The sequence below is a fragment of the Ricinus communis genome, chromosome 2 (assembly GCF_019578655.1).
Source record: "Ricinus communis isolate WT05 ecotype wild-type chromosome 2, ASM1957865v1, whole genome shotgun sequence".
NCBI classification, from domain to species: domain Eukaryota; kingdom Viridiplantae; phylum Streptophyta; class Magnoliopsida; order Malpighiales; family Euphorbiaceae; genus Ricinus; species Ricinus communis.
The window spans coordinates 20,636,274-20,708,362 of NC_063257.1; the positions used below are offsets into that span (position 1 = coordinate 20,636,274).

The 72,089-nt window shown below is 35.3% G+C and overlaps 1 protein-coding gene and 3 non-coding genes across 4 annotated transcripts; 2 read left to right on the forward strand and 2 right to left on the reverse strand.

The window, feature by feature from the left end:
- Nucleotides 1-31,851: 31,851 nt before the first annotated feature.
- On the forward strand, nt 31,852-32,520 carry LOC125369293 (secreted RxLR effector protein 161-like). The gene has a single exon (XM_048371309.1). The coding sequence runs from the start codon at nt 31,852-31,854 to the stop codon at nt 32,518-32,520; it is 669 nt and encodes a 222-aa protein (XP_048227266.1).
- Nucleotides 32,521-39,080: 6,560 nt separating this feature from the next.
- On the reverse strand, nt 39,081-39,187 carry LOC125369394. The gene has a single exon (XR_007214950.1). It is a non-coding gene; the product is annotated as a small nucleolar RNA R71 (small nucleolar RNA).
- A 7,088-nt stretch (nt 39,188-46,275) lies between these two features.
- On the forward strand, nt 46,276-46,383 carry LOC112534399. Its single transcript, XR_003078689.1, has one exon. It is a non-coding gene; the product is annotated as a small nucleolar RNA R71 (small nucleolar RNA).
- An 8,977-nt stretch (nt 46,384-55,360) lies between these two features.
- LOC112534395 lies at nt 55,361-55,467 on the reverse strand. The gene has a single exon (XR_003078685.1). It is a non-coding gene; the product is annotated as a small nucleolar RNA R71 (small nucleolar RNA).
- Nucleotides 55,468-72,089: the final 16,622 nt, after the last annotated feature.

Below are 72,089 nucleotides of genomic sequence, written 5' to 3' on the forward strand. Positions count from 1 at the left end.
AAATTTAATGGTATTTTCTATTTTAAATATATATTTAATGTATTAACTGATCTAAATAAAAGCGTACATCACTAATTTTTTAATTTGATATAGATGGTGTATCGGTCAATAGCTCTTCCGCCACTAGAATGTTGGTCAATCCTCAAATTATAGAGATGCATTCTTTTACAGAAATGTAAATTTATTAATCAATTTATTTGCCTGTCTTACAATTGCACATGTTTATTATGGTTTAAAAAATATTATTATTGTAATTTGTTGAATATTTTATAAATTATGATATCATTATATTAATACAAATTTGTTGAACCGACTAAAAAAATATACGGGCTTTAGAATGAAAGTCGTCCAGTTCGTGACATTGAAGCGGAGAAGAATAGAAATAGAAAAACCATTCAAGAATTATTGAATTTGGACATTAACACTGACAACATATACTTTATTAACTAATTGAACTGTTACTATCAACTTATGTAATTTTTAAATAACGACAGTTAATTTTTTATTATGTTTTTCTTACAAAGGATATAAAATTCACATGCAAAGCAACAATTGAGAGATATTGATATATCAATTGGTTGATGGTATAGAGCAATGCCCACAATGCAAAAGTAATGTCTAAAATTATAGCGATCAAATTTGGTATAAAAACTGCGGAGTGCTAAAAGAACCTCCTACTTATTGGTATGTTTTATTGAAACAAATATTCTCAATTTGATTTATACATTTATGTATTACATAAATTTATTGTCAAAAAATATTAGGTACAAATTGAATGCTATGGTTGAAGATGACACTAGACCTACAAATTTTCTCTTTTTTGGTCGGGTAACAGCTGATTTAATTGGTTAGCCAGCTAGTAATCTGGCTTAGGGATGCAAGGATAAGCTCTCCATGCCTCCCTTTATGAGCAGAGTTTATGGAATGCAAAAATTATTCCAAAATGTTCTCAATACTCGAGTAGACGATCCCTACAATTTATTTATTTAAAGTGACTTATATTTTTAAAGATGATGATTGTGCAACTCCAACTTCCCCTTTCATTACAGTAACTACTTCGAGAAGTTCAACGCTCCTTCGAATACTATTATCTGAGTAGTAAGAAAAATGTTAGAAGGTGTTTAGATTTTTCTGATACAGGTGGCTAGTCGTTCAAATGAGATTCCATACAGTGATACTACAACTAAAGCTCGAGCGACATCAGTTTCAATTGGCGAGATGGATTTTGATGCAATCAAAAGCTGTTTTGAGGAATTCCAAGAGTTTGTGATTGCACCTGTTCCACTCACAGCAGTAATTGCTGATGATTTAATTCATGAACAATTACTGGCTAAAAACATTTGAATGAGGTAAAAGAATAGGATTGCTTGGAATCATATTTATATTCCAGGTCACCTACTCCAGCCTCATCGTCCGATGATGATGCTGACCCAAAGTGATTGAAATCTCAAAATGTATGTTATAATAAAAAAATAAATTATTATTTTTAATATTGGAACTAGAATTATTAACATGCATTTTATTTTTAAAACAGGTAATCAGGATGTGTCGCTAAAACCAGAATGTTGATAGACCATAAAATTGTAGTTATATTTCTATATTTTAACTCTTTCTAGTTTCAAGTTTATTAAGTATCAGAATACTTTTTTAAGTAACTTTAAAGTTTTATATTTGATGGATATTATGTTTTAATTAAGACAATTCTCATTTTAGTAGTTATTATATTTGTAATGTTATACTATATGATATTATGTGCTTATATAATGAAAAATTATATTAATAGTCACACTTTAAAAACAATAAATAAAATAAAATAATGCAAATGAATGCAGCCCGCTCAGATACATAACTAGTATAATATATATATATATATACATATATATACATATTCTTACTTTTGATATGCATGATTTATTATTATATTTACATTATTTTTTTTTCATTAATAAGTTACTTTATAAATTAAACAATAATTTTAATTCTAAAAATTAGCATTTGAATTATACTTTTAATATTTTATTAACTAATAAATTAATTCTTTAATAATTGTAAAAATATATCTTAATTTACATTTTAATATTACATTGTTATTTATAATAAAATTTAATACTCGTACAACACACGGGTAAATACTTGTATAGATTTAAATTAATTGACATGTAACTGTTTTGCAAATCTTCCTTTTTATCTGCCCATAGACTTTCAATTTCTTATTCTCGAATTTTTTTATATAGTATTTGGTTGAAATCGATAAAATTTATAGAATTTATTTGTGAATTTAAAATTTATTAAATAGAGTGAAAGTTAATTTAGTATTCTACATAATCAAATTTGTATGGAATTTGTTATAGTTAAACTAAATTCTACCAAAATAGGTAGAATTTCCAAATGAATTCCACATTAGTAATTCAATACATTCCATAACACTAAAAAATTTCTTTTAACTTTATCATTTTCATTTTATTTTATCTATCATGTCTTTTTCTCAAATAAAATAAATTCTTTTATGAATTTAACCAGACATAGCATTAGTGATTCTTCTATTTTCCTTTTCATTTAGGTTTAACAAGCAATATCACCATAAACTAAGGCCATTCTTCATACATATCATACACATCATGTACAAGAAAAAAAAAAAAAGCTCTTTGGAAAGGGAGAAATTGCAAAACTAGTTGCTATTTCTTATTTACGATCGATAAAATCTAGTGATTGTGAGTCACAATAGGCTTCTTCACTTGCAAATAGCCTTAGCAAAGGGTTATGTTTTAGTCATTAAAACAGTATAATAGCGACAGCACCGTTCCTTTAACTAATCAAAATTACATTTTCTAATTAGATCACTATTTGCAACAAAATCTTTATCACCATTATATATAATCAATAATTTATAGTTATCCTGCTTTACTTTTAGGACCATGTTATGTTGTCATTATCTTTTATCAATATAATAAATCTTGAATTTTCTATATAATTTAGATTTTACATATAGCATATTTATATGTCCAAATTATACATATTTATTTTGGATATGTTGAAGCTTGAATAATATGTTTCTATATATAATTTGATGAAAATATGTACATATATCTCACGTTAGTTTATTTGTTCAATTTTAAATAATATTAGTCAAGAGAAAATTATTGAAGCAAATTCAACATAAAAGAGAAGAAAATGACTTAATAAATGTTTTGCTGACTCATCTATTTATGGTGTTGATCGATTTTTCAAGACCCCATACCGAGACACGCGGACTGATCTATTTACAATGTTGGTCGGTTTTTCATTAATTACCTAGGAATATTTTAGATTTTTGATGATTTAAGGATTTACATTAAGGTTTATTAATTAAGTGATAATTAGAGAGATGAGATAAGTATATCTTAGATAGACTTATCTAGATGGAAGATTTCTATATATATATCTTTACAGATTTAGCTCTAGACCTATCGTCTACCTATTGCCTATAGTTTTCTCTATAAAGAAATTTTAAGAAGTTAGTCTTTATTGTTCTTAGTTCCTCTCTAAAGATCAAGAAAGTATTTTTGGAGTGAAGTGTGAAGATCATCATCTCCAGTCCTTGAAGATATTCTAAATCTTGAAGGAGTTTCATGTTCTTGTTATTTTCTTATGCTTAATTATTTAATCACCATGATCATGGTAAGAAATATTAATTAGGCTAGTTCTTTTATGTATTTAGTTGAGCTTTACTATATTTGTATGAACCATATTAAATTTTATATTTAATGAATGAATTTCTTCATCAACCTGATTCTATTAGTTTCAATTATAAGTATTATTTGATTATTAAATATCAAATTAATATTTATGATTGTTATGAAAATATTTATGTTGCGACGAGAGTTTCCTGACTGCATAAAAGTCGTTGCTAATTATAGCGCCATTTTTCTGCGCTCAAACTAGCCACAAATTTGCAACCAGATGGCAATATCAAATTAGCGACAAACATAGTGTCGTTGCTAACTCTTGGCACACACGGCTGCCACGTTTTGCAACCATATGACTTTACATTATTTTATGCTATTTTAATATTCACTACAATTGTTTAATTTAAATTTTTAATGTGTTTCCTTTAATTTAAGATGTTCCCCCACCTATGCCTGCTCCACCAGTTGATTCGTCTGTCACTGCTGCCCCCAATCCTCCAATTGATGACCAGGGCGACTCTTCCTCCACTGCCTCTGAGTAGATAGGTTTTATTTTTTTATACTGTACATTATAACATTTTTGTTTGTAGTTGATTAATTTTTTTTCAAATATTTTTGTATATAATTATTTATATTTTGCAATTTTAAAGTTAAAATTTTTATTTCAATTTTTAATTATTATAATAACATTAATATTATATTGCAATTAATTTTATAAAAGATAATATTTTGCATTTATAGATGGATTGGCGGCGGCTATTAAATATATAATTTTAACAAATAAAATAAATAACGATGGATTAACGATGACTATTAAATCTATGATTTAAAAAGTAAAATAAATAGCAACAAATTAACAATGGCTATTAAATATATATTTTAAAAATAAATAACAAATAGCGACGGATTACCAATTGCTAAGCCTACTAACCGTTTAGCACCAACCATTTTTCATCGGTAACTGGATATACAATGCTCTTTTGGCTATATAATTAGAAATAAAAGCCCTAGAGCACGAGGGCTAAGCCTAGCGACAGATTACCGATAGCTAAGCCCACCAACCATTTAGCCATTATACTTTTATTGCTTTATTATTTTATGAAACTTATTTTAAAGAAATTTAGATTAGAGTGTTTAGATCTATATGTTTGAATTTTTTATTTAACAATTAGTTTTTATAATAATCTTGCTACAAGTTCCTTGAGAGATTGACCTCAGGGGTGTTTTAGCAGTTTACTATTATTCGGTTCATGCACTTACGAGTTGTATAGAAGATATTATCTAATTAATGTGTTGTGTCTCATCCTTTTATATAAGGTCTAGAGGTCTTTTAGTCCTACTAGGAGTAAGCAGATAATATGGAGAACTCTCAACCCTGATTTACTTGGCATATTTGTTCGGCCTATTATGGTCAACCATCATTATAGCTCGACCTATTCTTATATGCTCGACCTATTCTTGTACGCTCAGCTTGTTCTGTTTGGCCTATATTTTGTTCAGTTATCATTAGCCCCACCTTCTATTGAGAGAGTATTTATGCTCAATAATTGATAACTTCTTAATCTTGAAATTAAGGAGATTGGTCAACGAGCTCGGGAGAATGTTCTTCATCGAGATGCTCTCTTTAGGATTCGTTAATCACTTTGGATGTACTAGTCTTATGCAGATCTTCGATCTTCTTCACTACATTTGGATGAACTAATCTTCTACTCTTTAATGAGCTCGTGTACTTATGCTGTCTATTGAGCTTGTGTATTGTTGCTCTCCAATGAGCTCATATACTATTGCTCTACAATGAGCTCATGTATTGTTGCTTTCCAATGAGCTGATTATTTATACCTTCCATTAATGTATTTTTGCTCTCTAAGGAGCTAATGTACTGTTGCCCTCCAATAAGCTCATGTATTATTACTCTCCAATAAGCTTATGTACTTTTGCCCTTCATTGAGTTGATTGTTTATGATCTGTAACGAGCTCTTGTATTTTTGCTCTCCAGTGAGCTGATTGTTTATTGTTCTCGATTGATGTAAGCACCATTTTTCGAATCTAAATATCGAGAAAATTATGAAAAATTTGATGATGAAAGTTGTTATTCCTCCCAAGAATGATGGAGTTGGGAAACATCAAAATCTCGATTAGAATTACAAGTTTTTGAGCTAAATATTACTTTTTGAAATCAAATTAAACTAAATTGACTAAAGTAATTAAATTTTGGGATCAAAATCAGTCAAATTGCTAAATATAAGGACTGACTTGTAAAGTAAATATTAGCCTCCCAAAAACACTATGGATCCGTTCCCAATCTCTGGATCGACCTTTCCTCTCCTTTTGAGACTCAACTTAATCATCTCATCATATTTCTTTTTCTTGATTTATGCTCTTAATTTTTATAAGCAATATTATGAGTTTTTAGACCTTGATATGATTAGGGTTTAGGGTTTAGATATGATAATTGTGTTAAATGATTAGACTTGCATGATTAAGCTTTCTAATTAGTCTTTACCATGATTAGATTTGTATGTTTTATGTTAATGGTAATTAGTTAAGGATAATTATGTTAGATCCAAGGTTTTTGTATGTTATTCAAAACTAGTTTCTCTCGTAGTCTATTTATCTGTTTAGATATAAATATGCCATTCCCACACGCCTCAGATAAAGTTTCCAATTTTAGATCATTTGCTTTGGAAATTTGACATGCACAAAAATCTGTTTGCTTTAATACCATTTGATCTTACATGTTAGGGTTTGAATCTTCAATTCTAATCATTTCTTAGTTTACTTTATCAATTTTCATGTTCTAATAATCAATTTTGATATGCTTTTATGTATACACTCGATTTTTTGGGTCTATAAAGCCTTTAGTTTCCTAAAACTAGGGAAATACCCAGGAATGATGAATTATGTCACTTAAGGAGCCACAAAGCCAATTGATTTTATGTAGAGTCGATCGGTTGTTCATTCACCAGTTCGCTCATTTTTTTAGTTTTCGCCTGCATCCGCTGTCTTTCACCCATTTTTGCTTATTTCTATTTATTTTAAGCCAAATAGTTTAGGAGGGATGTAATTTTATTATTTTCCTTGGTTTATTTGCTTTTGCTTCTTTATTCATGTACTCTTAAAATTGTGAAGTGTATGATTGATGAGTGATTGATAATTAAAAATGAACTCATATAGACCTAGGATTAAAATTAGACTATTGACATGTAATCAGTAGTCCATTGGGGCTAAAAATATGGTAATTTGGGCCTAATCCATAAAACTGAACTAGACTTAGGCATGCTTTGCCATGTTTGATAAATAACTTGACCCATTTATACTTAGCAAACTAAAATAAGCTTTTAGCATGCAAAGAGTAGCCCATTTAGGATAATGGGTCGGGGACTTAAACAAAGAACTTTGGGCTAGACTTAGTAGGGTCTTTTGCATGAAATTTGAGTAGTCAATTAGAGTAATAACATGTAAGGTTGGGCTACACTTAATAAAATTAGGCTAGAACTAGGCTGACCCATGCCATGCTTTATGGTTTATGTATATAAAATATTTTGTTGCATTTATAGGGAATAAGCTATCAATTAATAAAATAAAGGTAATAATACACAATTAAGGTAGTTGGTTTCTAGATCCATCTTTAGATGTGGTGATACTTCCTTAAGGAATCCAGTTATGCCAGAAATTTAGAAAAAGTGTCCTGGTGATTACCCAAGTGGCGACTCCCTTCTCTGCCCTAGTCACTGTAACTGGTTAGCATGTTTCAGATTAAGTTGAAAAGCCTTGTAGTTCTATGGTTGCTAAAAACATTTAGGTGGCGCCCGAAACCGCCACCCATAGTGGCAACTCCATTGGGGATAAGAGAAATTTATTCTAGTGTATTCTTACCTTTAATTTTATCACTGAATAGTCTATTCTTCCATCACCATTTTCACACATTATGCACCTTGGTCACCATAGCCTTAATGGCATCGGCTAATAGTTCTTTGGTTATTTTTGAACCTTAGAATTATGACACTGGCTAACCATCACTCACAATGAAGTAAATTTTCTTCATCACATGGACTCTTGAGTGGCAACACGAGCAAAGGAAATCTATTTGTTGTGGTAGCCTTTTTCCTCATCCAAGACTTAGCCCATGATAATGATAGTAGAAATCTCTACTAGGTACCCACTTACTTTCTATTTAAGAGATTTTCCATTATAAGGGTTTGAAGCCCATATCTTGAAAGGCCTTGACCCATAACATGTAGGCTTTGCTCAAAATACCACCCTGTCTGTTGATTGGTTTGTGAGCTTTTGGCATGTGTGTCAATTTTCTTGCTATCCCCTATTGATAGTAAGCCCAAACTAAAATTTTAGGAAAGAGACTCACCTCAAACCGTGTATGGGAGAAATAAGGTTGGAAGGATAGTTTGTATATACTTTATCCTTGATTAGTTGCTAACTTGTGTTCTGTGCATTTCACATGCATCATGCATAGATGAATCTCATGCATCATACTAACACTCTATTTTGAAGCCATATAGATTCTCCTTTGGGTTGGTAGAGACAAGAGAGTGGTAGGCTGAAGAAAATCCCTTTATTACCGAAGATCATATCAGTTCTAGAACTTTTAGAAAGACCAAGGAGTCATTTTTATCCCTTACAACTGAGAAGGGTAGGTTAAAATGGTGACTTTAAATTTTAGAAAAGAGTTGAAATAGACAAGCTCAAGAATCCCAAAATAATAATAAGGAAATAAAATGAGAATAAGGGTTAGAGAAATTGACACAAGGGATTTATAATGGTTCAGGAACAATCCTCCCCACATCCACTCCTCAAGATTACATTTTAGTATTCCTAACAACTTGGTGTTTTAACAGGCTAACACTAAATCTCTTTCCTTAGTGAATCAATCTCTCAATAAGTCTCTTAACCCTTGATGATTTGGCAAAAAGTAACTTTCTGCCCGAAAAGCACCCTCGTACTTTCTAAATATAGTTGTTAGGACTCCAATGGCCCTAGCATTAATTGAAAATACCGCTCTCGTGCTCTAAAACTACCCTCGCGGAGGTCTTGTCCGTGCTCAGAAGTGCCCTCGCACTACAAGTCACGTAATCTGTTATCATATTATATATTTCTTTTTGGTTTTAAGCGCCCTCGCGCTCTAGAGGCGCCCTTACGCTTCTTGAAGAGAAGACTCTTTGATTTCCAGGTGTCATGATGTGGTAGGGGGTCTTCCAAGGAGTCATTACTCGTAGATGGTTAACTTGACCAAAAGGAAACCACCCTTGTGCTTCTTAGGTGCCCTCGTGCTTTATAGGTTTTTCCAAACTATTTTTGAAAAGCTTAAGGCACTTTTGTTCAATCAATCTATAAGGAAAGAGATTTTTTACAACAAGATTTTGTGACGAGCGCTTAATTAAGATGGTCGCAATAAGGGTATTAATTGCGATCGACTTTTTAGGTGGTCCTTATACACTGAAAATGTGATAGGATTTCCGACCATATAAATTTCCCTTCATAAAATGCAATATACCTTGGTCGCTATAATCTCCAAATTAGCGCTAACAAGAATAATTCTCTCCAATTAAAATAAAAATTAATAACAGAAAAGAAAAAGAAAAACTGAAAAAGACAAAGCTTGGGCATTGGATCACAATCAAAATAGACACAATATTTATCTTTTCTCAATCTCTTATATACTAGCTCTAAATCTTATTGCTCTTTTATTTTTATTTATTTATTTAATTTTGTTCCTCTTTAGAGAGAAAGAGTGATAAAGACAAAGAGGTGTGGCTTTTCCCCGTTTCAAGTAAGCTTTCTCCTTCTAATCCTCTCCATTTTAAATTATAGATCATGTTATTTTCAATTACTGGCTTTTTTTTATGGTGTGTGTGGTTATAGGATTTTCTAAGTCTATAATTCCTACAAAACCCTACCTACCATGCATAATTTGAAAAATTACTTCTCCAATCCTCTCAATTCTTGCAAAAATAATATCAATCTTTTATTATTAAGGAGGCAAGAACATAAATGTTAAAAGTAGAGATTTGTACATACATAATATAAAGATGAGAATATATATCAAATGTTTATTTGTGATGCCATGTAGAGGCCCTTCTTTTCATACATAGTTATTAGTTGTTGGTAGTGATATATTCTAATCGAACTTATTACTATCAACTCAATTGCATGGGTTCTTTTCCTTTTTTTGTTAATTTTAGTCTATATATATGTATATATAATGTATATATGTATATATATCTATATATATACATGTATATATACACACACACACACACACACACATATATATATATGTATATATATATGTATGGATGCTTCAATTCTTTCGTGTCTTTGCTAGATGGTTAGAACTATCAAACCCCTTATTGATTCAAGCCTACATTATGTTATTAGTAATATTAGTCAGTAATTGTAGTCTTCCCCAATGGCCAATTTTAATTATATATTTGATCATAGAGGTTTAAACCCTTAAGTTAAGCTTGTAAGGAAGACACTGTTATTTTATTGTTGGTTAAACCTATAGGGTAACTAGCCCATGCGCTATCTGATTCTCATCTCGTGGCAAATCATTGAACAAACATTTGGAAAAATTGCAAACCAAAGTCCTGAGGTAACTGAAATATGTTTCGATCTTTCCTCTTTCATATCCTATTCTTCAATGGCTTATTTGATTACTAGCATGGAATCCCCGTAGACCATCAACTGTCTTGCACCTGCTGCCACGGCCGCTTCTAATCCAAATAAACGTGCTTCGTACTTCGCCATGTTATTGGTCACTTTGAAACCCAATCTCTTAGCCTTTGTTAGCATTTCTCCTTCTAGCATAATTAAAACTACTCCTAACCCCGCACCTCTTGTATTTACAGCTCCATCGAAGTACATCTTCCATTCTTGGATTTCGATTACCACTAGATTTTCAGCAAGACACTCCAGATCCTAAGGGTCATCACCTTCGATCGCGTTATGAGCTAAAAACTCTGCTATAGCCCCTACCCTTGACTACCTTCTTAGTAACGTACTCGATGTCAAACTCTGTTAGGAGTACTAACGATCTAGCCAGCTTTCCTGTAAGAGACGAAGCTTCGAACAAATATTTCAGTGGATCTATTTTTAAAATTTCCTACACCCAATAAAATTGGAAATAATGCCTCAACTTTCTTGTAGCCCATATCATGGCAAGACATGTCTTTTCCACGAGGTTATATTTCAACTCATAAGGTAGCAACTTCTTACTAAGATAATAGACTGCATGCTCCATGTCATTTGGCCCATACTATGCTACCATTGCTCCTTTGGCTTCCTCTTCCAAGGCAAGTATAGAATCAATGATTTTTCATCCTTCAGCGGTTTCAGTACCGGCGACTTCATCAGAGAACCCTTAGAGAGAAATATTAGGGTTTGGGACGTTCTCCCCCGCTCTTTTTTTTTTCCTCTCTTCTTTCTTTTAATTAATTCCCCTTGTCGCCAGCCAACACGACCACGTTGATGACTCCCGTGTTACTCTCTGTGGCCGTGCTCCCTAAAAACTTCTTTTTCTTTGATGTTTGATGCATCCAACACGACTGTGTTGGTGGCCGTGTTGGGAACACAGCCAGTGTTGAATCTAACACGGCCGTGTTAACCTTCCTCATGGGCATACTTAGCTTGTTTCGGCAGCTTTGATGTCCAATTATGCTCCAATTCTTCCCTTTATCATACTTTGACTTCTTTTGGACCTAATGCACACAAAGAGACGCATATGGTGAGTGTTGGGACCAATTCACATCCAAATGTCCATAAAATCATTCTTAAAAACCTCATTTAGATGTGTGTATTTTATGCACATCAAATAACCCCACACTTAGCTCATTGCTTCTCCTCAAGCAATGAAAAGTAAAATAAGGAAAATAAACCACTAAGGAACAACACTTAAGCTGACAAACAAGCTAGAGAGCTCCTGCACATATCCTTAACAAGCGTAAGTCAAACAAAAAGTAATGAAGCAATTAATTCAAGTATCACAACCAAGATGCCAATAATTCATAAAATACTGTCTCAACAAAATTATTTAGAACCAACTCCTCACCAGATTCGCTCTAAATCACTCAAAGTGTTTAAAGGGTAGTGTTTAATCGCTCAATGCATCAACTACTGCCTTACTTACTATATGCTTGCTCTTAAATCCTACTCCTACCACTTATGGAGAGTCAACAACCATGTCAAGAGGTCTTTATAAGGGTTGTAATGGGGATTAGGTAAGGGTAGGTAAATTTGGTAAGAGTTGAACCTATTGTGTTCTGCAATGAAATACATGACCTGCACACAAGTCACAATAATTACAAGGGGTAAACAATGGATAGTAGTCTAAGGTGGGAAATAGGAATCAAGTCAAAATGTAAACTCCGAAAAGCAATTAAACAATTAGCTCACTTACTTCCTTTCTTTTCATCACCCTTCCCTCGATTCTTCTTCTTATTATTTTTTTTCATAAGGGAAGAACATTCACATAATAGAGTGAATTTCTTTTAGATTGAAGAAAGCTGCTACAAGATTCCATACTATTTCCAAGACAAAAATTCCCAATAAAAACAACTCATATGCAAAATCATGACCCAAAGCAGAATAAAACTAAGTGGTAATGGAGTATGATAAAAAAAAATGGTGAAAGAAGGGGTTATCTACAGAATCAATAAACGAATGAAGGCTATTTGGCTAGAATGAAAAACCTAAGTGCCTCTATCATACCAAAGTGTTAAACTCTCCTTGTGGCCCTCATAAGCCTTACCGAGCAAGTTCTAAAGTAAAGACAGTAATTGGCACTCTCAACAAGAAATAAATACAAGCATATAAAGTGTATGCTTACAATTTAGGCTCAATTTCTCACAAGTGTGCTTTTGAGTAGGTTCCAAACAAAAATCATCAAAATAGAATTAAATAAACTAAAGCAACTTAGTGCAAAACTAAAACTAATTATCTTACCTTCTTCCACAAAACTCAACACTATCGGTTTTACCCGATCACATGGACATAAACAGGATTTCAAAAGCAAGTCAACAGTAAGAACATCGAAATAAAGTGAAAAATTTTCAAAATTTTACAAAAAATTGCATAAAGAATAAACAAATAACTGAGATGGGATAAATATCACCTACCCCACACTTGAAGGACACATTGTCCCCAGTGTACAAAATATAAGAAATCAAAAAGGAAAAAGAACTAATACTGCCCTGACTATGGCTCCGGAGTGAAAAGAGGTGCATCATCAGGGATATCAGGGCGTTGGATAGTCTGTGGTAGAGGAGTGGCTGCAAATAATAAAATGAAGAATTAAAATCGAAACTGAAACAAAAATTAAATAAAATATGAAAACTAAAACTAATAAAATGTTTCAAAACAAAAGGTTAAAATATTAGAGCTTAAAGATAAAAATTAGGGTGCCTCCCAAGAGCGCTTCTTTTTGATGTGATGAGTCTTCTTAGCTGGACTCATGGTGAAAAGCAAATGGGCGTGATCGACGACCATCCATCCTTCATCCAAGGAAATGTCTTTAAGTATAAGGATAATCATCAATTTCCTCTTCCCGACTATCAAGCAAGCTGCCAGTATGATGGGCAAAACTTGCTCCTCGTGTAATTGCACGTAGTCATGATGCTCTAGGGGCTCTTCTAATTTGAAAGCTGAAGTTTCACCAATTGGAAGGATCGACGGTTGGGCAATTTCTTCAGGAACGTCAATGGTTTTCTCCAGTCCTTGGTTTGGTTCACTTGCTAGAAGAAACTCGAGCTCCTCCAAGACTTCTTCATTGGATAACTCGTGCTCATCTTCCATTATCGAAGGGACTTGTGGAAAATCCACCAAAAATTCCTCTAACTGCAACTCAGCATCATCAAATGTATATTCCTGTTGATAGTCTTTCAGAGGAATCATATTTGCCTCTTCCTTTTTTGGTTCTATCTCCATGTTCAAAGAGTCATCCTGCACAGAAGCATCATCGTCAAACATAATAGATAAACTAGAAAAATTCTCACCTGAACGCAAAGTGACGGCGCTTAAGTGTTCCTCAGATTCAGTAGCATTTGATGGAGTTTCCAATTGCTCTTCAGCTAGTAACTTGAAGATTAAGCCTACTTGATGCTCTATGTTCTTAATTGAGGCTTGTTGATCTTCAAGTATCCTCTCTGTTTGTTGGAATCTATCCTCAAGACTTGCAATAAACCTCATCGTCAGCTCCTCTGACACTAACTTTTCACCTTGAGTTGATGGTGCAAGATTAGGCTGCTGAAATTCTGGTGGTTCTTGGCCATCTAAGCTCCATCCAAAGGGTGAATGAATGCTCCACTCTTGATTGTAAGTGCTTCCATACGAGTCATTTGGCCAACTTCCCGTATAATTCACCTGTTCACAGTTATAAGAACAATGAGCAACATCACTATATAATGGACAATCATTACTCAAATGTAAACCATAATAAAATTCACAAAAGACTTGAGATGAAAGGATAGGAGTGGAGAGTTAATCGGTAGCCCTGCAAAACGATTCCACTCGAGCTTCTAAAGATGCACGGGTATCCCAATTTTTAGCACTCTCTTGGTTCTTGATCCTATACTCCAACGTGTCATACAAAGAGTTTAACATTGAACCTCCTTATCATCCACTATCTAAATCATAAACTTAACTAAATAAATATGTACAAACAAAACAGAAATAAATATAAATAAAAAAATTGGCTAAATTAACAAATAGCAAATTTCACTCTAGTTTTCAAACATTCCCCGGCAACGGCGCCAAAAACTTGATATGTGCTACTTGTGTTAGCTACAATCTAAGGCAGTGTACCTATCGATGCAGTCTAGCACTAATGGCGAGTATCAAGGTCGTATTCCTCGAGAAAGTGAAAGCCTAGAGTTACTCCTTTGTTCTTTGTTATATTAACCTAAAATGAATGATGAATAATTTCTAAACTAACTAATAGCTACAAGCTAAGTTCTAAGGGAGATGCAGGAGTAATTGATAACTAAAATAAGCAAGACAAGAAGCAAACCCAAAGGGAACCTAAACTAGTTGGCAATCAAACAAAAGATAAAGGATTGGTGAGTCTAATTATGGTACCCGTGGATGAATTCTTAACCAAATTCGGTTTCTCTCTCTCGATAACCGAATTCCTAAACCTAATAACCTAAAGTTAGAATCTTTTTCTAACGATTGATTCTTAAATTAGCATTAAGCTTTAATCCGCCTCTATTAAGCTTTGTTAATTCTTAATCCGGCTAGTTAATTATCCTTATCTCTAAGCGATTATTAACCAGTTCTTGCTATTCAAAATTCCAATTGCCAAAAGGACTTCTCAATCATACAAAGCAATCTAAACACACAATTCACAACGTCTCATGAATAATGCATTATCTTATTAATACTGAAAGCAAGAAGAATACAAAACTAACCCAAACAATCCAACAAAATAATACTAAGCCAACATAGTAAAGAAATCCCAATGGATTTAATCAATCTAGCTAATCATGTTCATTATCAGAATACACAAGAATTCAATTACAACAATAAGTAAAGGTAGAGAAAACCCGATTACACCCTTGGATGAGAGTAAACAGCCCCAATTCCTCTTGCTCGAATTGAATTGATTCTTGTTCCTCTTGCTCGATTTGAAAACCAATCAACAAACCTCGCCCAATCTTCAATCTTTAAAGGGAATCTGATTGAAACCTTGATCCAAGTCTCCTTTTCCCTTGGTTCCAGCTCAGAAAACCTTTAGAGAGAGAAATATTAGGGTTTGGGACGTTCTCCCCCGCTCTTTTTTTCCCTCTCTTCTTTCTTTTAATTAATTCCCCTTGTCGCCAGCCAATACGACCACGTTGATGACTCCCGTGTTACTCTTTGTGGCCGTGCTCCTTAAAAACTTCTTTTTCTTTGATGTTTGATGAATCCAACACGACCGTGTTGGTGGCCGTGTTGGGAACACAGCCAGTGTTGAATCCAACACGGCTGTGTTAACCTTCCTCATGGGCATACTTAGCTTGTTTCGGCAGCTTTGACGTCCAATTATGCTCCAATTCTTCCCTTTATCATACTTTGACTTCTTTTGGACCTAATGCACACAAAGAGACGCATAGGGTGAGTGTTGGGACCAATTCACATCCAAATGTTCGTAAAATCATTCTTAAAAACCTCATTTAGATGTGTGTATTTTACACACATCAGCTGTCCCAACAGGCCCTGACATTTATACTAAGGAAGTTGGTCAATTTTCCATTCCCCACAATCAATCAAGGCTTGAACCTCGTGCTTGAGATGGTTGCACTGGTCTGTCACATGCCCGAAAGCCTAGTAATACTCATAATACTGACCATTATGAGGCTTAGGACTATCCTTAGGCAATTGGGACTTAAGCTTCCCATTCCATTTTAAGTGACGGAACAGCAAGGATGGTGTTGCCCTCAGCTTGATGAAAGTTCTTTATGGGTTATCTGGTTTGGCTTTTGGTTCTAGCCAGGTAGGGTATGTCTTCAGAAGAGTTCATGACCTCTTCTTCACTAAAGTCAGGGGTGATAATGGACACTTGGTTTGGCGATGGTGTGTTATTATAGTTTGGTATAGGGTTCTTCTAATACTAGGCTGCTCTAGGTCAATCAATTTTCCAGCACCCATAAGGTCTTGAATTTCATGTTTCGGCCGTATGCAGTTGTCTGTGTGGTGGCTGGGTGCTTGGTGGAATTTGCAATAGGTGTTGGGTTTGTAGCTAGGTGCATTTGGCTTTGGTGGGGTTTTTAAGGTGATTGGTTATAGCATACCATTATGCATTAACTTCTCAAAGATCTTTGAGAGAGGTTGTCTAAAGTTGGAGAACTTCCTCGGTTGCTAGACAACATTCACATCTAGAGTTCTATGCCCTCTAGCTTGATAGTTCAGCCTTCCATCGGGTCACACAGTCTTCCTTTTGTCGTTTTTGATTTCCTCGACCTGAAGCCCATCATTATACAAGTCTATGGAAGTCTTTGGATTTATAATTTGAAGCCTTTCAACCCAACTAGGAAGATCATTTTGGACCACCATACGGACTTGGTCCTTTTTGGAAGGCTTGTCCTTCATCAACTAAGCCTTGATTCTCCATCTAGTTAAAAAGTCGGAGAACGACACATTCGACTTCTGCTAGGTAGACTCAATATCTCTAATTAAGACTTCCAACTAAGTATTATAGTCATATTATTTAACAAATGAATTGCATATATCGCACCCTTCAGCTTTGGCAGATTTCTCTAGACCATGATACCAATTTACAGCAAGTCCTTCTAGTGACAATATAAGTAGCTTGACAATTTGAGTCCTACTCATCTGTATAGTCCCCATGATGGTTATATATTGCTTTAGATGAACCTTCAGATCACTAGTCACGTTGAACTTGTTCATCTTAGGTATCTGGAACTTTGTAGGTAGCTTGTCCTCATCAATTGACACTACCTCCTCAAAATCATAGGTCGGGTCCAACCCTTTAATTTCCAGCATGCCTTGCATCTTGTCAAGCGTAGCACTTAAGCCACTTACAGCTTCATTAGTGGCAAGGGTTGTTTCCTTTTCGGCTTGGTCCAGCGCATATTCGTCAAAATCCCAGAAATCTAGGCACTCCTCTTCTAGTAGTGTCTTTGGCATTAGCATTGGCAGAAGCAACAGTAGCAGCAGTGGTTGCAGCATCAGTCTTTATTACAACTGCAATTGGATCAATAGCAATAGGGGGATTAGCTGGTGCAATTAGAGCAGTAGGTGGGGCATGGTTCGAAGCCATCTCGGCCAAAAGCTGTTTGGAGTTCTTTTAGAATGACACCCCTTAGATCATCAATGATGACATTCTTGAGGATCTCTATGTCTTGCTCATTAGCTCTTTTGGTCTTTCAAGAAGCTCTAATATGGTCGGATCCTTAGAGAAATGGGTATCCTTTCTAGCCTCCCACTATCTTACCTCTTTCAAACCAAAAGAGAATCTATATGGCTAAAAAATAAGCGGTTAATGTGATATATATGATGTATGATGCACGTGATATGCACAAGGACGAGAGAAGAAAAGGGGTTAGCACACATATTAAATCATCCTTTGAACTTTATTGCTCTTGCACATGGTTCATGTGGGTCCTTTCTTCCATAGGGTTTTGGGTCTGGGCTTTCTACCCACATGGGATAGTAGGCCCGACGCGCATGCCAAAAGCTCTCAAAGCAGATTTAAAACAAACAAGGCAATGTTTTCGATTGTAAGTATAAAGCCTGCATATCTCAGGCCTGGGGCCTGATACCACATGTTTTTGGGCCAAGGCTTTCCAATACTTGGGCTTAAGTACTTGAAAAGAAGAATGTCAGCAAACTTTTTCCAGATTCAGATATTGAGGGAAAAATGGAAAACTCTATCACGAGAGTTGCTACTTTCCCAAGTCTCGGGAGGTGAAGGACAGGCGAATCCTAGGTGTAATACCCAAAATTTTCCTTTAATAATAATAACATTAATAATAATAATAATTGAGTTTTTATTTAAATAAATTTTACTTGGTTTAAATTGGAATGATTTAAATGGAATTTTGAATTTTTATGCTAGACAAATAAGGGAGTTATTTTCTATATCCAATTAGTTTGATTTTTAAGAAATTAATTAAGTAAATTCTTTGAGAAATAAATCATATTTTTGGTTATTCAAATTTTTTCCCCAAATGAATATATATAAATTAAATTCTATATTTGAGAGTTATGAAAGAATTAGTAAATAATATTTTTAAAAAAAGAATTAGCGGGGAATGATAAATTTCAATTAGCAAATTGTGTTAATTTTAATTGAAAAATATTTAGCAAATTGATTAATTAAATTAATTGTGTGTTAGATTAAATTGGAAATTTAATTTGGAATAAGGATTAAGAATATAATTTTATTAATATGGGGTTTTAATGAAAATTTGTATGTTTGGTATTTTTGTAATTAAATATATCGGCAAGAGCTTTTTGGTAATTTTTACATTTAAAAGCAAGGGTAAATATGTAATTATATATTTTTAATAATTCTAATTTGGCCCAAATTAAATAGTTAGGGGCTTAATTGAAAAGCTAAAGAAAAGCTTAAGGTTAATCAGAAATTTTGCAGGACGAAATTGTTGTAATTAAAAAAGTTGAGGGACCAAATGGTAAGGAAGAAAAGTGCAGGGACCAAAAGTCGATATGTAAGGAAAAGGAAAGAAAAGAAAGAGGAAGAAGAAGACAAAAGGAGGAGGAAGAAGAAGAGGAAGGGAGCTGCGTCGCTATGGCTCGGCGGTGGCATGCTCCGGAGGTGCGGCAAAGCCGGCTGGAGGCGCAGCGGCAGCGGTCCAGCAGGTGGTGATCGGTGAGAGAGTGCGAGAAGTGGCAACGGTTTTCTTGCTGCCATTTCGGCCGTTTCCGGCATCCTTTGGCAGCGATTTTGGTCTCAAATGACCGGTGAGTTGAAGGATTTCTTTTGGGAGTGGCGGTGTCGGCTTTGGTGGCCGGAGGAGGGAGTTCCAGCGAGGTGTTGGCAGTTGCATTTTTTGGCTTTTCCAGCGAGTGATGGACGATCGAAGGGCATATCCGGACTCTCCTCACCTCAAGCTTTCTAATGGCACCGGTTTCGTGGCGATCGAACTCCGTTTGAAAATCGATGGTCGAGATCATCCATAAATCTCTAGGGATGATTGGGGGTTAGATCGGAAGATCGGAAGCGGGGATCATCATCAGCGCGTCGTTTTGAGTTAGTTGGTGCGTTCGGATTGTCAATCGGACTCCGGCGGTTGGAGGCGAGTCGACTGAGTGATCAAGTGTATCTGTAATTCTCTGGCCTATTGATTTTAGAATTTATTGGTAAAATTTATGTATTTATTAAATTGTGTTGAGCATTAGAAAATATTGTGAGTAAAAAGAATTGTTTATCGGATTGTCTACCTTAGGTCGTGATTTGTGATGTGTGGCGGAGTCGGGAAAAATAGCGAAGTCTTGGGGACCCGACTCCTATTAAAATAAATTGTCAAATATTTGAAGTATTTTTTGGTAGGTCATGGACCCGTCTTACGGGGGGTAAATGTCCGTATTTTAGGGGAGGTTCTGCCGAATTTAGTCCTAGGATTCTAGACCTAGGGTTAATTGTCAAATGTTTCAACGTTATTGATTAATTGCTTTCCGTGATTAGATAATCCGTCAGTTCGGCTCTCTCCACCTGAGGCATCGGACCGGAGCTAGGAGGTCGTCAAAGCTGTGAGTTAAAGTCATATGTCCGTTTACATGTGTTATGCTAAGATTTTACGAAATAATTCTAATTACATGATTTAATATTTTAATCAATTATTTTAATCGCTATTTATATAAGTTTCATTTTCTGCATTATGATTTTATTGTTTCATGTTGACTCGGGATGGGATGGCCGTAGATCATGTTATTTGATGAGTGCACCGGTATGAATCCGAGAGTGATAGCAAAAGGAAAAAAAGGGTAAATTTAAAAAGGTAAATTTAGGACTTGCCCTAGTCGAGCATTGTTCTCTAGGCTTAGTAGAGTGTGTTTGCCGGAGTAAAGGTCCTTGGTCGAGCATTGCTTTCTGGGCGCCGGCTTATTTGGAAAATTAAGTGACCGGACTGGATTTAAGGTCCCTGGTTGAGCTTCGCTCTTTGGGCGCCAATCTTATTGGAGTAATAGAGCCGAAAGGCTAAGAGTGTTAGTGATAATTAAGTGGCTGAACTAGATTTAAGGACCCTGGTCGAGCTTCGCTCTCTGGGCGCCAGTTCTGTTTGAATAAGAGAGTCGAGATGTTAGTATTGAGATTAGGATTCTGCTGAGGTACTCCATCCCGTAGTATGTGGAAGTTATTTTTATTTAAGCATGCATGACATGTTTATTTTTGCATGACTTAATATTTATTTCAAATTAAATAAATGTGTTATTGAAGTGTCTATAATTGTTTTTTGGATATATGATTTTAACTCACTCCCGAGATTGACAGTCTCAATTTTACTGTTTTTCAGATTTGTGATTATTAGTCTTCCCGCGGCTGTTATCTAGCAACCTGACTCTTTCATCATCGGGTGATGTAATTGATTTGGTATGTTTGACTTGTAAAATCTTAGATTGTTTAATTGATAATTATTCAAAATTTTAAAAATAAAGTGAGATATTTATCAATATTCTTAAAATCTATCGCTTTCTTTAGGTTTTTCTTTGAAATTGTACCTCTATAAATAGAAAGAGGTGTTTAGGGTTTTAGGAGAGGAGGCAAGAATTAAGATTCGATTGTAAGTGAAATTAAGAAAGAAGAAACACTAAGAAAGAAGAAAAAGATAAAAAATCAAAAGAAAACAGAAAGAATTTCACTGTCGATTATCATAGACATTAGAAGATCCAAGCCACTGAAGAAAGAACCATTTTAGGAAACAAGCCACTTAAGAAATATCATATTTGGAAAATTTTTCTAAATCACAGAAGGTTTCTCAAGGCTAGATCCAGCTCTAAACTCCTACCCAGTTTTTTATTCAACTGCTTCCTCATCGCTCGAGACTCGTAGATCCAACATACACAATGACAACCTGAGGGTTTCTTCCACATACATCTGCATCAATCATAAAAACCGGTTCTTTCATTCTTTCTTTATCTTTTATTTGCTCTTTTATATTAATCATTCTTAGAAGCATGGTTAGAATTTTTATCTTTCATAAATATGATTAGATTAGGTTTTCATTATGCATAACAATAAGGTTTTGAATCTGATATTAAGAACTAGGGTTTTGTTTTTAGATTTGATGCTTTTGCCAAATTAGGGTTTTAGATTTAATTAAAAACATGTTATAGGGTTAATATTTAGGACTTTTGTCAATATGATTTAGTAATTAAGCCTGAATAAAATATGATTCTTTGCTATGATAATCTTTTGTCAGTTTATAGGATTTTAGAGTTTTTAGTGATCTAGATTTTTTTAGCTTCTGTAACTTTTATTTTGTTATTATTTATTTATTTTTTCCTCATTCTAATTAATTTTTAACACTTGTGCATGTGAAAATAGGCTCTGGAGTGTGAGATTGAACTGGTGAACAACGAAGAATCGATAAGAATCTGCCCCTCAGACTTTAGAGCCGATCGGCTCAATATAGAGTCGATTGGCTTTATACTGAGCCAATTGGATCTTCATGCACAGCCGATCGGCTGACCATGCTGGACCATTTATCTTTTGCTTTTTTGGTGAATTTCAATGCATTCTTGGCCCCTATTCAGTTTTAGGCCTTTCTAGTTTTGTAATCGTAGTTGTAGGCGTGTTGTAATAGCTAGGATTTTATTTTTTATTTTATTTTCTTTATTATTTTTGTTATTTATTGCATGATTAACCCAATACGTGATTACATGACTGACTAATAAAAATGGGCCACACAGACTTAAGGCTAAAAACTGATCCCACACAGATTTAATAGTATGATAGGCTAATCCACTTTAACTAGGCCTAAACCCTAAAATCCAATTACACTAGGAGGCTTTGGCATGTTTAGTTAGGGTTTGAACTTAGTTAAGGTTGAGATTATAATAAATGGGCCTTCTCAGAACAAGTAGTCCAATAGGCTTAAAAGCTGGAATTCAGAGATCATAACATGTAATTGGGATAGAATAGATGGGCCTTATGGATAATTGGTTAGTAAATTATACTAATAGCTTAATAAAATAGGCTAGATTTAGGTGTATTATGTGTTTTTTTGGCATGCCTGTGTATAAATTGATTGCATTTATAGGGAATACTTTATTAAACAATAAATTTAAAGACTAATATATACAAATAAAGAAGTTGGCTTCCAGATCCATCTCTAGACTATGTGGTGTAGGCTTCCTTATGGAATATGAGAAACGCCACTCATTTAAAATTGTCCCGGTGATTACTCGGGTGGCAACTCCCATCTCTGCCCTAGTCTCCTTGACTAGTTAGCGTGTTCCCGATTAGGTTGGAAAGTCCTACTATGTCGTAGTCGCTAAAGACACTTCGGTGCGCACCCGAAACCGCTGCCCATGTGGCGGGTCCATTGAGGAGATTTCACAAGGGGCCAAGAATACATTAAAATTCGCCCAAAAAGCATAAAATAAATGGTTCAGCATAGGCAGCCAATCAGTTGTACATGAAGAGCCGATCGGCTCAGTATAGAGCCAATTGGCTCTATAGTGAGTCGATTGTCTTTAGAGTCCAAGGGGCAGATGCTTGTCGATTCTCCTTTGATCACCAGTTTAATCTCACATTCCAGAGCCGATTTTCACATGCACAAGTGTTAGAAATTAATTAGAATGAGGCAAAAATAAATAAAGAATAACAAAACAAAAGTTACAAAAGCTAAAAACACCTAGATCACTAAAAATCCTAAAATTCTATAAACTGACAGAAGATTATCAAAGCAAAGAATCATGTTTTATTCAAGCTTAATTACCAAATCATATTGACAAAAGACCTAAATATTAACCCTATAACATGTTTTTAGTCAAATCTAAAACACTAATTTGGCAAAAGAATCAGATTTAAAAAAAAAACCCTAGTTCTTAATATTAGATTCAAAACCCTATTGTTATGCATAATCAAAACCTAATCTAATCATATTTATGAAAGATAAAAACCCTAATCATGTTTCTAAGAATGAATAATATAAAAAGCAAATAAAAGAAAAAAAAAAGAATGAAAGAAGCAGTTTTTATGATTGATGCAGATGTATTGTGGAAGAAACCTTAAGGTTGTCACCATGTATGTTGGATCTGCGAGTCTCGAGCAATGAGGAAGCAATTGAATCAAAAATTGGGTAGGAATCCAGAGCTGGATCTAGCTTTGAGAAACCTTCTATGATTTAAAAAAAGTATCTAAAATTGATCTTTCTTAAATGGCTTGTTTCCTAAAATGGTTCTTTCTTAAGTGACTTGGATCTTCTAATGACTACTATGATCGATAGTGCAATTCATTTCTTTTGATTTTCTCTATTTTTCTTTTTTCTCAGTGTTTTTTCTTCTTAATTTCACTTATGATCGAATCTTAATTCTTGCCTCCTCCCTTGAAACCCTAAACACCTCTTTCTATTTATAGAGGAAGGGTTTCAAAGGAAACCCTAAAGAAAGCGATATATTTTAGGAATATCGATAAATATCTCATTTTATTTTTAAAATTTGAATAATTATCGATTAAACGATGCTTATCGTTAAGAAAACTTTCTAGAATCTATATTTAGACATGAAATCGTCCAAAAAAATGACGTCATAATGTCAAAATCTCAATCGGCACTATGTAGAGCTGATTATCTCTATATATAGCCGATTCGGTTGTACGTATAGCCGATCGGCTCTATGTACAATCCATTTGCTCTACATATGAAATGTTTATGAAAAACTTACAATTAGGTCCCTAAATTTATAAAAATCACCGTTTTAACCCTAAAACTTAAATTTTCTCATATAATTAGGTCCAAATTGATTTTAAAAAGTTTATTCCAACTGGATTAACCTCGACCCTAGCCTTGGATTCGCCTGTCCTTTGCCTCCAAGACCCGAGAAAGCAACAACTCTCATAATAGGATTTCCATTTTTCCTTCGATATTTGAATCCGAAAAAGGGGTGCTTGTCACAACCCCATCTGTGGGCCCGTGACCGGCACTAGGGAATGGGTAGGCGTAAGGCCACCGAATCCCATAGTAAGCCTGACACTCACTAACTCAATTAAATCTCATCTTATTTTACTAATGCCATAATTTATCTTAACTGTTAAATCTTACATAATCAATTCGGTCTGCTAGAAGAATTAGGCGAGACCCGAAACTACTGAAATTTCAACTGATATATATATCTACTATTCCTAATGCGGAGAATCTAAGATTTTAAAAATTAACATACCAATTCAATTACATCACCCGATGATGAAGGAGTCGGGTTATTAGATAAGAGTCGCGGGAAGACTAACAGTCACGGATATGAAAAAACAGTAAAATTGAGACTGTCAGTCTCAAGAGTGAGTTAAAATCATATATCCAAAGAAAAACAGTTGCAAACACTTCAATAACACATTTATTTAATTTGAAATAAAAACTAAGTCATGCAAAAATAAACGTGTCATGCCATGCGTAAACAAAATAATTTTCACACCCTACGGGACGGAGTACTCCAGTAGAACCCTAATCCCAATACTAACATCTCGATCAATCTCAATACTGACATCTCGACTAGCCTCAACTCTAACATCCCGACTAATCTCATTCCAACAGGACTGGCGCCCAGAGAGCAAAGCTCGACCAAGGTCCTTAACTCCAGTCCGGTCACTTAATATTCACTATCAGCCTTACCCTTTCGGCTCTCTTATTCCAATAAGACTGGCGCCCAGAGAGCGAAGCTCGACTAGGGACCTTACCTCCAGTCTGGTCACTTAAGTATCCAAATAAGCCGGCGCCCAGAGAGCAATGCTCGACCAGGGCCCTTTACTCCGGGAGCCACACTCTACTAAGCCTAGAGAGCGATGCTTGAACAGGGCAAGTCCTAATCTTTTCTTTTTAAATTTACCTATTTACCCCTTTCCATCACTCTCGGATTTATACCGAAACACTCATCAAACTCTTATGTTCTACTGCCGTCCCATCCCGAGTCATCATGCGATGATAAAATCAATGATAAAGGAAGAACATACATGAATAGTAATTAAAAAGCATAATACATATGAATAATAATTAAATTAATAATTAAACTTGCAAAATAATCACGATAGCAAATAAAAAATTTATGCATGACACGTGCATAATCGATATATGACTTTAACTTATAGCTTTGGCGACCTCCTAGCTCTGCTCCGGTGCCTCGGGTGGAGTGAACCGAACAAACGGATTATCTAATCACGGAAAACAATTTATCAAAACGCTGAAATAATTGACCATTAACCCTAGGTCTAGATTCCTAGGACTGACTGTCTAAGAATCTTGACTCGGGTAAATTCTATCGAAAATTTGGCAGAACATCCCCTAAAACACGGACGTTTACCCCCCGTAAAACGGGTCCAGGACCTGCCAAAAAAAACACTTCAAATATTCAACAATTTAATACAACGAGAGTCGGGTCCCCAAGACTTCACTATTTTTCCCGACTTCCCTACACATCACAATTCACGACTATGGCCGGTAGTCCGACAAACAATTATTTTAACACACAAATATTTTCTAATACACAACATAATTCAATAAACACATAATTATACCAAAGAATTTCCAAAATCAACGAGCCAGAGAAAAATTACCGAGACGCTTGATCGCTTGGTCGATTACCCTCCAATCGCTGGAGTCCGATCGATGATCCGAACACACCATCGGAATCGAAACGACGCGCTGATGACGATCCCCGCTTCCGATTTCTGATCTGACCCCCGATCATCCGGAGAGATTTATGGACGATCTCGGTCGTTGATTTGCAAACGGAGTCTGATCGCCACAAAACCGATGCCATTGCGAAGCTTGAGATGAGCTGAGTCCAGAAACGTCTTCCGATCAGCCAAAGCTCGCCGGAGCTCGCCGAAAAAACCAGAAAACTCCGGCTGCCACCACTTCGCCGGAACTCCCTTCTCCTGCCACTAAAGCCGACGCCGCCGCCACCAAAAGGAAGCCTTCAACTCATCGGTCAATTTGAGACCAAGATCGCTGCCAAAGGATGTCGGAAACGGCCAGAACGGCGGTAAGAAAACCGCTGCCACCTCTCACACTCTCTCACGATCTTTGGACCATTGTTGCATTGCCACTCAGACTCTGCTGGCGTCCACTGCCATCACACCTCCGACCACCGCCACCATGGCGGCCTCCCTCCCTTCTTCTTCCTCCTCCTTTCTTCTTCTTCTTCCTCTTTCTTTTCTTCTTTCTTTCCTTCCAATATCGACATTAGGTCCCTGCATTTTTCTTTCTTACATTTTGGTCTCTCAACTTTTTTAATCACAACAATTTCACCCTGTAAAATTTCCAATTAACCCCTAAACTTTTTTTTAGCTTTCAATTAAGCCCCTAACTAAATAATTTGGGCCAAATTAGAATTATTGAAAATACACAATTACATATATACCCTTGCCGACATATTTATTTACAAAAATACCAAACTTACAAATTTTCATTAAACCCCCATAATAATAAAATTATACTTTTAATCCTCATCCCAAAATAAATTTTCAATTTAGTCCTAACACACAATTAATTTAATTAATCAATTTGCTAACTATTTTCCAACTTAAATTTAATACCACTAGCTAATTAAAATACCCATTTCCCCAAAAATTCTTTTATAAAACATCCTTTACAAATTCTTCCATAATTTTTCAATATATAATTTTATTTATATATATATATATATATACACATTTGGGGAAATTTGAGTAACTAAAATATAATTTATTTCTCAAATAATTTGCTTAATTAATTTCTTGAAGATCTAACTAATTGGGTATAGAAAAAATAACTCATTTATTTGTCTAACAATAAAATTCCACTTAATTCATTCCAGTTTAAACCAAATAAAAATTAAATTAAATTAATTTAAATAAAAACTCATTTATTAATCATTATTAATATTATCTTTATTAAAGAAAAATTCCGGGTATTACAGTGCTGACAACTATCCCAGATGTGTTGATATTTATGAGCATGCAAATGCGTTAAATAAATTGAGATAAATCTTACTCATCAAGGATACAACAAAAGGATATGTGAGCTGTGGAAGCCACACTTCGTAAGCTCGAGCTTCGATCGGTGATTTAACATAGGGCCATGCCCGCTTGGGTTGAAGACTTCACCTGTTTAGGACTTTGCTCCACTGTGGAATTGTCAATTTCACTCCACTACAATTTGAGGACTTCGCCTGCTTTTTGAGAACCACGTCTGTTTGAATTGGAAATTACACCTATGGAATTGGGGGCTATGCCCGTTGATTTGGGGGCCACGCCTGCTGCTTTTGGGAACCATGCCCTCCTAATTTGGGAGCCACGCTCACTGATTTTAGAAACCACGCTCGTCTAATTTGGGAGCCACGCTCGATGATTTGGGAACCACACCTGTTTGACTTGGAAGCCACGCCCGATGGTTTGGGAGCCACGCCCGTCTGATTTGGGAGCCACGCTGATGATTTAGGAATGATGCCCCTTTAATTTGGGAACTACGCCCCTCTGATTTAGGAGCCACGACCGATGATTTAAGGAACCATGTCCGTTGATTTTGGGAACCACACCCATCTAATTTGGGAGCCACGCCAGATGTGTTGATCTAAGGTGCAATTGATCTCCATTTTGATTCTAACAACCAAATTAATTATCATTAATAAATTAATTTACATAACTTATCCTTTTTAATTTTGCCAAAAGGGGAGATAAATATAGAGAAAAATCAAGCGGATAGAAATCTCATGACCAAATGGGAGAGAAATTCTTGGGTAGAATACTCAAAATTGATTAATGATCAAAGGGGGAGTTGATTAATAACTAAGCTAAGTAATCAAATTTGTTTAAATAACAAATTCTTGGGTAGAATACTCAAAATTGATTAATGATTAAAGGGGAGAGTTGATTAATAACTATCCTAAGTAATCAAATTTATTTAAATTACAAATTCAAAAGGGGCAGAAATGCAAATATTGAAGGGGAGTGCCAATTATTAAATACCTTTAAGTAAATTGTTCGTATGGCTTTTAAATATTAGTTGTTGGCTATTCAATTGCATTTATACTTTATCAATTTTGAATATCCAATAATTTGGTTGTCAAAATCAAAAAAGGGGGAGATTTTTGACCTAAGGTGCAATTGATCTCTATTTTGATTCTAATAACCAAATTAATTATCACTAACAGCATATGACTGACTGTCTATATGATAGAGCATCGAAGGAACCAAGCCTATCCCAAAGACTCTTTAGCCTTGAAGAAAATCTTGTAAATTTACCTCAAAAGCGAGAGGGCACTTTTCATAAGGTCAAAAGTTTATAAGACACTGAAAAGTCCACCTGACAGAAGTCCAATCATCTCATGACACTTGGCAGTCAAAGTGTCAAAGCTCCAAGAAGCATAAGGGAGCTTTAAAAGCATGAGGGTGCCTCACTTTAGGTGTTGAGACAAATTCTGGCAGACGATAGTGCGAGGACGGTTTTCACAATTAATGCGATGTCAGTAACCATTGAGACAATAGCCACCCTATCAATGCCACGTGGCTGGAGCTGTTGGAGTTTCAATGTCTCATTTCAGAAAGCGAGGCAATTTTTTGCCATATTAGAAAGCTTGAAAAGCACTATGAGTTAGTGGACATCAACAAAAGAATCCTTAGGAACCTTCCTTTGGATAAGTATGGTGCTAGAGTGTTTAGCAGTGAAGAAGCAAATGAAGACTTAGGGAAAATTCCTATGGATGTTCTTATAGGTAAGCTTCTAACTCATGAGATGTCTCTTGTGAGGGATGAAGCAGGTAGAGATTGTGGGAAGAAAAAAGCCCTAGCTCTCAAACCTAGCACTAGAGCTCAAGATGCAATTGATATTCCAAGTGATGATGAAGAATGAAGAGAAGTTCTAAGTGAGAGTGATGATGTGGTACTCATCATTAAGCATGTCAAGAGGATACTTGAGGCTAAAAGAAGAAGAAGCAATAGGCCCTACACAAGTAAAAAGGCCTTCTCCAAATCAAGAACAAGTAAGGACAAGAAAGCGGAAGTCACTTGCTACAAATGTGGAAAGCAAGGACATATCAAACCGAATTGTCAAAATACTTGAAGAGGAAGAAGAGAGACAAAGAAAAGAAAAAGAGCTTGAAGGCTACTTGGAGTGATGCATCTTCATCCTCCAACAATGAAAGTGAAAGAGAAGAGGAGGCAAATCTTTGCTTCATGGCTAATATGGAAGAATCCCAAGAGGTATGTTTTGCTTCTCATTCATGTAATTCTTCTTCTTCATGTTCAATGATAACCCCAAAGGATCCAACTTTGTTTAGGTACCTAAAATTAAGTGAATTTGACTCCTTTTTGTAGGTGTGTCTTAAATCCACAAGCACAAATCATTGGCATGTTAATAGTGGATATTCGAGGCACATATGACGGGTGACAAAAGTCTTTTCATAGATGTTAAGGACTAGAAAGGAGGCAAAGTAACTTTTGGAAATGATGCCAAAGGTAAGCTAATTGGCATGGATCCATTAGTAAGGATGGTAAATCTTTCATTGATGATGATTTCCTAGTTGATGGTCTGAAACATAATCTATTAAGTGTAAGTCAATTGTGTGGTAAGGGAAACAAAGTCACTTTTAGTTCCAATTGATGGCTTGTCAATTCCCTTATCGATGACAAAGTGATATTCAAAGGAGAAAAAAGTGGCAACACCTATACAATTGATTTATACAAAGTCGATAATTAATCTTTCAAGTGTCTTGCGTCTATTAGTGATGAATCTTGGCTATGGCATAGAAGACTTGGTCATGCAAGCATGAAGCTTCTTCACAAGTTAGCTAAAGAGGAGCTAGTAAATGGACTTCCTAAAGTGAAGTTCATCAAAGACAGGCCTTGTGAACCATGGCAGATAGAAAAATAATACCAATCATCCTTTAAATCCAAAATCATTGTAAGTACTTCTAGACCACTCCAACTACTACATGTGGATTTGTTTGGACCTACTAGAGTAGCTAGCTTGGATGGAAAATCATATGCATTTGTAGTTGTTGATGATTACACTAGATTTACTTGGGTTAACTTCTTTGCTCATAAGAATTAGGCTCTCAATGTTTTTAAATCTTTTGCAAAACGTGTTCAAAATGAAAAAGGATATTTGATTTCCTCTATAAGAAGTGATTATGGAAAGGAATTTGAAAATGATCTTTTTAAAAAATTTTGTAAAGAATTTGGTATTTCCCACAACTTTTCCTCTTCTAGAACTCCCCAACAAAATGAAGTTATGGAAAGAAAAAATAGAACACTAGTGGAAATGGCTAGAATAATGCTTAATAAATATAAACTTCCTTCATACTTTTGGGCCGAAGCCGTTAACACTAGTTGTTATGTTGCTAATAGAGTTTTCAAAAGACCTTTGCTAAACAAAACATCTTATAAGCTTTGGAAAGGAAGAAAACCTAAAAGTCTCATATTTTAGAGTTTTTAGTTGCAAATGCTACATTCTAAATACCAAGGACAACCTTGGAAAATTTGATGCCAAGACCGATATAGGAATATTTCCTAGGCTACTCCATCTTAAGCAACGCTTATAGAGTCTTTAACAAGCACACTATAGTAGTTGAAGAGTTTATGAATGTTATTTTTGATGAATCAAACAAGTTTAATCTTAGGAAAGGTGTATGTGTGGATGATCTTGTAGGTGCATTTGAGGAACTCAAGGTGAACATTAATGATCCCTCAAAAGAAGTAGATGAACTTATGGAGGAAGCTCAAGAAAATCAACACAACCAAGACATTATTCAAAATTCCCAAGAGATGGAAAATTCTCAAGACCTTCCAAAAGCTTAGAATTTAAAAAAGGATCATCCCCCTACTCAAATCGTTGGAGATCTATCAAAAGGTGTAAGTACTTGTTCTAAACTAGTAACTTTAAATAATCTAGCCTTTGTTTCTCAAATTGAGCCAAGGACCATTGATGAGGCTCTAAAAGATAAGAGTTGGTAGATTAGAAGAGGAAGACATTAACTATGATGAGACCTTTGCTCTGGTTGGTAGATTAGAAGCTATTAAGATGCTTTTAGCATATGCATGTCACATGAATTTTAAACTTTTTCAAGTGGATATGAAAAGTTCTTTTTTAAATGGTTTCATTTGAGGATGAAGTCTATGTTGAGCAACCTCCCAGTTTTAAAGACCACAAGTTTCCAAATCATGTTTTTGAACTCTCTAAAGCCTTGTATGGATTAAAGCAAGCTCTTAGAACTTGGTATGAAAGGCTTAGTTCTTTTCTAATTGAGAATGGATTTTAAAAGGGGAAGGTTGACACTACTCTTTTTGTAAAGAAACATAAAAATGATACTGTAATTGTTCAAATTTATGTTGATAACATTGAATTTGGGGCTCCTAATGAGTTGCTTTGTGAGGATATTGCTAAGTACATAACTAGGGAATTTGAAATGAGCAATGATAGGAGAGCTTAAATTCTTTCTTAGTCTCTAAATCAAGCAAAGTAAAGAGGGAATATTCATCAACCAGCCCAAGTACACAAGGGAACTTTTAAAGAAATTTGAAATGGATGGTTGCAAAGTAGCCAAGACCCTAATAAGCATCACAACTAAGTTGGACAAGGATGAGAAGGCTAAGAGCGTAAATGAAAAGCTCTATAGAGGTATGATCGTATCACTTTTATACTTAATCGCCTTTAAACCCGATATCATGCATAGTGTTTGCCTTTGTGCTACATTTCAATCATGTCCAAAAGAGTCTAATTTAAATGTTGTCAAAAGAATTTTGAAATATTTATATGGAACATTAAACTTAAGACTTTGGTACCCTAGAGAAACTCCCTTTGATATAATAGGTTCTTCAGATGCCGATTATGCCAGTAGTCTATTAGATAGAAAGAGAACCTCCAAAACTTACCATTTTCTAGGTAAATGCTTAGTGCCATGGTTTAGCAAGAAACAAGTCTCAGTTGCTCTCTCCACTACGGAAGCCAAAGATGTGGCAGCGGATTGTTGTTGTGCTCAAATTCTTTGGATGAGGCAACAATTAAGAGATTATGGGAGAGAGGTTGATCACATTCCTACTGAATGTGACAACATTAGTGCAATATATATTTCTAAGAATCCTATTCAACACTCTAGGAGTAAACACATAGATATTAGACACCTCTTCTTGAGAGATCATGTTCAAAATGGTAGTGTAGTACTAGAATACTTGATACATCCAAACAACTAGCCGATATTTTCACCAAACCCCTAAATAAGGAGAGAATGAATTTCATAAAAAGAAAATTAGGAATGTTAGATGGAAGCACCCTAGCTTAAACTCTTTATATTATGTGCAAATGACTGATTGTGGCACTTATACTTGTTTCTTTTATTGTGCAATAGTTGAGTATTGAAATCATCTTAGCCCTAGATTCTTTTTAATCTTGGTGCATCTCAATATTCATATATAAAAAGTTATGATCAAAGTGAAAAGAGCATGCTCATGCATTCATTATGTCGTCATTTTTTTTATGAAATTTCAAAAAAGCACGCTCGCGCTTTATAGGTCAACAGGCAATCCTGAGAATGACCTTAAAAGCACGACTGCGATTTAATATAAAACTTGTTCTTGTATGCATAATAATATTAAAAATGTGAAAGGACCCAAGCCTCAAGAAAAGAGACACTTAAATAAAAGGAAGTTTAATCTAAATGTCCTATATCACTATTGCATGAGGAATGGGCATATCAATGTCTTTGGCTACATTAGAAAGGCACATCTCTAACTAAGAGAAACCTTTATGGCTAACTCCAAAGGATCTAAAATGATTTGGGTACCTAAACAAATCTAATTTCATTTTTATTGGTATGCTTCAAATCAACATTGAAAAGAGGAGATTGGCATGTGAATAGTGGTTGCTCAAGGCACATGATTGGGAATGGCAATCTCTTCTCGCACTTAAAAAGGATTGATGCAGGAAAGGTAACTTTTGAAAACAATCCCCAAATACTCTCAAAGTTTTGCTTTAAGACTACGCGTTAAATGCATTATTAGAGAGCAAATTGCGGTTGTGCTTCCTGCGTTGGGGTCGCAATTCTTGAAATGTCCCAAAGGTTATTTGATGTGGCACAAAGATACTGGATGCTTCAAATATAACTGTTGGTTGTTGCAACAGTCATAACTCTTCATGAATTTCATGGTCGTGCTCCTAAAGATAGCAGTCGCAATTTCCAACTTTAGAAAGCTAATGGCCTCTACCTCAAAACTCTTGCTTTTTACGATCACACTTGCATGGGTGCGGTCAGAATTTTCAAATGGACTTGGATTTTAAATTATGATCTTTGCTACACAAACAATAGTTAAAAGTTTATTAATTTTAGACTCAATTTAAGTATCAAGATCAAAATGAGAGACTTTAGCCTTATGATAAATCATCTAGGTTAACAAACATTAACTTTTTGGAAGCTTTTGAGAAGTAACAGTGTAAAGCTTGCCTCCTAATTTCTCAAAATTGAGTTTAATAAAACCCTAAATGTGGAAAAGAGAAGAAACACTAAAATTGGGTAAAACGGCATCATGTTCTCTTTTGCCTTTGTTTTTATGTATAATATGAGAGTTTTAATAAAATGGTGAGTTTTTGTATTGCTCAACTGGCTTCCAAGATGACTTATAGACATGTTAGCAAGCCACATCATCAATTGCACACACCTTGTGGAGCTTTGGGTAGATTTGAAACAATACACAAAGAAGATAGACCAATTTGAGAAAATGAGAGTATATTTGAGAAATTGGTGAATGTTTAGGGGTAGATTAGGTTGTTTTGCCTTTAAAAAAGAGGGTTAATTATTTTGACATTCCTAAATTATATCAAAAATTATACCAGTAGATCCTTATGTATTTTATAATTACTTTAACATCTCTGTCTTTTAACTCTATTAAACTATTATGTCCTTAACCTAAATATAAACATTAAATGTAATTAAAATATCTAATATACCCCCTAATGGATTAAATAGCTTAACGTTTCTAAGTTTTATTAAAATATACTAGTAGATCCCTTTGTTTCTATAACTAATTTTAACATTCCTCTTGTTTTATTATGTTAAACTTTTACATCCTTCGGTTAAAAATAAATATTAAATGAAAATCCAAGCTTTGTATATATAATTCTTCTAGAATTTATTTATATATTAAAAATAATGATAAAGTTATAATTCTTTTGACTTAACTTGTCACGACCCCACCCGTGGGCCCGTGACCGGCACTAGGGAATGGGTAGGCTTAAGGCCACCGAAACCCGTAGTAAGCCTGACACTCACTGATTTAAACAAATCTCATCTCAAATTAATATTATTAAAACCATAAATTATCTTAATAGTTACACTTTACAAAATTTAATCGGTCTGCCAGAAGAACTAGGCGAGACCCGAAGCTCAGAAAATTTACAACTGATACATTTACTATTACTACTGCGGAGAATCTAAGATTTACCAATTTACATACCAAATCAAATACATCACCCCGATGATGAAGGAGTCGGATTCTTGAATAAGAGTCGCGAGAGGACTAGCGATCACGAATCAAAATAAGAAATGAGACCGGTCTAGAGTGAGTTAAAATCATATATCTAAAACAGTTTCAAACATTTCAATATCACATTCATTTAATTTTAAAAATAATTAATAAATCACGCGAACCATACGTGTCATGTTAAAACATATGTGTCATGCCATGCTTAAACAAAATTTATTCCACATGCAACGGGACGGAGTACTTCAGTATAACCCTAATCCCAACTCTAACATCTCGATTTATTTCAACACTTATGTCTCAACTAACCTCAACTCTAACATCTCAACCTCTCATTCCAACAGGACTGGCGCCCAGAGAGCAAAGCTCGACCAGGGACCTTACCTCCAGTCCGGTCACTTAACTCTCAGCCTTAGCCTTTCGGCTCTCTTATCCAATAAGACTGGCGCCCAGAGAGCTTAGCTCGACCAGGGACCTTACCTCCAGTCTGGTCACTTAAATTTCCAAATAAGCCGGCGCCCAGAGAGCAATGCTCGACCAGGGACCTTTACTCCGGCAACCACACTCTACTAAGCCCAGAGAGCGATGCTCGACCAGGGCAGGTCCTAATCTTTCTTTCTCAAAATTTTTTTACCTCTTTACCCTTTTCCTATCTCTCTCATATTATATTGGAACACTCATCCAACTCCTATGTTCTACTGCCGTCCCATCCTGAGTCATCATGCAATATTAAAATTGGTAATGAAGGAAAAACATATTTAAATAGTAATTAAAAGCATCATGCAAATGATAATAATAATAATTAAATGAAAATTGAAATTTGCAAATAAATATTCACAGTAGCAAATCAAATTTTATGCATGACACGTGCGTAAGCGATATATGACTTTAACTCACAGGTTTGGCGACCTCCTACCTACCTCCGGTGCCTCGGTAGGAGCGAGCCGAACAATCCCGACAATCTAGTCACGGAAAAAATTTATCAAAACGCTGAAACAATCGATCTTTAATGTTAGGTCTAGACTCCTGGGGTATACAGAATCTCGACTCGGAGAATTCTCACCGAAAATCCCGTGAACCTCCTCTACAACACGAACATTACCCCCCGTAAAAACGGGTCCAGGACTGCCGGAAGAACACTCCAAATATCCAACAATTTAAACAACGGAGTCGGGTCCCCAAACTTCACTATTTCAGACTCGCCACACGACAAAATCTGAGGTGCAACCGGCAGACAAATATTTTGACTCACAAAAATCATCAAATACTCAATATAATCCAATAGATACAATTAAACCAAGAATTTCTAAAATTAACGGGCCAAAGAAAATTACCGAGACGCTCGATCGCTCGGTCGACTACTCACCACGGAGTCCGATCGACGATCCGAACACACCATCGGACTCACAACGGCCAGCCGATGGCGATCCCGCCCGATTTTCCGATCGATACCCGATCATTCGGAGAGATTTGCGGACGATCTCGACCGTCGATTTGCAAATGAAGCCCGATCGCCACGAAATTAGTGCCATCGCGAAGCTTGAGCTGAGGAGAGTCGGGATACGTCCTCCGATCGTCCATCCTCCGCCGGAGCTCGCCGGAAAAACCAGAAAACACGGCTGCCACCACTTCGCAAGAACTCTCTCCTCCGGCCACCAAAACCGATGCCGCTGCCGCCAAAGGAAGCTCTCTCCAAGGGGAGCTGATCGCCACCGAGATCGGCCGGAAGGCCACCGGACACGGCCGAACGGCTTCGGAAACCGCTGCCACACGTCAGCGATTCCGCCGCGCTAGCCTCCACCGCCACCATCGGGCTCGCCGTTGGCGTGCGCTCCTTCCGACGTCAGCGCCGCCCTCGGCAGCCTCCGTCCGTCCACCATGGACGCCGACGCCTCTCTCTCCTCCCTTTCTTCTTCTTCCTTCTTTCTTTTCTCTCTCCCCGATTTCCATTCCTTTCAATATCGACATTTGACCCCTGAACTTTTCCTTATTGCAATTTGGTCCCTCAACTTTCTTAATTACTTACAATTTCATCCTGCAGAATTCTAATTTAATCCCCAAACTTCTTTTTAGCCTTTCAATTAAGCCCTTAACTATTTAATTTGGGTCAAATCCGAATTATTGGAAATACACAATTACAAAAATACCCCTGATAAGCATCATACTACACATGTTTTCATGCCCGATTGTTCACATTTTTATGCATGATTATCCCGTTTTGTGCTAGAATCACCTGTCTTTTGTTTCCCTTTTCATTTCAAGTCATTTTCGAAGGACACCATCAGCAATCGAGGGAAATACGTGTGATTACGGAGCAAAATCCATCAAATTGGGAGAGAACAAGCACCCCGAGGGTTGAGCACGGCCTGGACTCCGGCCGTGCTGAATTATCAAGAGGCTATCCCCAATTGTGCCATTTCAAGCACGCCTTCAGTAGCCACCACGGCCTCCGGCCGTGGTGGATCAAGACGCTTGGCACTACCGTGGTGGCTCGGCAGACTCCACAGTTCAGCCTGACTGGACTCCGGCCGTGCTGAATCAACTATATAGGCGATTTTGAATTCTAATTGAAGGGGATGATTTTTGGACTCAATTCCAAGACACACACTTAATCAAATATTTCCTATACCTCAATTGTAGACCGGGAGAGATCAATTTTCATCAATTGAAGGGGAGATTCCACTTATTCCAACATCGAATTGAAGATCAAGACAAACTTTGGAAGCATTCAAGAGGCAACTAGGGTTTGAGATTTGAATTTGCAAATTTAGGGTTTCTCATTCAGCTTGAAAGAGAAGGGTGTACATACCTTTAATTTGTTTTTCCTTATTTTGTTCTTTAATTGCTTTGACTATGAACATGAGCAGCTAGATCTTTTGAATCCATTAGGGTTCACCTTTGTTGATGGATTATGCTTAATTGTTAGTTTTTTATAATTGTCATTCTTGCAATCTTCTTGCTATTCAGTAATAAAAGTTTGATGCAGTTAATTTGAGACGTTAGATTAATTGTTTATTAGGTTGTTTCTTGACATTGAGAAATGCTTGTTATAACTGGATTTTGAATAGTAAGGACTGGTAGTTAACACTTAGAGATGAGGTTGATTTACTCACGGATTAAGAACTAACAACTCTTAATAGTCTTAAATCATACTTAATGCTAATTTGCAGTAATCCGATAGGAAGAGATTCCATTAGGTTAGTGCAGGTTTAGGAATCCGGTAAGCTCGAGAGAGGAACCGGGATTCAATTCAGGATTTAGGCACGGGTAAGCAAGATCGGCAATCCATAAAATTCATCTTTGGAATTCCATCACTTAGGCTCCCTTTTGGATTTATTTCTCTCTTTACAATTGTCTTTTAATTGTCCATTGTTGTCCTTCATTTACTTAATTGCACTCATAACCATTAGCTGGTATGTTAGAACTTTCACACCCTATTTCAGACTAGATAACATAGCAAGCAGTAGTAACTCTAGGTTCACTCGATCTCCAGGGATACGACCTTGATACTCACTAGTGCTAGGCTGCATCGGTAGGTTCACTGCCTTAGGTGTAGGTTGCATAAAGAGCCCATCAAGTTTTTGGCGCCGTTCGTGGGAACGGTGAACTAGAGTGAATTGTTTTTGTGTTAATTTAGTCATTATTTATTTTATTCATTTATTCTTTAATTTTATTATTATTTATTATTATATTATTTTTGTTGATCGGTGGTTGTGTGGACTTTCGGTTTGGTGGTTTATGACCAGGAGCTCAAACTCGAATCTTATAGAGCCTCTATCTGATCCAGAACGATCCCTCAGACTCTTAAGGAAGAGGTTGCAATTAGAAGAGGAGGAGATTGAGGTTGAGGTACCTGTGGATAGACTAGACACGATGGAAAACCATAACCCCACGCATGAGTGAGGATCGAGAGAACGATGTACGAGTTTGCTCGACCATCTTTGGATGGGACGAAAACTAGTATAGTCAGACCTGCTGTAGCGGCCAACAATTTTGAGATAAAGGCCAATGTTATCCAGATGATCCAACAAAGCGTGCAGTTTGGAGGATTGCCCAGCGAGGATCCCAATGCACATATCTCCAACTTTTTAGAGATTTGTGACACATTCAAAATAAATGGAACAACCGATGATGCCATTCGGCTGAGATTGTTTCCATTTTCCTTGAGGGACAGAGCAAAGAGATGGTTACAATCTCTTCCACAACAGACGATCACTACTTGGAAGGCGTTGGCCGAAAAATTTTTATATAAGTATTTTCCTCCCGCTAAAACTGCTAAACTTAGAAATGACATATCTTCTTTTGTGCAGTTTGATGATGAAAGCATGTACGATGCATGGGAGAGATTTAAAGATCTTTTGAGATGCTGCCCACATCACGGATTGCCAGTGTGGATGCAGTTCGGACCTTCGGGTTGAACCTCGCAGCGAGGCGGATGGTGGATGCTGCGGCGGTGGGCGCTAAACATTAAGGCCTTTAGAGCAAGCTCGGGAACTTGATAGAGGAAATGGCCATGAACAACTATCAATGGCAATCCTCTAGGAGCCGACCAGGAAGACAAGGAGTGGTCAACCAAGTGGACTCTGGCGGCCTTGGCAGCTCAAGTGGAGCTTCTAGCCAAGAAGATCGACCAACTCAGGATCTTGGGTTCACGCGTGAGCGTTGGGCTGCGAGTTTTATGGTGGCCCGCATTACGGTCTGACATCTGCATGGAGGTATGTTTGCTTCATCCTCTACTACTTTTCCATCTAATTCGCTATGTCGTCCGATGTTGAACAGTTAATTATATGGGGAATGCCCCAAGGCGAACGATCCTTACAAAGAATACATACAACCCTGGGTGGCGCAATCATCCCAACTTGATTGGAGGAACAATAACGCTCGGGGGTCCACTGGTTTTCGGAGACTTCATCGGCGGTGACAACATTCAAATTTGGACTGCACAAGCTCCTCCTCTACCGGAAAAGAAGTCAAATTTAGAGGAGCTTATAATGAAGTTTGTGACGTCCTACGGAGATGAGGTTCCAGTGACGATAGTGCACTTAGGAACCAGCAGGCCTCGATTCAGAACTTGGAGACCCAAATTGGCCAAATCTCTAAGATGTTGTCTGAGAGGCAGCAAGGAGCGCTCCCGAGCACCACTGAGTCTAACCCGAGGGAGCACGTGAATGCCATCACTTTGCGTTCAGGTAAGTTAGTTTCAGCTCCTTCTAAGCCTGTTTTTTATGACGCCACTATTGATGTGCAGGTTAAGGCAAGCAGTAAGGTTAGGGAACCTGAGGGACAAAAGGTGAAATCAATTCCAGTTAGGGAATATCAACCTAAGATTCCTTATCCTGCTAGAGATAAACAAGCAGAGGCGAAAGAGCAGTTCAGTAAGTTTTTAGATATTTTTAGACAACTGCATATTAACTTGCCTTTTATTGATGCATTGGAGCAGATGCCAAAGTATGCTAAGTTCTTAAAGGACATACTTAGCAGAAAAAGGAAGTTGGAGGAGGTCGCCTATGTTCAGCTTAATGAGGAGTGCTCAGCGGTGTTTCAGAGCAAGTTGCCAGAGAAACGTCACGATCCAGGGAGTTTCACTATTCCTTGCACTTTAGGTAATTTATATGTTGATGATGCATTAGCTGATTTGGGGGCTAGCATAAACGTCATGCCCACTAGTTTGTTCAATAAGCTAGGTTTGGGGGAGGCAAAATCCACTAGGATGTGCATACAATTAGTCAATTACTGTTAAGCTTCCTAAGGGAATTGTGGAAAATGTGCTAGTTAAGGTAGATAAGTTCATATTTCCTGTGGACTTTGTGGTTTTGGATATGGACAATGAGCATGGTATACCATTAATTTTGGGGAGACCTTTCCTTGCCACAGCTAGAGCTAAAATAGACGTATTTGAGGGGAAGTTAGAACTTAATGTAGGGGACGATTGTGTCACTTTTAGTTTACCCTCATTTGATAGTTCTTCCACCGACCATGTTCATGCCATTTGTTGTATTGATGGAATTGATCTTGCATGTAATACACAACCACAAGATGTACAAATGGATGATGCTATACATGTTTCTTCCCCTACTAGTATGTGTTATTCATCTGAAAAAATTAACTTGTATCAATATGAGACTTTGTGCTGTGATAGACCCGAGAAGGGTAGTTGCAAGTTTGTTTTTGACAGATCACTTAGCCGGAATTCGGAGTGGATGAATGGACATCCTAAATCGGTCCAGAGAGCACCTCCTTGGACATCTACTGCACACATCGGACCTTTTCATTGCGCTTATATGCCTCGAACCCCAACTTACATTGAGCCTACCTTCTTAATTTGCCCGCGATGCAGGAATGCTGATCCAGAGTCCAGCTAGACGACTCGAACAAAAAGAAGCGCCTTCGGGAGGCATTCCCGAATCTATTTTTGCTTTCTGAATTTTTGGACATTTTTTTTATTTTATTTTATGTAGTCATTTGCAATTAGATATTTCAGTCTGTTTTTAGTAAGTTTGATTTTGAGGAGATGCTATCTTATTGAACCTTTTACTAGATGTTGCTTGGAATGTGTTTATTCTTGAATTTTGCAGGAGTTAGCCTACTTGATGCTCGTACGTAATTTTGAGGACTGACATATTTTGAAGTGTTAAAGTACACATCAAGGGTAGTATCTAGTAGACTTTCTAGTTTTTATCTCTTCTTGTCGTCTTGTTTTTCTCTTAGTTTTCTAATTTCTTTTATAGACTCCCATAATTAGCTTCATTTTACGTATTTTATTCCTTTTATTTTGGAGTGCCTACCTTGTTCACACTGAGGACAGTGTCTTTCACAAGTGTGGGGTAGGTACCATAGATTTGTGCAGTCTGCGATTTTATCTTTCTTTGTTTTTATCTTGTTTTAATATCCCTTATTGATTGAGTCCATTCATTATTCTGTCCTTATCTTGAGTTTTGTTTTAATCGAGTAGTTAATGATTTTCTCCTTTGAATGGATTCCCTTATAGCTTTTATCGAACCTTGTTGGAAGAAGGCAATGAACGAATCTCTTAATTACAATCCGACGGGTAAAACCGGTATTTTTCCTTAAATTCTTCCATTTTACTTTATCTTAGATATAGAACACTGTTAATATTGTTGCTTATTATTGTGATTGACTGTTTAAACTTTGGTTTGAGAATTCATGCAATTTTAACCCACTCAAATGGTGAGATTTTGAGCCAATTGGTGCATCACTATTATGCTCCCTTTTCTTTCATTAGTGAGCATTTTACAGAATCTCTGTTTCTAGAACTTGCTTTCGATATCTGTTGAGATTACATGAATTGTCAATAATCGTGAGATGATTTGGGCACTTAGGATTTACACAATTTGGCCAAAAAGCCTAACCCTATTTTTCCCTTAGTGAACCAATTTTGAGCCTTAGCCATTCCTTTCGTGACAATAATAACAGTGACACTCATCTTATCACTTCTATTCATTTGACCATTCTTTCTACCATTGTTGCTGGAAATTATATAAGTTATGCTGCATTTTACTTTGGATCAATCTGCATTCATATATTTCACTAAGTTGCTAGATTTTTCATAAATGCTCCCTTCAATTATTGTATGTGTCAATAACCAACAACTCCTACATAAGCTATTGTAATATATATACATAGTATATATTTTTATATATAAAAAAAAAACAACAAAAAAAAAATAAAAAAATGTAGAAAGTATTAATTTAGTTCATTTCGAGCATCATCTTATTTTTAGAGCAACTTAGTATTCATTTTGGTACAGCACTTGATCCTTCATTACTTTCTTGCATTACTTGCTTAACTTCCAGCAACTTGTAGCCTACTTTCCATATTTATACGTACCTTACCTTAACCCCATTACAACCTGGCTCAAGACCGTTTGATCATGATTATTGATTATTTCGTAGTAGTGGAGATTGAATCCATAAGCAAGCCTTTGGTAAGCACTTTTTCTGTATTTTTGCGTTGAGAGCTTGGCGATCTTCTTTCACCTATATACACTTGTGTGTTTTGAGTGATATCTTGTGAGGCATGATTCTCAATCTCTTAATTTAGATGGTTTATCATTTTAACTTTAGCAACTTTATTAAGTTTGCTCTTTCTCTTAAGGATTTAGTGATTTGGGGATTTTGGGAAAAAATCATTACGGAGTTTTGAAATTTGTTTTGAGCTAACCTCCTGCAATGCAGCTGATTGAGTTATTTGATATCTTTTGAGGAGTGAGTTGTAAATTGCTTGAGGACAAGCAAAAGTTTAAGTATGGGGTAATTTGATAAGCATCATACTACATATGTTTTCATGCCCGATTGTTCACATTTTTATGCATGATTATCCCGTTTTATGCTAGAATCACCTGTCTTTTGTTTCCCTTTTCATTTCAGGTCATTTTCGAAGGACACCATCAGCAATCGAGGGAAATACGTGTGATTACGGAGCAAAATCCATCAAATTGGGCGAGAACAAGCACCCCGAGGGTTGAGCACGGCCTGGACTCCGGCCGTGCTGAATTATCAAGAGGCTATCCCCAATTGTGCCATTTCAGCACGCCTTCCGTAGCCACCACGGCCTCCGGCCGACTGTGGTGGATCAAGACCGCCTTGGGCACGGCCTGTGGTGGCTCGGCTATGAGACTCCTGATTGACGACTGGACTCGTGTCTTGAATCAACTATATAGGCGATTTTGAATTCTAATTGAAGGGGACAATTTTTGGACTCAATTCCAAGACACACACTTAATCAAATATTTCCTATACCTCAATTGTAGACCGGGAGAGATCAATTTTCATCAATTGAAGGGGAGATTCCACTTATTCCAACATCGAATTGAAGATCAAGACAAACTTTGGAAGCATTCAAGAGGCAACTAGGGTTTGAGATTTTGAATTTGCAAATTTAGGGTTTCTCATTCAGCTTGAAAGAGAAGGGTGTACATACCTTTAATTTGTTTTTCCTTATTTTGTTCTTTAATTGCTTTGACTATGAACATGAGCGTACTAGATCTTTTGAATCCATTAGGGTTCACCTTTGTTGATGGATTATGCTTAATTGTTAGTTTTTTATAATTGTCATTCTTGCAATCTTCTTGCTATTCAGTAATAAAAGTTTGATGCAGTTAATTTGAGACGTTAGATTAATTGTTTATTAGGTTGTTTCTTGACATTGAGAAATGCTTGTTATAACTGGATTTTGAATAGTAAGGACTGGTAGTTAACACTTAGAGATGAGGTTGATTTACTCACGGATTAAGAACTAACAACTCTTAATAGTCTTAAATCATACTTAATGCTAATTTGTAGTAATCCGATAGGAAGAGATTCCATTAGGTTAGTGCAGGGTTTAGGAATCCGGTAAGCTCGAGAGAGGCAGGGATTCAATTCAGGGATTTAGGCACGGGTAAGCAAGATCGGCAATCCATAAAATTCATCTTTAGAATTCCATCACTTAGGCTCCCTTTTGGATTTATTTCTCTCTTTACAATTATCTTTTAATTGTCCATTGTTGTCCTTCATTTACTTAATTGCACTCATAACCATTAGCTGGTATATTAGAACTTTCACACCCTATTTCAGACTAGATAACATAGCAAGCAGTAGTAACTCTAGGTTCACCCGATCTCCAGGGATACGACCTTGATACTCACTAGTGCTAGGCTGCATCGGTAGGTTCACTGCCTTAGGTGTAGGTTGGAAATACACAATTACAAAAATACCCCTGACCGACATATTTATTTACAAAAATACCAAGCTCACAAATTTCCATTAAAACTCCATAAAAAATAACATTATACTTTCAATCCTTATTCCAAAATAAATTTCCAATTTAGTCCTAACACACAATTAAATTAAATAATCAATTTCCAACTTAAAATTTAATACTACTAATCAATTATAATACCAATTTTTCCAAAATTCTTTTATAAACACATCCTTTATAATTTCTTCCAAAATTTTTCAATATATAATTTTACTTATATAAATATGCATTTGGGAAAATTTTGAATAACCAAAATATAATCATTTCTCAAATAATTTACTTGAATAATTTCTTAAAATTTCAAACTAATTGGGTATAGAAAATAACTCATTTATTTGATTAATATTAAATTTTTCATTAAATCATTTCAAATTAAACCCAATAATAATGAAGCTAAAATTAACTTAAATAAAAACTCATTATTAAATATATAAAAATTTCGGGTGTTACATAACTTAACATGATTAATTATAAAAGGTATTATCCAATAAAATCTTTTTATATATTTTTATAGAAGGTATCTTTTTTAGTCAAAATATCTTAGTACAAATCTTAATTTCTTTAAATTTATCTAATAATTTATAATTTTAACTTTTAAATATTTATGGCAGCAATTTCGGGCGCGCACCAAGTGTCTCTAGTGACTACGGCACTGCAAGGCTTTCAACTTAATCGGGAACAAGCTAATTAGTCAGAGAGACTAGTGGGGAGATGGGAGTCACCACCCAAGTAACTATGACACTTTTACTAATGAGTGAATTTTCTCGATTCTATAAGGAAGCTTACATCACAAATCCATAAATGGATCCGGAAGCCAACTTCCTTATTTTTGTAAATGTATCTTTAATTTTATTATTTAACGAGTTATTCCCTATAAATACAATATAATATTCCTACACCTCAAGCACTACAATATTTGAGGTCCACTTAAATCTAGCCCATTTTATTAAAGCCCAGCCCATGCTCAAAGTTATTAACCTAACTTGGTAATTAATTATACACAAGGCCCACTTCAATAATTTGTTTCATTTGAGCTTCTAAATGTTTCATTGAAGCCTCAACAGAATTTGTGTTTTTCTCATTCTTCTCCATCCTATCATGAGAAGTCATCATAAATTATTGAAGTGTTTCTTCCAGACTCGGCTTTCTTTACTCATTAGATTGAAAAGTTTGTTCTTAATCTTGCAAGGAATGATTGGAGCTCCTTTGGAATTGAAAATATTGGTCTTGGTAATGAGGTTGAATTGGTTTTCTCAATAATTGTGGTGGGTAAAAAAAATTGGGATTGTTTCTCCAACCTAAATAAGGGTCAGTCATAGGCTTTCTAGATGTAAGAATCCATCAAATTTACTTGGTCATATATATTTCCTCTATAATTATCAAAAGACGAATAAATATTAGCACCATGACCATAAGTACTACAAATACCACATACCTCATTTCTTGGTGTGTTATTGGTTGAAACAAGCATCTTAACTTGCTTAGTTAATTCGACAATTGTATGGCCATCTCACTACTAGCTACTACTTCATTCACTCATACTATTTTTATCCTTACACTCTTTTGCTGCGAGTTAGCTCCTAACATCTCAAAGATGTCATACACCTCATCAGTTATCCTTTATAACATAGCACCCCCAACTGTATTATCAGCCATATATTGATATTGTTGTGTTAATACATTATGTAATGATTGGTTAGTTACTAGAAGTGGGTATCTATGGTGTGGGCATTGCAATAGAAGTAATTTGAAACGATCTCATGCTTCATAAAAGGACTCAGTATTCTTTTAATAAAAATTAAAAAATTTAGCCCTTAATTCTTTGGTCTTTTGATGTGAGTAAAATTTACTCATAAACTTTTAGTAAACTTCATCCCAAGTCCTCAAAGAATTAAGAGGCAATATTATTAACCAAGTCTTTGCTTTTTCTTTCAATGAATAAGGAAAACACCTCATTCTTAGTTGATCCTCATTAATTTCACATAATGAAGAAGTATGAACTATGACATAAAACTCTCTAATAAATGTTAATGCATCCTCATTAGGCATATCATAAAATGAAGGAAGCATATTAAAGTAAATGTTTTTGAGTTTATAATTTCTAGATGCATCACCTAAAAGTAATTAATTTTATGTCTAATATTAACAAAATTAAAAAAATTTAACTATGCATGAAGTGAATGGCCTTATTTTAATAAGGCAATTAATTTTAACAAACTCATTTAATTAAACAACCAATAAGGCCATTTTAATAATATTTTAAAATATTATAAAAATTAAAGATTAAATTAAGATAAAAAATTAAGTGAATGGCATTATTTTAGTTTCCTTGTTAAATTATTCATTACTTCATGCATAATTAATTCATTACAACTATGCATGAAGTGAATGGCCTTATTTTTCATAATCTTTTAGTAATTAATTTTATTAAATATTAATAATTTATTAAATATATGTCTAATTCTATTAAAATAAATAAGTTCAAACAATACATATAACCAATTAATAACATTAATGTCATCTTATTACAAATTATATTTATAATAAATAATTAATCAATAATAATTAATATATATTAAAAATATAATCATTCTATAGCCTTTATTGATATGATATAAAACAAACTTACTTACTAATAAAGCAGACATATGAATAGGAATATTTCAAAAACTCACAAATATAATTATCAAAAAGTATACATTGTTATCGTTACCATAATAATATGCATCATTATCCTATTTTTCTAAATTAAGTTATAGTTTTTATTATGTGAATAATAATGATTCTAATTATTAATATTTATTATATATTTTATTATATGAGTAATACAATAATAATTTTATATTTTTAATAAATAATAAATATCACAAATCCAATTATTAAAATTCACGTGCATCGTATGTGGATTAAAAAACTAAATACATCTTATATCAATTATTTATTTATTATATATATAATTAAATTTTAAAGTATTTGCTAATTAATTATGATTTAATTTATTAAAGTATATTACTTTAAGATAAAAATAATCTTATACATAATTAGAAAAGAAATTAAGAATAACGAGACACAATAAAACGAAATTTTGTTCTAAAAAGGATTATTTGCAGACAAGTTTTAATTTAACCTTTATTAGAATATAAAACTAATATTAAATTAGATAATTCTATAATTATAATCCCATATAAACTAATAAAAATAATTTTAAGAAAAGAATATTAGACTACACACATGTCAAGCAGTAAACTATATTTGAACTCTACAAGTTGTGATTGATGTGACTTTTTCAGTATTCGCAAGTGCACGAACCGTTCCTATAGTAAGGGTAAGTTCACCTCGAGGTCGATCTCTCAAGGAACTATGAGGCCAATTATTATAAAGACTAATTATCAACATAAAACAATAAAAGTAAATCTAAACACTCTAAATCAGTATGTTGCGAGAGTAATATTCATAAAGTAAAGTAACTAAACAATAAATAAATATGCAATGCAAATGCAAATGCTTATGATCTAAAACTATATGCTAAAAACAGTATTTAGTTTAGCCATATACTTAGTAATCTCTTTGTTTTACTTTAAGCCTAGATTTAATGAATGAGATGGTGATGTGCCTTTTTTCCTAAGTCACTCAAGCTAATGATGTAACTCAGGTTTCTTATACCAACATAGATTAAAGTAAAAATGATGTTTCTAATACTTTTAAACCTAAAGATTTTCATAACAATTACTATTGCTAAATTAATATGATGGTTAACTAATAATAATAACTGAAATTAATAAAGATATGAAGGTAAAGAAATCATTCATTAAATAAATAAATAACAAGGTTCATACAAAAGTAAAAAGACTAAACTAAACACTTATGAAAACTAGCCTAATATATTTAATCCATTTATCATGGTATTAAATAGAAAGATAAAAAATAAGAAAGTAAAAAGCTCCCTTTAGATCTAGAATTTCTTCAAGTAAGAAGAAGATTGGTCCTCAGTCTCCACTTCTTGAAAAGCTCCTTAGATCTTAAAAGAACAATGAAAACTAAAACTAAATGTTTATGGAAAATTGTAGAGAATTATGGAGATAATAATGGTGGCAGGTGTAGAGAGCAGGTAGGAGAAAACTCCCCCCTTCTTTCTTCCTTCCTTCCTTTTTCCTTCCTTTTCCTTCTTCTGAATTAGGTTTTGCGGAGATTTATATAGAGAAGAGTCATCCTCTATATAAATCTCCATAGAGATAAGTATACTAATATAAGTCTATCTAATAGATAAGACTTTAGGTATCTTAATCTCCACCAAATAATATCCCATAAATAACTCTTAATATAAATTCTAATAATTATACAAAATAACTAAAATATCCATTGGGCCTTGGAATTAGCAGTCCATGCGTCTTAATCTTGGGCCTTGATACGAATATATCCAATTAAGCTTTTTTTGGCTCCATATTTTTCTCTTTTTGCTAATATTCCTGAAAATAGACAATTAAGCTTAAGTGAGGTAAAAGCACATAATTTCACCATTTTATATATAGAAATATATCATTAAAGCTTTAAAATACCCTTAAATATCTATACATAATTTGGACCGATCAGTGATAAACTTATTTATTATTAGCTTTAAAAAATATTCTTACTAATAAAAAATAAATTATTTAAAAATAATATAAAATTTAAACAAATGGATTATAATATAAAAAATTTACTCTAAATTTGATATGTTTTTATCTTAATCAATCTAATAATTTAGTTAATGGATTTATAAAAATAATACATGGATCAATCTATCTAAATAAAAGAAAGAGTGGATTAACATTGTAGTTTAAGCATTATGATAAACTTTTTTTATGATTTTAAGATTTTAACAATTTTTACATTTTATTTTATCACCAGTAACGATTTTCAATTACTAAATTATTATTATTATTATATGAAATTGAAAAGATAGATAAATAAATTTACTAAAACGATTCATACATATTATTTTATTATGATTGATTAAATCATAATTTTTTTAATTATGCCAATTGATAATTAATATTAATAATTATTTATTATTTGTTAATTGATATTAGTTAGACTATTTGTAGGATAGAAATCCTTTAAACTAAAAATTTAACTTATTATTAAATTAACTGATAAAATAAGAATAATAAATAATTAAAATTTGATAAAACATATGAATTCTTTCAAGAAATTACGTAAGCAAGTGTATTATATGTTTTTTTATGAGATCGATAATTTATATTTAAATTAATTTATAATTAACAAACACTCTTCCCGTTTATCGATAAAAATTACCGATGGAAGTTCTTTTATCACTAAAATTTATTATTTATCGATGGATTATCGATAGAAAATATGAAAAATTATATTTTTTTAATTTACTAACAAAATATCGACATATTCTTTCTATTGCTAAATAAGGCGCTAAAAAATTGCGCCACCTATTAGTGACACTTTACCAACAAATTACCCACGGATTATCGGTAACTTTCTAATGACAAAAAATTTCGCTGCTAGATTAAGTGCCCAAATATGGCACCGCCTTTAACGGTGGAAATTTTCATCACTAAAGTGAAATAATATTATTTTCTTATTTTTGATATTTACCGACGGATTATTTCCATCGATAAATTAATATATTAAAAGTATCAAAATTTATTTATTAATTACCAATGCAATATTTTCATCTATAAATTAAAACTAATAATTATTATTTTTAGAAATTAATACTAATATATTCCTCGGATATAAATTTTTTTAAAAAATAATACCAATGGAAATTTCATCGGTAATCCGTCGATATATAAAAATTTATGGAGGAAAATTTCCTCCTAAATTTCAATTCTGTCGATAAACCATTAGTAAAGTACGAAAGAAAATTATAAAAGATTATCCTCCTCCCTTTCTTATCACTTTCCCTCACATTTATATTGTTCTTTCTCACTTCTCGTCTTTTTCTCATACTCCCTTTCTCTCTTTCTCACTTATTTTATTTCTTTTTATTATTTATTTATTTTTTATCACTTATTAATTATTATATACTCTAAAACTTTTTTTCTTATTCTTTCTTTTTTTTATTTGTTATTTTACTTCTTACATTTCTCCAAATTTATCAATAAAATAAAGTTTATTTTAATTTTTTTATTTTAATTTTTCATGTTTTTGTTTATCTTTTTAATATTTATATATCTTTATCTTAGTTTTATTAATGTTGCTTGAAAATGAATTACTGAAATTTTTAATTTTTATTTTTATTTCTTAAGATTTTTCTTGCATAGTTTTTCTTCTATCACTTAATTTTTGGAATCTCACATATACTTTCTCTTTCCTCTTCTTATTTTGTTTAGTTTTAATGCTCAATTTATTTTTAGTTTCAAAACATAATTTTAATTTATTAAGTGTTAATTATTTTGAATAATTTTTTATAATCTCGTATATATCATATTTTTCTTTAATCTTTATGTTTATGCTAATAAGTTAAATTTTTAATTTTAATTTTTTAATTTTTGAAAATAACTTTACTGATAATTAACAATAAAATTTAATTTTCTAAAAAAAATTCAGAAATTACCGACGATTACCGATGATTTTTTAATTTCATAAAAAGTTGTTAAAAGTTTACTAACGAATTATCGATGAATTTTTTTAATAATTTTAAAAAATATTTAAAAATTATCGACAGTTTGCCGATATATTTTTTAATTTGTAAGAAATATTAAAAAATTACTGACAGATTACTGATAAAAAAATCCATCGCTAAATTTATTTTTTATTTTTTAAATTACAATCATTTTATCAACAACTAAAATAACAATTTATTGACGAAAAAATCATTTGTAAATACCAACAGTTTTCTTTTTTGTCGCTAAATATTTTACCGACAATCAAATTAACAACTGATTATTTGTTGAATTTACCGACGGAAAATTCTATCGGTAAATTGTTAATTTTTTGTTGTGAAATAGTTAAAAGATATTATAAAAATCTGGTATAGTAATACTTATTTTATTAATTATTTTATCTTATATTAAATGAATAATAACAAACCCAAATATTAAAAATTCACGTGCAATGCACGTGAAGAAGAAACTAGTATAATTAAAAATGTGATAACATTTTGTATTTTCTTTCCATTCATTCTACAATTTCCATCCTACATAATTGAAAAATCCAATTGAACCATAAATAAAAGTTTAAAAGGTTGAATTGTAAGAATATAAAAATATTAGAAACTAAATGTCTATTTGGTTGAGTTGATTAGTACAACTGATAACTGATAGGTAATAGTTAATAGCTTGTAGTTGATAACTGATAGCTGATAGCTCATTTGTGGGTGGCGGTTTCGGGCGTGAACCCAAGGTCTTTAGCAACTACGGCACTGTAAGGCTTTTCAACCTAATCCAGAACATACTAACTAGCCACTAAGCTTAGTGCGGAGATGGAAGTCGCCACCCGGATAATCATTGGGACACTTTTACTAATGAGTGGCATTTCTCAAATTCCATAAGGAAGTTTACGCCACAAGGCTAGAGATGGATCTGGAAGCCAATTTTCCTATTTGTGTATCTTAGTCTTTAATTTTATTATTTAATAAACTATTCCCTATAAACATAGCAATTCACTCACAAGCATATACCAAATAACACATAGAATTTGCCTAGTCTAGCCCACTTCATTAAGCCCAAACCATATTAAGGTTGTTAATCTAATTACTAGTTAATTATGTACGAGTCTTTCCTAGTCTAGCCCAATTACAAGTTATGTCTTTCCAAGCCTTTAATCCTAGATGGACTATATATTATGATAAGGTATTTTTGTGTGAACCTAATTCTAATATAACTCAATCCTAACTAAAACATGATAAAGTCCACTATGTCTACTTTGATTTTAGAACTTAAGCCCGATTAATATTGATTAACCAAATTGAACTACAGTTTTCATGTTGGGTCCAATTTTAACCTAAAGTATATATGTCTATTTTTTAATTAGACAGTTATACTACGATTATTTATCATACATTAAATCATGAAATAAAAAGTAAAGAGCAAAAAGATAAATCTAGCTATTACAACCTAGCTTACAACTAAAATTGCAAAAGAAAGCCGTAAAACCTAACTACAGTACATAAAATTGATAAAAAGTACATCAAAAACTCGCAAAATGCTAAAAATTAGGGCAAAGAAGTGCAGAGCCGATCGGCTATAAACACAGAGCCTATTGGTTCTGCATTGAGCCTGTCACACCCGTACTCTAAGTATGTATTCATCCTTTTAGCATTGCATTTTCATATAGTATCTTAATTGAATTAAGGTAATACTTCAGTGTGTTTAATAATAAATAATAGTGGGACTTTAATTGAAATGAAAGAAAGATGGTGGATTGAATTAGGATGAAAGAATAAAAGTTAGAGGGTTCATAAATAATATGAAAATCTTATTAAGGACCTAAGGGGATATTTTACAACTAATCCTATTTTAAAATATATCTAGAATCATCCACTCTCTACTCCAAAGTCTCCATATATATTTATGTTCACACACATATACACCTAACATAAGAAAAGAAAAGAGAAGAATTGAGAGAGTTTCTTGATTAAACAACCTGGTCTAATCTTTTGCCAAGAGGAATTTCAAGGTTTAAGTACTCTGTTGACTATAATCTTCATCTACAAAGGCTTTAAAGGTTTATTTGGTAAGTATTCAAGAGTTTTGTATGATTTGAGTTAGGATTGGTGAGGTGTAATCTCGGGTTGGATTTTTCTAATTTTTCAGCCTCTGTAATTATTTCATATCTTGAGCTAGAAAACTCCAAATTAGGCATGGTTTGAAGTGTAGGGAACTTTAGACAGCCCTCTACAATTGTTTAGTTTTATGTTTTCGCTAGTGTTGTCACTATCATTATGGAATCAGACCAAATATAGTTTTCTAATCAAAGTGAAACCTTTTTTTGCATATTATAGACTTGAATATCTAGAAGTATACAAAATATGAGCCTCAAATACCTCATATGAAATTCCCAATAATTTTTCAAAATTGGCCCCAAAATATGCCCTATCATGGTTGTTGAGATAAGAATGTCAGTTGTGTTTAAAAGCATAATTTGCATATCATTTGGGGGTTGCGTGACAAGAGAGCACAAAGGATTAATATCTTGTTGAATTCTAAGTGAAATTTATGAATTTGGTGTTCAAAAAGGTAAGGAAAGTGCAAGCGGAAGGTAGATATTTTGTGGAGCTGGTTAGGTATAACTAAAGGCCACTTTCAGTGAGTAGATATCAAGCCATTGCAAAGTTGATTTCTTTGATTTGAAATCTGAATATTGAACTTGAAAAAAGGAAACTTAAAATTGTTATTTTGAGCTCATTAAATTTCATATTGGAACTAATTTCAAAATATATTCAAGTATTTTTACAATTTGAAGTATAATTATCAAAAGTAGGTTGTTTGTATTGGATTTTGCATATAATGATTTTATAATTCAACTACAAGAATAATTCGTTTTACTTGGCCTAATTAATCAATATAATGTTAATTAAAGATCTTGATTTTTCATTGATGAGCATAAACATTCATAGCCTTAATTTTATCGATTACACATTACTTATTTCATAATCACGGGACAATGATAGGCATCATATTATACATATTTACATGCCCAATTGTTTACATTTTTGTGCATAGTTATCTTGTTTTATGCTAGAATCACCTGTCTTTTGGTTTCTTTCACGTTTCAGGTCATTATCGAGGGACATTATCAATAATCGAGGGAAATACGCGCAATTACGGACCAGAATCCATCAAATTGAGCAAGGACTAGCATTCTGAGGTTGAGCACGGCCTGGACTCTGGCTGTGCTGAATTATCAAGTAGTTGCCCTCAAAGAGTGCCATTTTGGCATGGTTTTCGAAGCCACCACGGCCCATGGTGGCTCAGCACCGGCTAGGGCACAGCCTGAGTCAACAGACGCGGAACGCATAGGTCTAACACGACCTAGACTCCGCCCGTGCTGATCAACACAGGCTTGACCACAGCCATACTGAAGGGATTATATAGGCAAAAACGATTTGCTGAATTAGGGTTTGATTTTCTGACTTGATTTCCATTATACAAGCTTAAACCATCTGCTTCCAAACTTCAATTCTCAACCTTAGAAGATCATTTCATCAATTGAAGGAAGGATTACATCTATTTTAACATCAAATTAAAGATCAAGACAAGGTTTGGAGACATTCAAGAGGCAAATTAGGGTTTACTATTCTAAACTGGGAATTTAGGTTTCTCATCCAACTTGAAGAAGAAGGGTGTACATGCCTTTAATTTACTTTTCTGAATCTATTCTTTATTTTGTGTTGCTTATTAGTATGAGTAGCTAAATTGCCAAACCCAATTGGGGTTCCTATGTTGTTGGATTAATTTCAATGTTTATGAGATTTTGATTATCAATGTTTGTTTCTTCTTACTTTCATTATTAATGAGAAATCACTTTAATCATGAGACGTTGTGAATTGTGGTATTTAGAGATAAAGCCAAATGTGATCCAGATGGTACAACAAAGTGTACAGTTTGGGGGGCTACCGAGCGAGGATCCCAATGCCCATATAGCCAACTTTTTGGAGATATGCGACACTTTCAAGATAAATGGAACTACTGATAATACCATCCGGCTGATATTATTTCCATTTTCTTTAACGGATAGAGCAAAGAGATGGCTGCAGTCCCTTCCACCGCACACTATTACAACCTGGAAATCTTTGGCTGAAAAATTTATTTACAAGTACTTTCCTCCAGCTAAAACTACTAAATTGAGAAATGACATTTCTTCTTTTGTGCAGATGGACGATGAGAGCATGTACGACGCCTGGGAGAGGTACAAGGACTTGCTGAGATGCTGTCCACACCACAGTCTACCAATATGGATGTAGGTTTAGACCTTTGACAACGGTTTGAACCTTGCTACGAGGCAAATGGTGGACGCTGCAGCAGGTGGAGCTTTAAATAGCAAGACGCCGGAGCAGGCGCAAAACCTGATAGAGGAGATGGCCATGAACAACTACCAGTGGCAATCCTCTATGAGTCGACCGGTCAAACAAGGAATGGTAAACCAGTTAGACTCCACAATAGCCTTGGTAGCTCAAGTGGAGCTTTTGACCAAGAAAATAGACCAGCTTCAAATGCCAGTTCAAGCAGCCCAAATAAGCTGCGAGTTTTGTAGTGGCCCGCATTTTGGTGCAAACTCTAATGCAGGAGGTATGTTTGCTAGTCCCTCTACTTCATCTATTGTTTTTGCTGACCATGAACAGGTTAATTACATGCATAATGCACCCGAACAGCAAAACAACCCTTATAGCAGTACATACAATCCTGGATGGAGAAATCACCCCAATTTTAGCTGGCGCAATAATAATGCCCAGGGTCCACTAGGCTTTTAGAGACTGCATCAGCAGCCACCACAGCAGCAGTAGCAAGATGGACCATCAAAGCTTCCTCCACCAGCAGAGAAGAAATCTAACTTGGAGGAGCTGATGATGAAGTTTGTCATGTCGACTGAGATAAGGTTCCAGCAGACCAACAGTGCTCTTAGAAATCAGCAAGCATCCTTTCAGAACTTAGAAAATCAGATTGGGCAGATTTCTAAGATGTTGTCTGAAAGGCAACAAGGAGCGCTCCCCAGCACCACTGAGTCTAACCCGAGGGAGCACGTGAATGCCATCACTTTGCGTTCAGGTAAGTTAGTTTCAGCTTCTTCTGAGCCTGTTTTTTATGATGCCACTATTGATGTGCAGATCAAGGCGAGCAGTAAGGTTAAGGAACCTGAGAGGCAAAAGATGAAACCAATCCTAGTCAGGGAGTATCAACCCAGGATTCCTTATCCTGCTAGACTGAAGCAAGTAGAAGCACAAGAGCAGTTCAGTAAGCTTTTGGATATTTTTAGACAACTGCATATTAACTTGCCTTTTGTTGATGTATTGAAGCAAATGTCGAAGTGTGCCAAATTCTTGAAGGACATACTTAGCAACAAAAGTAAGCTGGAAGAGGTAGCATTCATAAAGCTCAATGAAGAGTGCTCAGCAGTGTTTCAGAGCAAGTTACTAGAGAAACGTCACGACCCAGGGAGTTTTACTATTCCTTGCACTTTGGGTAACTTGTGTGTTGATGATGCATTAGCTGATTTAGACGCTAGCATAAATGTAATGCCCACAAGTATGTTTAATAAGCTTGGTTTAAGGGAAGCAAAACCCACTAGGATGTGCATTCAATTAGCTGATCATTCTATTAAGCTTCCTAGGGGGATTGTAGAGAATGTACTAGTCAAGGTAGATAAATTCATATTTCCTATGGACTTTGTGGTTATGAATATGGATAATGAGCATGGTGTGCCTTTGATTTTAGGGAGACCTTTCCTTGCCACGACTAAAGCCAAAATAGATGTATTAGAGGGAAAGCTAGAGCTTAATGTAGGGGATGACTGTGTTACTTTCAGTTTACCGCCATTCAAGAGTCCTCCCGCCAACCATGTTCATGCCATTTGCGCTATTGATGGGATTGGTTTTGCATGTGATAAACCACCACAAGATATACTAATAGATTCTGCTCTGCATGCTTCTTTGCCTGTTGATGTGTGTCACTCTTTTAAAGAAAACAACTTGTATCAATTTGAAACTCCATGCTATGATACACCCGAGAAGGGTAGTTGCAAGTTTGTTTATGACAGGTCATCTAGACAGGATTTGGAGTGGATGACTGGACATCCCAACTCGGTATGGAGAGCACCTCCTTGGCCATCTCCTGCACACATTGGACCGCCTCCTTGCGGTTATATGCCTCAAGCCCTAGCTTACAATGCGCCCACCTTCTCAATTTGCCAACGGGGCAGGGATGCTGCTGCAGAGTCCATCTAAGCGACTCGACCAAAAAGAAGTGCTTTTTGGGAGGCACCCCAAAATTTTAATTTTATGCTTTTATTAACGTTTTTATTTTGTCAGTCGTTTGCATGCTTGATGGTAGTTAGAACACTTACTTAATAATTAAACATAGTTGTATGAATCTAGGGTTTGACTAATTTAAGTCGAAATTTGGTAACTGGTGAAGACGGACTTCCCCGTTTGATTTATTTACTTGATTTACGGCCTAAATGTGTGCGTATATGTGTCAAATGCAGGTAGGGAGTTCAGTGACTCGAGATGGCGAAGGAAAGCCCAGACTCCACCCTTCCACTACAGTTTTCGTGGGCATCACGGGCTGCAACACCAGGCCGTGCTGATCAGCACAGCCGGAGTCAAGCCCGTGATGAGGATACACATGTAGAAGTTGGGAATTCAGCTGTCCACCATGGCTTCCGAGGCCACCACGGGCAGCATCACCGAGCCGTCTTGACCCGGCCGCCGTGCTACTCGTGTGGAATGGTGCCATAATGAAGCTTTAGGGTTCGACCAGGTAGAGTCTGGCCGTCTTGACCACCTGACACCTTGCCACCCCGTGCTTACCCCCGTGACTATAAAAAGGGGAGTTTTCAAAATTTCCTACCTCCCCCTCTCTAAGCTCCAAGGTGTTGTTTTCTACCTTATCTCTGATTTTTCTTACCTGTCTCAGCAATTTCAAGTAAGTCTCTTCGTTTTTTACTTCTATTTGTTTTAATTTGATTTTTCTTTTATGCATTTATTTTGTTTAGGACATGGTAGTATGTTTTGGTAGTTTTACTTTGTTGCACTGTTTCCATATGACCTCGATTAGATTTAATTTATATTAGTTGCTATGTTTGCTGTGAATTCGACTATGAAATGATAATTGTGGGGTTTGGCAGTAATAAAGTTTATTTATGGCATTTTATTATGAACAATTGTTAGCATAAATTTGCTTTAGTTGGTGCACGATAAAGTCGGCTAGAATGTAATTGTTAATTAGTTTATGCAGGAGATTGATTGAGGCTTTAGTCTTTTGTTAAGTCTAAAGTTTTATGTTAGTCGAATTATAGCCGTTATGCTGTTTAATTTTCGGTAGAATTTCTGATTAACTTGATTTGTTGTTCGAATACTAATGATTCATTACATTAGGTAATATGAGGGACCGCGATCAATCACGTAGAAAGGAATCGCAATGCACCGCTACCAGCAAGCGCTCGCGTGGCAAAGGAACATCTTCCTCCACTTCACCAGCACCAGAACTAGTACCAGTACTAGCACCAGCACCAACACCAGCACCTCCATCGCAACAGTAACTAGTCTGAGCTCGAAGAGCACCAGTTGCAAATCCACCCGCACCTGGTCGTCATCTATTATGGACATTTCCTAATGCAGATAACGAAAGTCAATTCCAAGTCATGAGATGGAAGCAAGTGATGTCAAGTCGTTGCATCGACTTCGTATCCCTGGAAAGAGTGGGATTGGCTCAGGATGTGCGTACTCTGTTCGAAACTCTACCATATGCGCGATTCTTCGACATTATTGAGCCAACCTACCGCGAGCTTACGATTGAATTCCTCAGCACCTTCTTCATGCAGCAATAGATCACAAACTAGCATCAGCCTGATGCAGTTTACTTCAGACTTGGGGGAAGGGAGTACTCAATGTCAGTCCCACAATTCGGCATGCACTTGGGATTATAGACTGAGCAGGAGATCTCGGGGGAGGAGTATCAGGGATGTCTCTACATCAACCCAATATCATACGACACCATGTGGGACTCATTGGTACTCAGGTCGGAATCGTACTAACCCAGCAGATCTAAGGCGTTTAGCCTTTTAGATCATCTCCGCTATCTCCATACCTTATTAGCTTACATGATTACAGGCAGGGGAGATAGTTTTGGAGCGGTAACACAGACTGATGTCTTCATCCTCTAGGCTATGCAACATCAGAAGAAGCTTGACTTGGGATATTTGTTGGCTCGACAAATCCGTTCATTTATAGTAGACGCCCATAAGAAGATGCATTGTTGTTTTGGCCCGTATGTAACTAGGTTAGCTAAGAGACTGGATGTATTGGACGACTGTCTGTTAGAGCTTTCACAGATTGGTGATATGACACCACTAGGGATCAGACAGATGATCAACATGTAGATGATCACGGCTACTCGACATCCACATGGTATAGAATACAGGCTTGTGAACATTATAATCAGGGAGGCTAGAGAGGCAGCGGCTAGAGGAGCCCAAGATCCGACGGTTGGGATTCCAGATGTTAGGATTCCTAACCCAGCCAGAGTGTTTATGCCTACATTTGGAGCCTCATCCTCCTATTCTGCAGGGACATCGAGTGCTCAGATTAGTGCTTTGGGCGGCCGAGCTAGATCAGTGCGATGTACAGCAATGACACTATCTTGAGTTTGTCGTGAGAGAAAGGAGTTTGGGCAGTTTCAAGAGGAGACTAGGGCACAGTTTCACGGTTTGAACAATATGCTCCAGCAGCTTATGACAGGGTTGGAGAGGCAGGCCACCGAGATAAACTTAATAGCGAAGCAGATTAAAAAGATGATGGACACTAGAGCGCAAAATCAGCGGTTCATCGATGATATGGAGTTCGATCTGGCAGGATGCTTCATGGACCTTGTGCCACCAGCGACTTTCCCTACTCCTCATCCTCCAGCAAATCCAACCAGTGACGATACGCTATCAGCAGACTACCAGCAGTGAAACAAAAATTTGTGCTATTTTTCTTTTTATTTTTCTTCCTTTATTTTATTTTATTTTATTTTCTTGTCTTTTTGCATGTTTAATTTTATGTTATTTCCTTTCATTTTTCCTTTCATGTTAATTTATTTTAGTAGGGCACTTTGCTTTGCCATTTTGAAATGAATACTACGTATGATCTTCAAGGATTATGATGTGCTAGTTATGTGCTACACCCAGTTTTAATTTTTCTAACACTGTGGATAGTGTTATACTCAAGTGTGGGGTGGATATCCCTTAATTATTTAAAGGCAACAATCATGGACTATTCTTAGGATGTTAGGACCTAGGGTTTTCATGACATTCAAGTTTAGTTTATTCTTTCATAATTAATGACTTAATTCACACACTAGTACTTGATTGTCCCTCTTTATCTTATGTTCTTGAAAGCAATTTCACTGTATTCAATATGTTAATTTGGCCGGGTTAAACCGGTGTTACTTTAGTTCCTTGCGAAGTTACAACCTTTGACTGTGAACTTTGATTATGTCAATCTCGTACTCAATCTATGTGATGATTCAATTGATAAGTCTGGGAACCAATTGCAAATTTTAGCCACTTTAAACATGAGTTCTTGGACCAAAAATTGAGCATCCATTGCATATTATGCTCATTACTTTTCTTGTTTGAGTGTGCTGTACTTACTTTCATTTTTAGAACTTGCTCTATAATGCTTATTGCGGTTACATGAAGTTTTGAATACCATTAGATGATTTGGGCAACTTAGGACTTGACCACATCTGGCCAAAAGCCTACCCTTTATTTCCATTAGTCAGCCAGTTTGAGCCTTAACTTTTTCTTCATAATTTACACCTAATCACTACGCATAAACCACTCTATACATCTGTCTTTTCTTTCACCCTGGATACTGAGTAATTATGTGATGTTTCTTCATTTATGGGATCATAGTGCCAAACATTATTTTTAATTCACTTAGACTTTTCAGCCATTCTTTGTGATGGGCTACTTATGCAACCTACACCTAAGGCAGTGAACCTATCGATGCGGCCTAGCACTAGTGAGTATCAAGATCGTATTCCTAGAGATCGGGTGAACCTAGAGTTACTACTGTTCACTATATTATCTAGTCTGAAATAGAGTGTGAGAAGTCTAAATTAATTAACTAATAATTATGAATGCAAATAAAGGAATAAATAGCAACTGACAATCGAAAGATAACCACAACAAAAGAAGCATACCCAAAGGGGACCTAAGTGATGGAATTCTAAGGTTGATTTTATAAATTACCAATCTTGCTATCCGTGCCTAAATCCTGAATCGAACTCGGCTCCTCTCTCGAGCTCACCTAGTTCCTAAACCTGCACTAACCTAATGGAATCTCTTCCTATCAGATTATTACAGATTACCATTAAGCGTGATTTAGATCTATTAAGAGTTGTTAATTCTTAATCCGGCGAGTGAGTTAACCTTATCTCTAAGTGTTAACTACCAATTCTTACTATTCAATTTCCAGTTGTAACAAGCATTTCTCAATGTCAAGAAACAACCCACAAGATAATTAATTCAACATCTCAAACTAACTGAATCAAACTTTATTACTGAATAGCAAAAAGATTACAAGGAAGGTAATTACAAATCTAATAACTAAGCACAATCCATCACAATAAAGACCCCAATGGGTTCAAAAGATCTAGTTACTCATGTTCATAGTTAAAACAAAATAAGGAACAAATAAGGAAAAGAAAATTGAAGGCATGTATACCCTTTTCTTTCAAGTTGGATGAGAAACCCTAATTTTCCAATCCAACATATCAAACCCTAAATTGCCTCTTGAATGCTCCCAAATGTTGTTTTGATCCTCAAATCGATGTTAAAAATAAGTGTAATCCTCCCTCAATTGATGAATTTGATATCCCAAGGTCGATAATTGAGGTCTAGAAAACAAGTGAATTGAGTGTATACTCGAATTAGGTCAGAGAAAATCGAGCCTTTACTAAGAAAATCGAACTTTTGCCTATATACTCCCTTGACGCATTAGTGGTCAAGCATATCTTTGGTCGACGCAGTGAGTCCGAACCATGCTAATCCTTAGGGTTCCGTTTTATTGACCTCTTCCAGGCCGTGCCCAAGCCGGTGCTGACCACCACGGGCTGTGGTGGTTATGGAAACCGTGCCAAAAGGCACTCTTGGAAGGCAGCTAGTTGGCAATTCAGCACGGCCGGAGTCCAGGCCATGCTTAACCCTCGGGGTGCTAGTCCTCACCTAATTTGATGCATTTTGGTCCGTAATCACGCGTATTTCCTTTGATTGTTGATGGTGTCCTTCGAAAATGACCTGAAATGAGAAAGGAAACAAAAGACAGGTGATTCTAGCATAAAACGGGATAATCATGCATAAAAAATGTAAACAATCGGGCATGAAAACATGTGTAGTATGATGCCTATCAAATCACCCCACACTTAAGCTTTTGCTTGTCCTCAAGTAATCAACAACTCACTCCTCAAACAAATTCCAAACAACTTAATCAAATACTTCACAGAAAGTTAGCTCAAAACAAATCTCAAAACTCCGTAATGAATTTCCACAAAATCCCCAAATCACTAAATCCTTAAGAGAGAGAACAAAACTAATAAAACTGCTAAAATTAAAATGATAGACCATTCAAACTGAGAAATTGAGAAACATGCCTCACAAGATGTCACTCGAAAACACACAAGTGTATAGTGGTGAAAGAGGATCGCCAAGCTCTCAACGCAAAAATACAGAAAAAAGTGCTTACCATAGGCTTGCTTATAGATCCAATCTCCACTACTGTGAAATAATCAAGAATCATGATCAAAGGGTCTTGAGCCAGGTTGTAATGGGGTTAAGGTAGGCTATGGAGAATTATGGAAAGTAGGCTAAAAGTTGCTGGAAAATTATGCAGGTAATGCAAGAAAATAGCCTAGGATCAAATGTTGTACCAAAAATGAACACTAAGTTGCTCTAACAATAAGATGATGCTCGAAACGAACTAAAGGAATACTAAATTCTCTCTTTTTTTTTCTTCTTTTATTTTTTATTTTTTTTATATATGCTATGTATATATATTACAGCAGCTTATGTAGGAGCTGTTATGGTTATTGACATAAGCAATAAGAATGAATATCCAATTTTGGATTGAAGGGAGCATCTATGAAAAATCTAGCAACTTAGTGATTATATATGAAAAGAATGCAATTTGATCCAAAATGAAGTGCAACATAAACTTATATAATTTCCAGCAACAACGGTAGAAAGAATGGTAAAATGAATGGAAGTGATAAAGTGAGTGTCAAAGGTGATTCACAATGAAAGAAAAGGCTAAGGCTCAAAATTAGTTCACTATGGGGAAAACAGGGTTAGGCTTTTGGCTAAATTGTATAAATCCTAAGTGCCCAAATCATCTCATGACTATCCAAAATTCATATAATCTCAAAAGGAATCACAAAGCAAGTTTTAGAAACAAAGATTCTATGCAATGCTCACTAAACAACAAGAAAAGGAGCATAAAAAAATAATGATGCCCAATTTGGTTCAAAACCTCATCATTTGAGTGGGTTGAATTCTCAAATCAAAGTTTAAATAATCAATCATAATAACAAGCAGCAATATTAATAGTGTTATATTTCTGAGATAAAGTAAAATGGAAAAAATTGAGGAAAAACACTAGTTTTACCTGGCTCGAGTGAAATTAAGAGATTCGTTCATTTCCTTCTTCCAACAAGATTCGATAAAAGTTATAAGGGTATCTATTCAAAAGAGGAAAATCATTAACTACTTGATTGAAACAAAACTCAAGATAATAACAAACTAAGGTGCCTACCTCACACTTAAGTATAACACTGTCCACAGTGTTAGAAAGATTAAAACTAGGTAAGCATATGACTCGCACGTCATAGTTATTGAAGATCATGCATTGTTTTCAGGGTGGGAAGCATAGTGTTTTGCTAAAATAACTTAACATAACATAAACAAATGAAAGGAAATAACATAAAATTCAGAATACAAAAGCAAGAAAATAAAATAAAATAAAATAAAGGAAAGAAAATAAAAAGAAAAAAGAAAAAAGAAAAAGAAAAGTTGCACAATTTTTTCTGCTAGGAGTCAGCTGATGGTGTATCGTCACTGCTTGGACCTGCTTGAAGATGAGGAACAAAGGGCTGCGGTGGATTAGGGTCCGTGAAGCAGCCTGCCAGATCGAACTCCATCTCATCGACGAGTCGCTAATTTTGTGCTCTAGCGTCCATCAACTTTTTTATTTGCTCCACTAGGAAGTCCGTCTGGGTGGCCTGCCTCTCCAACCCATTCATAAGTTGCTGAAGCATGATGTTCATTCCGCCAGGCTGTGCTCTAGTCTCCTCTTGAAACTGCACAAACTGAGCATGGTGTTGCTACTATAGATCGCAGACTCGATCTAGTCGGTCAGCCAAAGCACTAATCTGAGCATTCAATGTCCCTACAGAATAAGAGGATGAGGCTCCAAATGGAGGCAGAAACACTCTAGCTGGGTTGGGGATCTTAACATCTGGGATCCCAGCCGATAGATCTTGGGCTCCTCTAGCCCCTGCCTCTCTAGCCTCATTGACTATGGTGTTTATAAGCCTGTACTCTATACTATGTGGGTGTCTAGTAGCCATGATCATCTGCATGTTGATCATCTGCCTAATCCCTAATGGTGTCATGTCACCAATAATTGAAAGCTTTGACAGATAATCGTATAATATGTTCAGTCTCTTGGCTAACCTAGTCACGTACGGGCCAAAACAATAGTGCATCTTCTTCTGGGTGTCTACTATAAATGATCGAACTTGACGAGCTAACAAATATCCTAAGTCCAACTTCTTCTGATGTTGCATAGCCAGAGGATGAAGTCATCGGTTTGTGTCACTGCTCCAAAACTATCTCCTCTGCCTGTAATGGTGTAGGCTAATAAGGTATGGAGATATCGAAGATGATCTGGAAGGCTAGACGCCTTAGACCTGCTTGGGTAGTATGTCTCCGGCCTAAGTACCAATAAGTCCCACATGGTGTCGTAGGATATTGGGTGGATGTAGAGGCATCCCTGATACTCCTCCCCCAAGATCTCCTGTTCAGTCCATAATCCCAAATGCATGCCGAATTACGGGACTGACATTGAGAACTCTCTTCCCCCAAGTCTGAAATAAACTGGATCAGGCTGATGCCAGTTTGTGATCTGTTGCTGTAGGAAGAAGGTGCTGAGGAACTCAATTGTAAGCTCATAGTCGGTTGGTTCAATAATATCAAAGAATCGTGCATACGGCAGAGTCTTGAATAGAGTGCCCACATCCTGAACCAATCCCACTCTTTCTAGGGATGCGAAGTCAATGTAACGACTCGCCATCACTTGATTCCACCTCATGACTTGGAATCGACTCTCATTTTCTACATTAGGAAATGTCCACAGTGGATGACGACCAGGTGTAGGTGGGTTCACAGCAGGTGCTCTTCGAGCTCGGACTAGTTGCTGTTTCGGTGCCGGGGCTGGTTCTGGTGCTTGGGCTGGTGCTGGTTCTAGTGCTGTGGAGAAAGATGTTCCTTCACGACGCGATCGCTTGTTGGTAGGAACTCGTTTTGGCTGCTTCCTATGGGATTGATCGCGGCCCGTCATATTGCCTTATGCAATGAATCATTAGTTATTCGTATAAGAAATTAAGTTAATAGAAAATCCTACTGAAAATTGGACAGTATAACAGCTATAATTTGACTAACAGAAAACTTTAGACTTGACTAAAGACTAAAGCCTCAATCTCCTTCAATCCAAATTGGATATTTATTCTTATTGTTTGTGTCACTAACCACAGTAGCCCCTATATAAGCTATTGTAATATATATACATAGTATATATCAAAAGAAAAATATATAGAGAAAAAGAAAGAAAAAAAATTATGACTTACTTCTTAGCTTTTAGCTCTTCTGAATTTAACTCTTGTGAGCATCCTTTACTTCAAATAAGGCTTAGTGAATATTTTTATTGTTTAGCACTCAATTCTTGAAGAATTCATTTCAATTAAGTGCATAATTTTTCAGTATACTTTACACTTCTATCCAAATATTCGTACCTTTACCTCAGCCTCATTACAACCTTTGAAAAGACCCTTTGATTTTGGTATTCAATTATTCGCGGTAGCCAAGATGAGATTTATGAGCAAGCTTATGGTAAACAGGTTTTGTGCAGCTGCATTGAGTGAATTTTCTTATTTACTTATAAACACTGAGTGATTTGAGAGATTCCTATGAGGCAATGGTTCTTAGTCTTTAATGCTGATTTATTATGTAAGTTGTGTTTCGAGATGATATTATTATAGTTCTTTCTTAAGGGTGTATAACTTGTTAGTTACTTGAGTTTCATTCTTTATATGTTGAATAAGGTTGAGTTGTGAACTTTAGTATGGATTCTGAGGGGTGATTGTTGCTTGTGCATGTATTAAGTTATTGATTGCTTGAGGAAAAGCAAAAGCTTAAGTGTGGGGTGATTTGATAGGCATCATATTATACATATTTACATGCCCAATTGTTTACATTTTTGTGCATAGTTATCTCGTTTTATGCTAGAATCACTTGTCTTTTTGTTCCTTTCACATTTCAGGTCATTATCGAGGGACATTATCAATAATTGAGGGAAATACGCGCAATTACGAACCATAATCCATCAAATTGAGCAAGGACTAGCATTCCGAGGTTGAGCACGGCTTGGACTCCGGCCGTGCTGAATTATCAAGTAGTTGCCCTCCAAGAGTGCCATTTTAGCACGGTTTTCAAAGCCATCACGGCCTCCACCACGGCCCGTGGTGGCTCAGCACTGGCTAGGGCACGGCTTGGAGGAAGTCAACAAATGCGGAATGCATAGGTCCGGCTAGACTACCAGGCCGATCGACAGCTTGACCACTAGTGCTTAAGGGATTATATAGGCAAAAACGATTTGCTGAATTAGGGTTCGATTTTCTGACTTGATTTCCATTATACAAGCTTAAACCATCTGCTTCCAGACTTTATTCTCGACCTTAGAAGATCATTTCATTAATTGAAGGAAGGATTACATCTGTTTTAACATCAAATTGAAGATCAAGACAAGATTTGGGGACATTCAAGAGGCAAATTAGGGTTTACTATTCTAAATTGGGAATTTAGGATTTCTCATCCAACTTGAAAAAGAAGGGTGTACATCCCTTTCATTTACTTTTTTGAATCTATTCTTTATTTTGTGTTGCTTATTAGTATGAATACCTAAATTGCCAAACCCAATTGGGGTTCCTATGTTGTTGGATTAATTTCAATGTTTATGAGATTTTGATTATGAATGTTTATTTCTTCTTGCTTTCATTATTAATGAGAAATCACTTTAATCATGAGACATTGTGAATTGTGGTATTTAGATTGCTTTATGTAATTGAGAAATTCATTTAGTAATTGAAAATTTGAATAGTAAGAACTGGTTAATAATCACTTAGAGATAAGGGTAATTGACTAGCCGGATTAAGAATTAACAAAGCTTAATAGAGGCGGGTTAAACCTTAATGCTAATCGAATAATCAACCGTTAGGAAGAGAATCCAACTTTAGGTTATTAGGTTTAGGAATTCGGTTATCTCGAGAGGGAGACCGAATTCAGTTAAGAGTTCGTCCACGGGTAATTGCAATTGATAATCAATTTAATCTCTATCTTCAGTAAAATCCAATTAATTTAGGTCCCCTTGGGTTTGCTTTTTCCTTCGAGAGTTTTCCTAAATCCTTTCAGATTATTTGACATTTAATTAATTGTTTGTTCATCTTTAATCATAGCATAACACTTCATTGATTTGTTTAGGTTAGATAACATAAGACGCTACAGTAGGTCTAGGATCACCCTTTCCCGAGAATACGACCTTCATACTCACCATTTGTGCTAGTCTGCATCGATAGGTTCACTGCCTTAGATTGTAGCTATATAAAAGGCCTATTAGATAACCTGATATAGTTTCATCTTAATGTTAAAAAGAGCGTTCATCCAATGCCTTCGAACAAGTGAAAGTGTACTTTATTTTCAAGAAATACCTCCTCATAGTAACGTGTTTGAAATGTGCTAAGATTGATATATGCACATGTGATTTATTTGTGGTTGTTAATGCGCATTAGACAATAGGGCACTTGATTGCAGACCGGTGAAGGAACAAGCGTCGGACCGTGCTAATTTAGAGGAGGGGTTAGCCATCAAGTGTGCCTAGAGTGAATTTTTGAATGATGGTTGGTTGGTGATAATTGTTGTGAGGATGGTTAAAATCATTGAGACTTTTTATACCATTTAAAGTATATGATGTTGATAATTAGTATTGCCATTTTATATAAGTGTTAGAACAATTTCGGTAGTGGTGTTTTCTTGCTTGACAAAGATTAATTGCCTTAAGAATTTGATTCACAACGTTATATATTTCATATAATTATATGGTTTTCTTCCGCTTACAATTATCTAAATTTTTTCTACTTATATATCCATTTATTGAGTATTTTTATACTCATTCTACTATTTTCATAAATTGTATTCAGGAAGCAAGGCTTGATAGTGGGTGGTTGAGCTAGTAATTGTGATTAAAGGCGAGAGTAAGGTTGGCAAGTACTTCTCATATGAGTCATATATAGACTCGTTGTAACTTGTACATAAATATTCATCCTTGTTTCATACCATGGTGATTATGTACATGTAAAAGGCTATGTTATAAAGTTAATGTTTAGAGGTAAACTTTGTATATTAACTTATTTAATAATATTTAATAAAGGTCATTTCTAGTTATTGTCGTTGAATTGAGACATCATATCCATTAAAAAAATTATTTATTTTTCATAATTACATTATTGCATATATAATTAATTATGTTATACTTCAGCTAAACTAAAAGATTTTATCAAGTGCTCGATTTTAAATGTCCATCTCGGGCTACGTGAGATGAGGTGTGACAATTTTTGGTATCAAAGCTTGTTACGCGGTTCATTAAATTGTGTTTATTGTGGAACTTGTATTTGCTGTTGTTTGATGAAACATTGGTTTTATTTTCATTTTTTTAATAGAATGCCACCAAGAAGGAATCGTACTAGGGTTCCCATATGAAAGAGAGTTGGCCAACTAGGTAGTGATCAGGCAGAGTCTAGGAATAGTACTAATCTTGAATTAGAGTCAGAGGGTAGGACCTCTATCATTGAACAACCTCCACCTCTTATGCCCCATATTACACTTGTTTTGCAGCTTGATCCGAGGGTCCTTGCACAGATTATAATTGCTTCTTTAGCAGCACAAGAACAAAGGAGGAAGCTTAGGGATATCATTGAGCATGCAAATAAGTGTGGGGCATTTGATTTTTATGGTTCTATTGGTTCTAAAGAGGCAGACAGGTGGTTGAAAGCAACAGAGAAAGCATTCAACACACTTGAGCTGACAAAAGCACAAAAGGTCAGTAATGTATATGGTTTACTACATGACACATTAGATTCTTGGTTTGCTCGAGTCAAGATTCTATATGGGGATAAGTTGACTTAACAAGTGTTCAATTTAGAATTTTGTAAAGAATATCTGACAGATGCATTTAAGGCAGAGAGATAAAATGAGTTCATTGCGATAAAACAAGGGAATATGATTGTACAAGAGTGCATTGATAAATTTAAGGATCTGTACAAGTATGCTTTTGAGATCTTCCCAACTGAGGCACAAAAGTGCTATAGATTCAAGGAAGGTTTAAAGACTGTTTTGAAAAATGAGTTGTTGCTATACGAAGGTCAAAATTTCAGGGAGGGGCCGGGTTGAGAAATCAATAGAGAAAGAGAAGCTTATGGAGGAAATTGAGGAAGAAAGTAAATCAAAGGCTCTAGCCTGGACAACAAAACAAAAAGAATTCAGTAAGGAACCTAGTACATCATAACAGAGGTCAGAGATAACATGGTTCAAAGGCAGTAGAGGACCTTTATCATGGCCAGGCATTTATAGACCACAACCTCAAGTTAGTCAGAGTTTAGTGTGACAACTAGTGGTTAGTGCAAGTAGTGCAATTAGGAGGTCTACACCTTGTGCTAATTGTGGTTGCATTCATGAGGGAGGAGAACTAGGTTCTCCATTGTCTTTCTCTTGATAGCCCGACTTTCTTTTTCTTTGAGTCCATTGTAATTAATTTCTACCTTTTGTATTTTGAACTATTTAGAAATCTAGACTCTCCGCAGTAGTAGTTCCAAAACTTGAATAGTTTATTTTGATTTGTTAAAACTATGGAAATATTTTAAGCGATCATGCTGATAGATTGATTTGATTATATTGTGGTCAATGCGAATGAATTGTTGGTATATTTAAGTAGCATGTGTACATATATATATGTATGCATATTCAGATTGTTAATTAGTTAGCTTGATATGGGTTTCAGTGGCCTTAAGTCTACCCATTCCCTAATGTCGATCACGGGCTCACAGATTGGGTCGTGACAACTCTCTACTCCTAAGCCTCCATATACATTTATGTTCACACACACACACACACCTAACATAAGAAAAGAAAAGAGAGGAATTGAGAGAGTTTCTTGATTAAACAATGATGTGCGTAAAATACACACATCTAAATGGGGTTTTTAAGAATGATTTTATGGACATTTGGATGTGAATTGGTCCTAACACTCACCCTATGCATCTGTTTGTGTGTGTTAGGTTCAAAAGAAGTCAAAGAATGATAAAGGGAAGAATTGGAGTATAATTGGACGTCAAAACTACCGAAACAAGCTAAGTACGAGCATGAGGAAGCTGAACATGGCCATGTTGGTTTCAACACTGGCCGTGTTCCCAACACGGGCACCAACACGGGCGTTTTGGGTGCATTAGACATCAAAGAAGAAGAGACGTTAGGGAGCATGACCACAGAGAGTAACACGGCCAGGAACACAAAACCGTGTTCCCAACACAGCCAGGAACACGGCCGTGTTGGCGGCGAAAGGGGGAATTAATTAAAAGAAAGAAGAGAGGAAAGAAAAGGGAGAGCAGGGGAGAACGTCCCAAACCCTAATTTTTCTCTCCCTAAGGGTTTTCTGAGCTGGAACCAAGGGAAAAGGAGACTTGGATCAAGGTTTCAATCGGATTCCCTTCAAAGATTGAAGATTAGGCGAGGTTCGTTGATTGGTTTTTAATCGAGTAAGAGGAACAAGAATCGATTCAATTGGAGCAAAAGGATTTGGGGCTGTTTACTCTCATCCAAGGGTGTAATCGGGTTTTCTCTACCTTTACTCATTATTATAATTGAATTCTTATGTATTTTGATAATGAACATGATTAGCTAGATTGATTAAATCCATTGGGATTTCTTTACTATGTTGGCTTAGTATTATTTTGTTGGATTGTTTGGATTAGTTTTGTATTGTTCTTGCTTTCAGTATTAATAAGATAATGCATTATTCATGAGACGTTGTGAATTGTGTGTTTAGATTGCTTTGTGTGATTGAGAAGTCCATTTGGCAATTGAAATTTTGAATAGTAAGAACTGGTTAATAATCGCTTAGAGATAAGGATAATTAACTAGCCGGATTAAGAATTAACAAAGCTTAATAGAGGCGGATTAAAGCTTAATGCTAATTTAAGAATCAATCGTTAGGAAGAGATTCCAACTTTAGGTTATTAGATTTAGGAATTCGGTTATCTCGAGAGAGAAACCGAATTCGGTTAAGAATTCATCCATGGGTAGCATAATTAGACTCATCAATCCTTTATCTTTTATTTGATTGCCAACTAGTTTAGGTTCCCTTTGGGTTTGCTTTCTTGTCTTGGTTTTTTTATTTATCAATTACTCATGCATCTCCCTTAGAACTTAGCTTGTAGCTACTAGTTAGTTTAGAAATTATTCAGCACTCATTTTAGGTTAATATAACA

Coding starts and splice junctions, on each gene's coding strand:
- LOC125369293 (XM_048371309.1), top strand. CDS start 31,852: ATGGATGGTTGCAAAGTAGCCAAGACCCTAATAAGCATCACAACTAAG.